The following is a 60948-nucleotide window of genomic DNA, read 5'->3' on the forward strand; positions in this document are numbered from 1 at the left end:
ATATAACAGCATTGTCCAGACCCTTCAGCGGTCTTACCTGCTCTGAAATCAATCTAACCGTTCCCTCCTACATTTGTTTAAGAATTCATATGCCCATTTAAGCGTCTCTTAGATGTATCTGCCTCGACCATCATCGGCACATTGCCTACACCCTGTGTAACACCCCCCCCCCCACCTGCTCTAGAGTCCAGGCACCTTGCTTGAGAATCTTTTTTGCACCCGCTCTCGTTTAATCACATCCTTCCTAATTGCGTGGTGCCCAGAACAGTCCGCTGTACTCCCTCCATTTAATCCTTCCAGGTTCCCTCGCGCTTTTGCTTTCGTTCTCAAGGTCGGAGTTTGACAATACCAAACTCCCACATCCCCACAGCCTTTCAGCAAATGGTCCCGGTCAGATGAAGGGTGTCCACCAAAAGTTTTTGTTCGGTCCCTCCGTGTGTTGCTCCAGATTCCATTGTCCACCATCTCCCATGTCTCCAGAGGCCCTCTTCAGCCACTGCGGAGGAGAGTTGAGGGTCAGCCACGCTGAAGTGAGCAGAGAAGTTCATTTCCTCTCCTTGACATACCTGTGAATTAGTTTCAACAACACGATAGTAGCCTGCTGGCAGCCACTTCGTTCGTACCTCTTGCTGGATCCTTGGATAAGACCTCTGGACTTCGTTTTAATGCACCAAATTATTTGCCTCAAATGGAAGGCCACAGAGAGTTGGTACAGCAGCCATGACCTAGACTGAAGAGCCAGACAGGCTAGAGGGGCTGAGTGGCCTACTACTAGGGTGCGTCACAGTAGCGTAGTAGTTGGTGTAACGCTTTACAGTGCCAGCAATCGGGGTTCAGTTCCTGCCGCTATCTGTAACGGGGGAGAATGTTCTCCCTGTGACTGCGATTTTCTCCCACATTCAAAAGGGAGTTGTAGGTATGCTAATCCTGGCAGGGGCAGCATAGTGACTTCTGCAGGTTGTCCCCAGCACAAATTCTGCCTGTTTTTGGTCGTTGGCGTTTCACTGAATGCTTCGATGTACACGTGACAAATACAGGGGAACTTTTACTCTTGCCCTTATGTCCGTACCTTCTACCACAGATGGCAGTGGTTTGCCCACTCTGGCTAAAACTCCTCCTGAAATGTTTACTGTATCAGCAAGTGTTTTATTCAGTCCAAAAGGAGCTCTGTAATTAACTCTTTCCCACAAAGGCTGGCGGATACAAAAAGAAGTGATAAATCTATTAAACAGGTACGAGAAGTTTCCTCTGGTGAAGGAACTCTGAATAACAGGTAATAAAATTGAAGCTCGATTAACCAATGATCGCTTTTCCCACAAAGCAGAAACCAGAGATTTTTCTCTATAAATATAAATTCAGAGATTAGCTTTATTAGTCACATGTACATTGAAACACATGGTGAAATGTGTCGTTTGCGTCAACAACAGTCTGCATGTGTGAGCGCGCTTCTGCCGCCAACACACTCACCACCCCTAACGTGCAAATCTTTGGAATGTGGGAGGAAAGCCGGCCAGCGGAGGAAACCCATACGGTGTCGGGTTTCTTATAGACAGCAGCTGGGTCACTGGAACCTCACACTACCGTGCTGCCCTGACTGACTGTGGATATGGCTAACACTGGAGTCCGTCGGCATTATTTTAAATTATTTTTAGGGAATCCAGAGGTAGGAGTTAAATCAAAATAATCACCGATATGCAGGCCCGTGGGTCAGGATTAAAGGCACGTAACGAAGTCGCGCTAAATTTGATTCCAGCACATCCTCCGATGGTGTTCGTCTTTGACGCAAGTAACACTTTAATGTGTGTTTCATTGTACACGTGACAACTAAAGATGATTTTTAAACACAAAGTACACCGCAGATGCTGAGGTCAAATCAACATGTACAAACAAGCTGGAGGGACTCAGCAGGTCGGGCAGCATCCGTTGAAACGTTGACTGCTCATTTCTACGGATGCTGCCCGACCTGCCGAGTTCATCCAGCTTGTTTGTACGTAAAGATGATCTTTAATCTCTAAATCTCTTTGGGAAAAGTCACGATGCAATACTACGCGGAGCCACAGGGTGCCAGTAGGCTCCACAATTACTATTAAATGCCCAACCACAGCTTAATCTGAAAGATTAATTGTGGTTTTAGTACAGATAAATACATTCACTTTCGGTATTGATATTTATCCCCTCTGATACTCCTTTAAACTGCAGGAAGGTATGGAAGATTAAATAAATCAAACTTAATCCAGAGAAGTAGGTGATGCACATGGGACTGACTGCATAATAAAGGAGGTTCACAGAAACAAACAAAACTTGGGACTCTATACCACAACCGCCCCCCCATCCCTAAAGATAACAAGAGTATGTCAATGAGTCATACAGCAGACAAATTGTCTAATTTAGTCCCATTTACCCTTGATTGACTTACATCCTTCTAAACCCTTCCAATCCACGCCAACATGGACGACTTCATTCGCAACTCTAAACTGATTCTGCAACCCAGGCACTCACTTTGGAGCACTCTTTACAACTCATGTTCCTGGTAGTTTTTATTTGCACAATTCGCCATCTTTTACACACTAGTTGCTTGTCAGTGGTTTTTTATCTGTAATCTTCATAAATATTGTATTTCCTGTAAATACCTGCAAGCAAATGAACCTCAAGGTGGTACATGCTAACATATTCTTACTTTGATATTAAGTTTACTTTAAACTTGAGTGGCAGAGTGGAGATACGTCTCTACCAAAGGAGGTGTAAGGTGCTCCTTCCCTCCACTAGCCTACAGGTCACCTTTGGACAAGGTGTAGCACCTGCTTTGTCCCCCAATCAGGGTTGCAAAAAGCCACGGGAACAGGCGGTGGATGGCTGTATGAGCAGCTGGTGCTTATCACAAGTCCTGGTTATGTGACCAGGCAGACAATCTCTTCAGAATTTTGATAATGGCTGGGGTCATCCACTTTGTAAAGACAGCGCCCAGCAGCAAAGGCAATGGCAAACCACTTCTGTCAAAACCATGATCGTCCATGTCATACTACACGGCACATAATGATGATGATGAATTGTACCCACCTCTACAGCTTCCTCTGGCAGCTCATTCCCACTCTGTGTGAGTGTGTGTAGAAGTTGCCTCTCAAGTAAATATTTCCTCACTTCCTTCAAGTTTATGCCATGTAGTTTTTGATCCCCTATCCTAGGAAGGTGGTTATGAATACTCAGCATATCTATGCCCCACATAATTCTACACACAGGTCAACCTCAGCCTCGTATGCTCCAGGGAAAGAAGCCTCAGCAACGTTTACAACTCAAGTCCTCCAGGCCCAGTAACATATCTTAACTGTACCACGCCAGCTTAATGGCATCCTTCCTATAGCTGGATGACAGGAACTGCACGCAAGTGTGGCCACATCCACTTGCATATTTGTAATAATGACATCCAACTCTTGTACACAATCCACTGAGCAATGAAGGCAGCACTAAAAGAGACAAAAGCTTCAGGGAGGATGGAGGAAGAAGGGGTCAATAGAGGTGCTACAGTAGCATCGATTCTTTTGTATTCAGCCTTACTAATAGTCCAGCTCTCACAGCCAGACATCACAACTGGAAATACCACAGACCTGACTACGTGGATTTTCATAAACGATGTCTCTGCTCTTCAGTATTTCATCTATATTTGTCTTTGCTGCCCTTCCCAGAAGTAAATGCTGTTTAATTTCATGGCTGCCGTTACCATGACAAAATCCATTACTGATTCCACTTCCATTTATTGCCAAGGAGTTAATTGGGCTGGTCGATATAATCTTGTTTATTTTTTAAATATTGAGCAACAAGCCAGCTTTTGCACTTCCTTCTTTCACTTTGATTAGAAGCTTCCTCAGATCCTCCTCACTTTTAGCCATTAGAGTGGTATCATCTGAATATCTGAGGTTGTCTGGCAATTTTGATTCCAATATTTGAGTCCTCTAGACCAGCATCCTCATGATGTGTTCAGTATTAGATTAAATAAGTAGGGTTACAGTATGCAGCCTTGTCGTACTCCTTTCCCAATCTTGAACCAGTTTGTTATTAGAATACGAAAGAATCGACACCTTTGAACTTCGTTGCTGGAGGAAAGTGTTCAGAGTTCAATGGACAATAGGAAGATCCAACAAGTCAATACTTGAAGCTCACTAGGAGGCTTGATTATGTGACAAAAGCTCAAATATTTTGGCCACATCATGAGAAGTCAGGATTCCTTGTAGAAGAATGTCATGTTAGGTAAAAGGAGAGGACGACAGAGGCTATGATAGATAATATTACTCGGACAATACGTATGACCTCGGGGAATCTTAGAGAGGCAGTTTCCAACAAGATGGCTTGGTGTGCAGGAGTCCGTGAGGTCACTTAAGAATTGGTCTCAATAACAAACAGTAGCATAGTAACTGGTGCAACACCTTATGTTGATGCTATAATGAACATCATACACACATGCTCCCAACGCTGTCCTCGAGGTTCTCAATGCCACCCCGCATGCTCTTCCACAGTGAATGGTGGTGGACCAGAGGCTCCTAGTTGTTGCATGGAACAAGGCAGGCTTGGAGAACATTCTCAAACCTGGATGTAGGGTTCATCCCTCAAAGTTGACAGGGTTGTTATGGTGTGTTGGCCTTCATTAGTTGAGGGACTGAGTTAAAGAGCCATGAGGTAATGTTGCAGCTCTATAAAACTGGTTAGATCACTCTGATTATTATGTTCAGTTCTGGTCACCTGAATATAGGAAGGAAGTGGAAGCTTTAGAGAGGGTAGAGGAGATTAACCAGGATGTCGCCTGGATTAGAGAGCATGTTTTTTGAGAACAGGTTGAGTGAGCTGAATTTTCTCTCTCTGTAGTGAAAGAGAATGAGATACGACTTGATAGAGATGTGCAAAATGAAAAAGCATATATAGTATGGCCAGCCAGAGACTTTTTCGCAGGGTGGAAATAACTAATACAAGGATATATAAGATGATTGGAGGGTGGCTATCAGAGATAGGTTTTAAAAGCTATCACACACACACATACAGAGTGATAAGGGAGTGCTACCGGGGTGGTGGTAAAGGCAGATAATTAGAGACATTTAAGAGTACCTTCTGCACATGGATAAATGGAGGGCCATATGAAAGGGAAGGGTTAGACCGATCTTGGAGTGCGTTAAGTCAACACAACATCATGGGCAGAAGTATAACATGCTGTATTGTTCCGTGTTTATCTAGTTTACAACATTGCCTCTCAAAACATCCATCCACATCCAGATTTAGTTCCAAGTTTGCTTAGAGTACAGAAAATATATGTATTAAACTATGTTTAAAGAAACACACACACACCCCAAATGCTGGAGGAAGCCAACAGGTGAGACATCATCTACAGAGGGGAATAAACAGTCGATGTTTCGGGCCAAGACCCTTCATCAATACTGATAAAGGGTCTTAAAACGTTGACCATTCATTTCCCTCTGTAAATGCTGCCTGACTTGCTAATGTGTGTACTGTTCTGGATTTCCAGCATCTGCAGATCTTGTGTCTGTTTCAGAGACAGTTCCACAAAGCTTGCAACAATTGCAGCCATATGTTATTAAACACATTATCAATGCATTGCAAACATTCACCCACAGCAAAAATGACAACACCTCAAATAAACGAGCTTTTATTTCCTTAAGTCACAAAAATATCAGCAAAACACAGCCTTTGAATTGCACCATTTGAATATATGCTTTATCTATGCATTTTTAAACACTAACTGTTTAAAACCTTAGGCACAAATCCATAAGCCCCAGAATTCCAGCTGACCGAGGGGTTTGGTCCTTTAGCTGAGACTGGATCCACATTACATAACTTTAAACTTCAATTAATCCAAAACAATCTCTAAATGCAGAAACCAGTCGTATAAACATTTACAAAAGCAGCTAAGAATTAAATGTATGGCAATTGTCTGCTTGTTTGGGAGGTAGTGTTTAAATTACATTACGAATGTCCAATATTTTTATCTCTTGACTCAAAGGCCATTATTATGGCTTCATCTGGGAAAGATCCCGAGACGTGATGCAGAATGCACTGAACAGGTCACTCACTTGGGGAATAGAGTTCCCATCACACTAACAATGCCCCTCTGTCTCGTGAGCATTCCCAGAAGAGCTAGAAGTCATGTAACAATATAGCTCATTGCTTTGAGACACGAGTTTCATTTCCAAAATGTGCAATGAAGCGACACAAAGCCTCAAAACACAATTTAAGAGGTTCCTACACTCCCTTGTGTCCTTCCTCACTTCATCTGACTTTATCACAATGTCTGCAGAGACATTAACCTGCCCAAATGTCATGGTTAACCAGGATGGGTCCTTTTCCCATCCCAACACGGAATCTGCACACCAGAAGAAACCTGGCTCATATTTTTCCTCACCTCTACATTAAAAGGTTCACTGCAAGGACACATTGAGTTGAGAGAGAGATCAGCCCTAAGTTCAAGTAGAAGAGGCCTGAAGGGCTATACTTAGCTCCTTTATTTCCTCGCCATGTCCAAATGTAGTGTTACAGGTACTGAACATGGATTCCCTTCCACAGTAAGGTGCACATTATTCTCAGCCCCAGCAGCACACAACACACTGATAAGTTGTGTGGCAAGAGGCCACACTGTGTGGTGGCACTTGCTAAGTGCTCAGCAGAGCCTTGCACTCGCTGGCACAAGGTAAGACAGCTCCAGATGGAGAGCTAGAGGCTCCATCTTCCTCCCAACCCTCCCCTCTCCACTGACATTACCAACCTACCTCCCCCTCTGATCTCAGCTCGCATCCATGCTGGGTCTTCACCGTCTCCTCCGACCTTCCACTCTCTGAGGCAGAGCGCTCTGTCCTCAGTAAGGGCCTCACCTTTGTCCCCCTGCGCCCACACCTCAGTGAGTTCCACGTACGCCATGACGCTGAACTCTTCTTCCGCTGTCTCCGTCTCCGAGCTTACTTCTTCAGCAAGGACCACCAATGACCCCTTCTCCTGTCTTCAATCCTCCTCCTCTTCATGGACACCCCACTCTGGATCTTTTTATTGCTAACTGCCGATGGGACATCAACCATCTCGACTTCACCACAATTCCAACCTAACTCCTTCCGAACGCTCTGCTCTCCACTCCCTCCGCACCAATCCTAACCTTACCATAAAACCTGCTGATAAGGGGGGGGAGGGGGGCGCTGTAGTAGTCTGGCGTACTGACCAAGGCACAGTGACAACTCGCTGATACCTCCTCTTATTTGCCCCTCAAACATGACCACCACTAAGGAGCACCAGGCCACTGTCTCCCACACCATCAACAACCTTATCAGCTCTGGGGTTCTCCCATCCACTGCCACCAACCTCAGTTCCCACACCCCGCACTTCTCGTGTCTACCTCCTACCCAAGATCCACAAACCTGCCTGTCCAGGTAGACCCGAGGAAGTCTGCAGATGCTGGAAATTCAAGCAACACACATAAAATGCTGGTGGAATGCAGCAGGCCAGGCAGCATCTATAGGGAGAAGTATAGTCAACGTTTCTTCCTATAGATGCTGCCTGGCCTGCTGCATTCCACCAGCATTTTGTGTGTGTTGTCCAGGTAGACCCATTGTTTCAGCTTGCTGCTGCCCCACCAAACTCATTTCTGCATACCTCGACACTGTTTTGTCAAGTTCCCTGGCCCCAATCGTCTTATTTTCATCATGGATGTCCAGTCCCCCACCAGGAAGACTGTCATCTACTGTCGAGATGAAGCCACACTCAGGTTGGAGGAACAACACCTTATTTTCTGTCTGGGTAGCCTCCAACCTGCTGGCATGAACATTGACTTCTCTAACTTCTGTGAATGCCCCTCCTCCCCTTCTTAACCCATCCCTAATTTTTAATTTTTTTTTCTCTCTCTTTCCCTCTAACATTCACTCCTTGCCTGTTCTCCATCTTCCTCTGGTGCTCCTCTCCACCTTTCTTTCTTCCAAGGCTATGATACTCCCCCCTTTTCCAGCCTTATATCCTTTTTGCCAGTCAACTTCCCAGCTGTTAGGTTCATTCCTCCCCCTCCTGTCTTCTCCTATCATTTCGGGTCTCCCCCACCCCAACAAACCCTTACTATCTCTTTTTTCCGTTAGTCCTGACGAAGGGTCTTGACCCGAAACGTCGACAGTACTTCTCCCTGGCCTGCTGCGTTCCACCAGCATTTTGTATGTTTTGCTTGAATTTCCAGCATCTGCAGATTTTCTCGTGTTTCCGTGTGACTACTGGGACAACATTTCAAGCAGTGCCATTGAAATGCAAGCTAAATAAAGCTCAATCTGCCCTTCCTTATTACCTGAACATGACGAGTGGGAGAGCAAGGAGCTTTGAGCAGGGCCTCGATTCACACACTTACCTCGTCCTGAATGGAGGACGAGATGTGGTGGGAATCCCAGCTGTTGTCCCTTCCCTTCTACTGAGACACAAAGAGAGGGGCTCAGGGTCAGGGAGAGAGAGAAAAACAGTTTTAAAAATGGAGCAAGCGGGAGTGGCTGGGATTTGGCAGTGAACTAGTGGAAAGGCTCTGATTTTCAGTTCGGAGAGCAAAAAGCACTCTGCTGTGACAGAAAGACAATATTCAGTACATTGACTGCATCACACAGTTAAAGCACAGGCAGACAACAGTCAGCAAAAATAAACCAATGGAGCAGCTCAGTCAGGCAGCATCTGCAGAGGGAAATGGACAGTTGACATTTCTGATTGAGACCCCTCAACAGATTCACACCCCAAACCCCATATCTGTAGATGCTGCCTGACCGGGGAGTTCCTCCAGCATTTGTTTGTTGCTCCAGATTCCAGCACCTGAAATCTCTTGCCTCATTATCAGTCTTCATTTATAAACACAAGAGTTCATGCAGATGCTGGAAATCTTCAGCAACACACACAGACTGCTGGAGGCACTCAGCAGATCAGGTAGGATTTATGCAGGGGAATAAACAGTCGCCGTTTCGGGCCAAGAAGGTCTGTTCTGATCTCTTGATTCTGATGTCTTGGCCCAAAACATCAATATTTTTATTCTCCTCTGTAGAAGCTGCCTGGCTTGCACTAAGTTCCTAAAGCACTTTTTATGTGCGTTGTTTTTGGTTATTTATCCAGCAATGAAGAAATTAGAGAGGGCACCAGGTAAAGAACCCTTAATTTTTGGTGAATTTGTCTCCAATAGTTCTGGTCTCCCTGAGTCAACCCACTCTTCAGCTGCTTCACCTATAAGCAGCAGTGAATCCCCTGGAAACCTGATGCAGGGATAGAGAGAGTGCATCACACCTGTTACTAACTCACGTCAGGCTACCATGGAAAGAAGACAGAACCCCGATACTGCTTTCATTTAAGGAAGGAATTTCAGAAGTAGGGATCACTACACTATTTTGTGGACAAGGTCCAAAATTTATGTGTGTGTCTGTGTGTGTATATATATGAAATGGGAAAGGCCAGAAGCAGGGGTACTTAAGTATGCCAAACTATGCTTGACAAGGAAGAAGAACCTGTTAGTGTTGAATTAATGTACTAGTTCCCTAGAGGGACTTAAAAACCACCCCATTCCCATCCCTTCCCCAAACCATGCATGCCCGTCCAAAGGTGCAAACCAGCACTGTTTTTGAATTGACTGCGACCTGCTGAGAGGCAGAAGGAAGATTTTAAAACCCCAGGGCCAGAGGGGGAAAGAAAGTTGAGATTTGGTTAACAGACAGTGGACTCTGCCTTGTATAGTGCAAATGAAAGGAATATAAAATGACTTGCCTCTAGGGGATCCAGCACAGTTCAGCATCCAGCCAAGGTATGTATGGGGGGGGGGGGGGGTGGGTTCAGGGGTAACAAAGTGCCCAGAAATAACACTTGGCAAATTATCACTATGTCCAATTGGCTTTCAAGGAAGCTCTTGCCTGGGAAACAAAAGAAAATCACATTCTGGAAACTCTTGGTGACAAAATCATCAGCCAAAAGGCCATCTGTATTTTCATTATCTTAAAGCAGTGTACTCGATATTCCAGACCACTAAAAAAGCAAAAAGATTAAAGTAGCCTAATTCAGACCATAAAATGGCAATTATGTACCCTACAAGGAACTTCATTCTACCCATCCAAGGGGCACCTGTCCAAAAAGCTTTGCAAAGGCACCTGCCAGTAGCAAGTCTCACTGTTCTCTCTCCATTTCTTTGTAAGATCAACCGTGGGGCTTCAGCCCAAACTTGGCCAGAAGGGACAGGTGATCAGATGAGCAGATGGTGTTGGGTAAACCATTAGCCAGCCAGATGTCGTGCTCAGAGAGAAGGGAGAGCCGGCCCAGCAGCTTCAGCGGTCCATCCTGGTATCGCCGGTGCCCTGGTAATGAGAGAACGCAAAGGTCATGGCCACCAGATTGGGAAGTCACAACTCCAAGATCACAACTTCACCACCAACATTTGTATCCCTTTTCCTTTTGTTTGTATATTCTGTAGAAACTATATAACATTAGAACCCACAAGCTGATAAGGTGATTAAGGAGGAGTATGATGTTTTGACATTCATTAGATCATGACATAGGAGCAGGAGCAGGCCATTCTGCCCATTGAGTCTGCTCAACCCCATTCTGTCTTCTCCCCATTACCTTTCAAGCCCTGACTAATCACGAATCTGTCAACCTCTGCCTTAAATACACCCAATGACCTGCACTCCATAGCCGCCTGTAGCAATGACTTACACAGATTCACCACCCTCAGTGTAAAGAAATTCCTCATCTTTGTTCTAATAGACGTCTCTCTATTCTGGAGCTGTGCCCTCTGGTCCAAGACTCCCTCACCAGAGGAAACATCCTCTCCATATCCATTCTATCTAGGCCTCTCAACATCAATATGTTTCAATGAGACTCCCCCTCATTCTTTGAATTTCCAGTGAGTACATGCCAAGAGCCACAAAATGCTCCTTATATCATAAGCTTTTTATTCCCAGAATAATTCTCCTGAACCTTTTTTGAATCCTCTCCAACGTCAGTACATCCTTTCTTAGATAAGGGGTCCAAAAATGCTGATAATACTCCAAGTGAGACCTCAGCAGTGCCTTTTAAAGCCACAGCATTACATCCTTGGTTTATATCAGTATCACAGTGGAGTAAAGGGAATTACAGAGGAATGAGAGACGAGCTGGCCGAAGTTGATTGGAAAAGAACACTGGCAGGGATGACAGCACAGCAGTGAGGCTGGAATTCAGGAAGCAATTTCTGGAAGCAATTCAGAAGGTGCAGGATATATACATCCCATAGTAGTAGTAGTATTCTAAACGCAAGATTACACAACCATGACTAACAAGAGAAGTCAAAGCCAACATAAAAGCCAAAGAAAGGGCATATAATAAAGAAAAAAATTAGTGGGAGGTTAAGAGGATTGGAAGCTTTCAAAAGAAGGCAATTAAAATAGTCATCAAGGGAAGAAAATATGGAATACAGAAGTAAGCTAGCCAATAATATTAAAGAGGATACCAACAGTTTTTTCAGATACATAAAGCATAAAAGAGAGATGAGAGTGGAATTGCCATTACTAGGGAGAGGTTCTTGGGAAACTGAAAAGTCCAAGGATAGATAAGTCACTTAGACCAGATGGATACACCACAGGGTTCTGAAAGAGGTGGCTGAAGAGACTAATGATCTTTCAAGAATCTGGAATGGTTCCAGAAGACTGGAACATTGCAAATGTCACTCCACTCTTCAAGAAGGGAGAGAGACAGAAGAAAGGAAATTATAGGCCAGTTAGTCCAACCTCAGTGATTGGGAAGATGTTGGACTGCATTGTTAAGGACATGGTTTCGGAGTATTTGGAGGCACATGATAAAATAGGCCTGTAAGTCAGCATGGTTTCCTCAAGAGAAAATCTTGCCTGACAAATCTGTTGGAATGCTTTGAAGAAATAACAAGCAGGATAGAATCAGTTGATGTTGTGTACTTGGACCTTTGACAAGGTCTTTGAAAAGAGAAGGTGAGCAGCCAGAAGTCATGGGACATATTGGTACCAATGACATAGGTGGAAAAAAAGGAGGAGGTCCTGAAAACAGAATACAGGGAGTTAGGAAGGAAGCTGAGAAGCAGGACCTCAAGGGTAATAATCTCGGGATTGTGTTAGTGAGAATAGGAATAGAATGAGGTAGCAGATAAATATATGGCTGAAGAATTAAACCAGGGAGCATGGATTCAGATTTCTGGATCATTAGGACCTCTTCTGGATCAGGTGTGACTTGTACAAAAGGGATGGGTTGCACCAGAATCCAAAGGGGACCAATATCCTTGTGGGCAGGTTTGCGAGAGCTATTGAGAGTGGTTTAAACTAATACAGCAGGGGGATGGGAACCAATATGACAAAGCTGAGGATGAGCCAGCAGGTTTACAAGTCGATGATGGGTATAATATGGATGCAAGGAAGGACAAGCCAATGATTGGGTACAAATGCAGACAGTGCAAAGAGTTAAATTGTACCACAGAGGCAAAGTTCAAAAGGGCAAAGAATGTAAGAATGAAGGTGCTGTATTTAAATTCACGTAGTATTTGGAATAAGGTGGATGAACTCATGGCTTAGTTAGAGATTGATCGGTATGACATTGTGGGCATCATTGAGTTGGCTGAATTAAGGTCATACTTGGATGCATAATGTCAAAGGATATACTTTGTATCAAAAGGACAGGTAGGAAGGCATAGGTAGTGATGTGGCTTTATTAGAGATGGAAAAGATCTGATATAAAAGATGGAGATTGCAAAGGGAGCTGGAAAGAGCATGTAATAAGGATAATGTCACAAGAGTAATGGACTTCAATATGCACCAGGACTGGGAAAATCAGGTTAGTGTTAGATTGCAAGAGAGGGAATTTATTGAATGCCTACGAGTTGGCATTTTAGAGCAGTTTGTGCTTGAGCCTACTCAGGGAAAGGTTATTTTAGATTAGGTGTGATAATCTAGATTTTATTAGGGAGTTTAAGTTAAAGGAACCCTTAGAAGACAGTGAGCATAACATAATTGAATTGATACTGCAATTTGAGAGGGAGAAGCTTAAGTCACATGTATCAGTATCACAGAGGGATGAAAAGGAACTTACCCAGGTGGATTGGAGGGGGCTACTGGCAGAGATGACTGCAGAGCAGAGGAGACTGAAGTTTCTGGGAATAGTTCACAGGGCACAGGTTAGATATGTCCCACAGGAAAAGTTGTTTTCATATGGCAAGGGTAGGCAACTGTGGCTGACAAGGGAAGTGAAGGACTGCATAAAAGCCAAAGAAAGTGTATATAATGTAGCAAAAATGAGTGGGAAGTTGAATGATTGGGAAATTTTTAAACTCCAACAAAAGGCAACTTAAAAATATGAGGGCAAACAAACCAATAATATATAGCAGGATACTAAGAGTTTTTTCGGTTATATAACAAGTAAAAGGGCAGTGAGAATTGATATTGGACCACTGAAAAATGATGCCGGTGAGGTAGTGTCGGGGGACAAAGAAATGGTGGATGAACTTAATTAACGCTTTGTGTCAGGCTTCACTGTGGAAGACACTAGCAGTGTGCCAGAGGTCAGTGTCAGGGAGCAGGAGTGAGTGCCATTGCTATTACAAAGGAAAAAGTGCCAGGCAAACTCGAAGTTCTTGAGATGGATAAATCACTTGGACTATATCCAAGAGTTCTGAAAGAGGTTGCTGAAGAGATAGCAGATGTATTGGTTACAATCTTTCAATAATCACTTGATTCTGGTATGGTCCTGGAGGACTGGAAAACTGCAAATGTCACTTCACTTTTTAAGAAGGGAGGAAGGCAAAAGGAAGGAAATTATAGGCCAGTTAGCCTAACCTCAGTGGTTGGAAAAGTGTTGGAGTCCATTATCAAGGATGAGGTTCTGGGTTATTGGAGACTAATGATAAAGTAAGTTAAATTCAGCATGGTCTCTGTAAAGGGAAGTCCTGCCTGACAAATCTGTTAAGAGTTCTTCAAGGAAGTGACAAGCAAGGTGGACAAAGGAGAGGCAGTGGATGTCATTTATTTGGATTTTCAGAAGGCATTTGATAAAGTGCTACACAAGGTTGCTTAACAAGATAAAATCCCATGGCATTACAGGAAAGAGACTGGCATGGATAGAGGAATGGTTGATAGGCAGGAGGCAGTGAGTGGGAATAAAGGGGGCCTTTTCTGCTGGTTGCCTGAGACTAGTGGTGTCCCTTAGGGGTTTCTCAATTTCACATTGTTTGTCAATAATTTAGATAATGGAATTGATGCTTTGTGGCAAAGTTTGCACAGAGGGGTATGTAGTGCTGAGGAAGCAACGCGGTTGCAGAAGGACTTAGACAAATTGGAAGAATGGGCAAAAAGTGGCAGGTGATACACAGTTTTGGGAAATGTATGATAATGCATTTTGGTGAAAGGAATAAAAAAGCAGACTTATCTAAATGGGGAGAAAGTTCAAACATCAGAAGTGTAAAGGGACTTAGGAGTCCTTGTGCAAGACTCCCAGAAAGTTAATTTACAGGTTGAGATTGTGGTAAAGAAGGCATTCATTTCAAGGGGAATAGAATATAAAAGGAAGGAGATAATGCTGAGGCTTTATAAGACACTAGTCAGGCCATACTTGGGAGTATTGCCAACAGTTTTGGGCTTTATATCTTAGAAAGGATGTGTTGTCACTGGAGAGAGTCCAGAGGAGATTCACAGATGATTCTGGGAATGAAGAGTTTATCATAGGAGGAGCATTTGGCAGCTTTGGGCCTGTACTCACTGGAGTTTAAAAGAACGCGAGGGGATCTAATTGAAAACCACCAGATGTTTAAAGGACTAGATAGGGTGGATGTGGAAAGGATGTTTCTTATGGTGGGGGTGTCCAGAACTTGAGGGCACAACCTCAAAACTGAGGTGCAACTCTTTAGAACAGAGGCAAGGAGAACATTTTTTTAGCCAGAAATGGCTCAGGGCCTGTATTCATTAGAATTCAGAAGAATGTGGGGTGACCAAATTGAAACCTATCAACTGTTGAAAGGCTGTGATAGAGTAGATGTGGAGAGGATGGCTACTATGGTGGGGAGTCTAGGACCAGAGGACGCAGACTCAGAATAGAGGAGTGTCCTTTTAGAATGAAGATGAGGAGAAACTTCTTTAGCCAGAGAGTGATGAATTTGTGAAATTTGCTGCCACAGGAGGCTGTGGAGGCCAAGTCTTTAGGCATATTTAAGGCAGAGGTTGATAGTTTCTTGATTAGTCAGGGCATGAAGGGATATGGGGAAAGGCAGGAGATTGGGGCTGAGAGGGATATTAAATCAGCAAAGGTGAAATGGCAGAAGAGACCCAGTTGGCCAAATAGCCTAATTTTAACCCTCTGGCTTACGTTCAATTTGCATGTCCGTCTACAAGAGGAAGCTGCAGAATCCTATAACAAGGTAAATAGGAAGAGTTAATTCCATGTGGGCGTTTGGACATCACCAACTAATTACAAAACAGGAATAGACTGGGTTAGTTTTCCCTGAACTGGCGATGGCTGGGAATGAACCATGGAGCAGACTCGATGGGCCAAGTGACCTAATTCTGCTCCTACTATCTTATATTCCAGTCCTCTCAAAACGAATGCTAACATCACGTTTGCCTTCAACTTGTAATTTAACCTTCAGAGATTCATGCACGTGGACTCCCAAGTACCTTTGCATCTCGGTTTTGAATTTTTTTCAATTATAAAATAACCGACACTTTTACACCCTCTACCAAAGTGCATGACCGTACACTTCCTGACATTGCATTCCATCTGTCACTTCTTTGCCCGTTCTTTGAATCTAAGTCCTCCTGCAGCCTATCTGCTTCCTCAACAACACGTGCCCCTCCACCTATCCTCCTACCATCTGCAAACTGGGCCACAAAGCCTTCAATTCCATCATCAAAATCACTGACATACAATGTAAAAAGTGGTCCCAACACCAATCCCTGTGGAACACCAGTAGTCACTGGCAGCCAATCAGAAAAGGCTCACTTTATTCCCACTCTTTCCTAATCATCCAAAGCTCTTTCCATGTTGGTATCTTTCCTGTAATATCACGGGCTCTTATCGTGCTAAGCAGCCGCATGTGTGGCACCTTGACAAAGGCCTTCTGAAAATCAAGATATACAACATCCACTAATTCATTTCTCTATCCCATTTGTTATTTCTACAAAGAATTGCAACAGATGTGTCACACAAGATTTTGCTTTAAGAAAACCATGCTGACTTTGACCTATTTTATCACGTGCCTCCAAGTAACCCGAAACCTCATCCTTAACAATTGACTCCAAGATGTTCCCAACCACTGACGACAGGCTAACTGGCCTATAATTTCTTCTGCCTCTTTCCGTTCTTAAAAAATGGAGTGATATTTGCAATTTTCCAGTCCTCTGGAACCATGCCAGAATCAATTGATTCTTGAAAGATCATTACTAATGCCTCCACAATCTCTTCAGTGATCTCTTTCAGGACCCTGAGACGTAATCCATTTGGTCCAAGTAACTTAACTACCTTCAGACCTTTCACTTTCCCAAGGACCTTCTTCCTAATAAGAGCAACAGCACTCACTTCTTCTGCTCCTGACACTCTTCAACTTCCAGCATACTTATACTGCCTTCCAAAGTAAAGACTGATGCAAAATACATATTCAGTTCATCCAGCATTTCCTTGTCCCCCATTCCTACCTCTCCAGCATCACTTTCCAGCAGTCTGGTATCTACTCCCGCCTCTCATTTACCCTTTATATACTGGAAAAAAAATGTTTGGTATCCTCTTTGATATTATTGGCTAGCTTACTTTCATATTTCATCTTTTCTCTCTTTATTGCTTTTCAGTTGTCTTCTGTTGGTTTTTAAAAGCATCCCTAACTTCTAACTTCCTCCAACTACCCACTTATTTTGCTGTTATATGCCCTTTCTTTTGCTTTTATTGTCAGCCACTGTTGCGTCATCCCACCTTTAGAATACTTCTTCTTTAGGATGCATCTAACCTGCACCTTCCGTATTGCTCCCAGAAATTCCAGCCATTACTGCTCAGCCGTCATGTCCCCTTCCACTCAACTTCAGCCAAATGCTATCTCATGCCTCTGTAATTCCTTTTACTCCACTGTAACATTTGACTTTAGCTTCTCCCTCTCAAAATGAAGCATGACTTCAATCATATTATGATCACTATCTCCTAAAGGTTCTTTTACCGTAAGATCCCAAATCAGATCCGTTTCATTATCTAACACCCAATCCACAACAGCTGATCCCTTGGTGGGGTCAACCTCAAGCTGCTCTAAAAAGCCATTTTACAAATTTTCTCTCTTGGGAATCAAAATCAGCACCAACCTAATTTTCTTAATCTACCTGCATATTGAAATTCCTCATGACTATCCTAACATTGTCCTTTTGACATGCATTTTCTAAATTCCGTTGTAATTTGTAGCCCACATCTCGATCACAGTCCAGAAGCCTATATGTAATTCCCATCAGGGTCTTTTACCCTTGTAGTTTCTAAACTCTACCCATAATGATTCTACATCTTCCGATCATACGTCACCTCTTTCTAAGGATTTGATTTCATTTGTTGCTAACAGAGCTATCCCACCCCCTCTTCCTACCTGCCTGTCCTTTTGATACAATGTGTATCCTTGGTCGTTAAGCTCCCAACTATGATCTTCTTTCAGCCACGGCTCAGTGATGCCCACAATGTCATCAACCTGCCGAAGTCTAACTACGCTACAAGATCATTTATCTTACTCTGCATACTATGTGCTTTCAAATATAACACCTTCAGTCCTGTATTCGTCGCCCTTTTTGATTTTGTTCTCTCATTACATTGCAATTCATCCTACTGACTGCATTTTTCCCCATTATCTGCCTGTCATTCCTGACAGTCTCACTACACACTACCTCTGCTTGTAAACCAACAGCACTATCTATCCTCTGCCCTATCACTCCAGCCCCTATCGCCCTGCCAAATTAGTTTAAACTATCAACTCCAACAGCTCTAGCAAACCTGCCTGGAAGAATATTGGTCCCCCTTGGGTTCAGGTGTAGCCTATCCCTTTTGTACAGGTATTAGTCAGGGGAATGAATTCAACAGCGACAAGGTACTGTTGCAGCTCTATAAAACACTGATTAAACCACCTTTAGAGTATACTGTAGTGTTCAGTTCTGGATGCCTCATTGTAAGAAGGATGTGGAAGTTTTGAAAAGGGCACAGAGAAGATTTATCAGAATGCTGCCTGCATTCCAGAGCACAGAGAACAGGTTGAGCGAGCTACTTCACTTTGGAGTATGAGAAGTGACTTGATAGAAGTATACAAGACAATAAGAAGCATAGATCAAGAGGACAGCCAGAAACTTTTTCCCAGATCAGAAATGACTAGCATGTTGGTTATAATTTTAAGACGATTAGAGCAAAGTATAGAGGGGGATGTCAGACGCAAGTTCTTTTTACAAACCTCATTTCCAGAAAAGTTGGGATATTTCCAAAATGCAATAAAAACAAAAATCTGTGATATGTTAATTCACGTGAACCTTTATTTAACTGACAAAAGTACAAAGAAAAGATTTTCAATAGTTTTACTCCCGAACTTAATTTTATTTTGTAAATAAATACAAATTTAGAATTTGATGGCTGCAACACACTCAACAAAATTTGGGACAGAGGCATGTTTACCATTATGTTACATCACCTTTCCTTTTAATAACATTTTTAATCATTTTGGAACTGAGGATACTAATTGTAGTAGATTTACAATTGGAAATTTTGTCCATTCTTGCTTGATATAAGAATTCAGCTGCTCAACAGTCCGTGGTCTCCGTTGTCTGATTCTCCTCTTCATGATGCGCTATACATTTTCAATAGTAGATAGATCTGGACTGGCAGTAGGCCAGTCAAGCATACACACTCTGTGTCTACAAAGCCATGCTGTTGTAGCCCGTGCAGAATGTGGTCTGGCATTATCCTGTTGAAATAAGCATGGACATCCCGGGAAGAGACGTCGTCTTGATGGCAACATATGTCTCTCTAAAATCTTAATATACACCTCAGAGTCAATGGTACCTTCACATACATGCAACTCACCCATGCCATGGGCACTGATGCACCCCCATACCATCATAGATGCTAGCTTTTGCACCTTTCGCTGATAACAATCAGGATGGTCGTTTTCATCTTTGGCACGGAGAACTTGATGCCCGTTTTTTCCAAAAACTAGCTGAAATGTGGACACAGATATCTGACCACAGCACACGGTTCCACAGTCTTTCGGTCCATCTGAGATGAGCTCGGGCCCAGAGAACTCGCCAGCGTTTCTGCATAGAGATGATGTATGGCTTCCTCCTTGCGTAAAACAGTTTCAAGTTGCATTTCTGGATGCAGCGACAGACTGTGTTAAGTGACAATGGTTTTCTGAAGTACTCCCAAGCCCAGGTGACTATAATTGTCACAGTAGTATGACGGTTTCTTAGGCAGTGCCGCCTGAGGGCTCGAAGATCACGCGCCTTCAACAGTGGTTTCCGACCTTGCCCTTTACGCACTGAGATGCCTCTGAATTCTCTGAATCTTTTCACAATATTATGAACTGTAGATGTTGAAAGACCTAAATTCTCCGTAATCTTGCGTTGGGAAATGTTCCTTTTGAAATGACTAACAATTCTCTCATGAGTTTTGGCACAAAGGGGTGAGCCACGACCCATCCTTACTTGCAAAGACTGAGCCTTTAATGGACGCTACTTTTATACCCAGTCATGATACCTCACTTGCTATCAATTAGCCTGCTTAATGTGGAGTCTTCCAAACCGGTGTTACTTGAATATTCTGTGCACTTTTCAATCTTATTTCAACTCAGTCCCAACTTTTGTTGAGGGTGTTGCAGCCATCAAATTCTAAATTTGTGTATATTTACAAAATACAATTAAGTTGGTGAATAAAACTATTGAAAATCTTTTCTTTGTACTTTTGTCACGTGAATTAACATATCACAGATTTTTGTTTTTATTGCATTTTGGAAAATATCCCAACTTTTCTAGAAATGGGGTTTGTACAAAGAGTTCTGGGCACGAAACATGCTGGGTTTGGTGGTGGAGATAGATACATTATGTACACCTTGGACAGGCACATGGATGAAATAAAAAAGGACACTATGTGAGAGGTAAGGGTTAGTAGGTTAAAAGGTTGGTAAAATATCGTGGGCTGACCTCCACCATTCCTGTTAACTGCCATTTCTTAATTACATTACAAACTGAGGAAATAGCTACCTGAAAACACTTTGCTATCTTCTTATAGCCTTCTCCTGCTTTGTGGGCATCATTTATTTTAATTTTCAGAGTGCTAGGCAGCTGCTTCGAGGAGCCCATGGCTGCTGATCATTGGGACAAGGTCTGAGGAATCAGGGTATTTATAAAGCTTTGAAATTTGCATCACCTGGCCCTGCCTAACAATGACTGTGAACAAGCCATAGCCCTAATAAGGTCTGAGACCTTGGGAAAAGTTATCTGAGAGCTCAAATCTCTTGGGGTGCCCAAACTTTTGCATGGTGCTCCTTTCCTTTTTTTCACTCTAAAATTGTATAAAACAAAAATAATACACTAATCTTGCTTAAAATGTTGAAAAGAATGTTTCATCTTTAACTTTATGACTTTTGGAGATCAGTCCATCTTCTACTCACTTAACTACTCACAGTAACAGAAATTTTGACCAGGGGTGCCCAAACTTTTGCATGCCACTTTAGAAGGACATCCCCTAAGAACAGAGGAATTTATTTAGCCAGATAGCGACGAATCTGTGGAATTCATTGTCATAGACAAATGTGGAGGCCAAGTCTTTGGGTATATCTAAAAAAGAGGTTGATAGGTTATTGATTAGTAAGGGCATCAAAGGTTATGGAGAAGGCTGGAGAATGGGGTTGAGAGGGATAATAAATCAGCCATCATCGAATGGCAGAGCAGACTCAATGTGCTGAATAGTCTAATTCTACTCCTATATCCTATGGTCTTATAGTTTCTTTTGTTATTTGCACATTAGTTATTTGTCAGTCTTCGCATGTGTGTAGTTTTTCATCGATTCTATTGCGTTTTTTTGTTCTACTGTGACTGCCTGCAAGAAAATGTATCACAAGGTAGTAATGGGTGACATATACATACTTTGATTATAAAATTCACTTTGAACTTTGTACTTATGCCATTCAACACTGCAATACATCTGGAACATGAAGACTCATGGGACACTATACCTTCCCTACTCTGCCTTCATGGTCTACAGAAAACCCACCAACCTTTTCTACTTGTGTCAGCAACAGGCTGCGCAGAGTAGAATATGTAATCCACAGTGAGGCCAAAGCCCGACGAGCAGGTCGTGACCTCAGGTCGTCCCGTGTCAGACTGAAAATGAGTGTAGACTGAGGTCAGGTTGAGGTTGTGTCGGATGGTGGTGGGAGACCTGAGTGGAACAGACAGAAAAAGGGTTGGTGAGACAGATAGTTTCCATCATCTGGGATACACAATCACCATTACTCAGTCACACAACATGGAAACAGGCCACTTGACTTGAGTCTGTGCCAAACACCTGTTTTTACATTAATTACACCCTAGCCCAATTTATTCACCCCATATTCCAAAGATTAAAGATTAGCTTCATTTGTCACATGCACTTTAAAACATGTGGTGATATTTGCTGTTTGAATCAATAAACAACTAAGTCTGGGGGGTGGGGGGGGGGGGGCGAAGAACATGTCAACTCCAGACAAACAGCACCAGAGGACAGGATCAAAGCTGGGTCAATGGAGGTCATCAACTGTACCGCTGAATTATTTTAAACAGGTGAATCTCGCTCCTTGTCTATCTATAACCAGAACAATAGATGTTAAGATCCCAGCTATACATTGCTACCACCCTGTAACATTACCATGGACAAGAAATCCTGTCACAGTTGGGAGCACAAACCCCATTACCTCAGTTGGTGTAGAACATCAAAGACTGTAGAAGAGTTCAGGTGCTTCAGCCCACAATGTTGTGCCCACTTTTTAACTTCCTCTAAGATTAATTTAATGCTTCCCTCCCACATCCCTCTCTATTTTTCTTTCAGCCATGTGCTTACCCAAGAGTCACTAAAGCGCCCCTAATGTATCTGCCTCTACCACCACCACTGGCAACATGTTCCATGCATTCAGCAGTCCGTGTGAAAAGAAACTATCTGACATCTCCCTGATACTTTCCGACAAACACCTTAAAGTTATGGCCCCTTCATGTTAGCCATTTCCACCCTGGAATCTATGCCTCCTAATATCTTGTACACCTCTATCAAATCACCTCTCATCTTCCATCACTCCAAAGAGAAAAGCCTTAGTTCACTCAACCTATGCTCATAAGACATGCTCTCTAATCTGGGTGGCATCCTGGTAAATCTCCTCTGCACGCCTTCCACATCAATCCTGTAATGGTACCTTTTACAGAAGAGTTCGTCCTCTGGATCAGACACCCTGACATAGCGCTCCGACCCATCTCCAGGAGGCTCTGAGTGGAGACAGAAACCACAGCAGTGTCAACAGAGAAGATGAAAGACTATATACTTAAAGAAACAGTGGCCTCTGCATTAACTCACCCTCACTTCCCCGACACATATTGTACACAGAGTAACGTGCACTGTTCTGGTCATCATGCTAAAGGAAGGATCTGATTAGGCTTGAAGGGGTGCAGAAAAGAGTCACAAGGATGTTGTCTGGACCGGACAGCCCGAGTCATAAGATGCTGGATAGGCTCTGATATGTTTTAACCTGGAACATAGGAGACTGAGGGGGTGACCTTATAGAAGATTATAAAATCATGAGGGACGTAGATATTCAGTATTTTTGCACCCCATCACCTACAGGGCAGAGGAGACTAAAATTAGAAGGCATAACTTTGAAGGTGAGAGGGGAAACATTTGACGGAGACTTGAGAGGCAAGTTTTGCCATATACAAGGTGATGGGACATGGATTGAGCTGCTAGAGGAAGGACAGCTGCCAGAGCTGAGCTGTACTCACTGGAGTTTAGAAAGCGGGATGGGGAAGGGATCATGGAACGGGAGATTGTAGAGTGAGTTAGAGACTTCACGCACCACAGTTTGGAAATGCAAGCAGGGCTTCTCGGGACTTGCCTGTGAGGTGATGATAGAAGATTCAATAGGGGGTGGACAGAAGATTCTATAGCCTTGAAAGAGAAGCCAGGATGTTAGGATGGTGTATTGCCTCCCAGATGCTAGTGTCCGGGATGTCTCAGTGTGGCTGCAGAAGATTTTCAAGGGGAAGGGTGAGCAGCCAGAGGTTGTGATGCACATTGGCACCAGTGACAGAAGTAGAAAAGGGGAAGAGGTCCTGAGCAGTGAGTATGGGGAATTAGGGAGGGGGCTGAAGAGCAGGACCTCCAAGTTGCAATCCATTGTGCTACTCTCAGGACCAGGTGCCAGTCAGGGCAGGAATAGGATGATAGCATAGTTGAATGAGTGTTGAGGAAGTGGTGCAGGGGCCAAGGTTTCAGAGTTCAGGATCATTGCTATCTCTTCCAGGGAAGGTATGACCTGTACAAAAAGGATGGGTTACACCAGAGGGCAATCAATATTCTTGTAGGCAGGGTAAGAGCTGTTGGGAGGGTTTAAACTAATTTGGTGGGAAGATAGGGTTGAGGATGGGGCAGTTACAAGTCGATGCAGTGTGTAATGAGACTGTGAGGATGAACAGGCAAATGACAGGGCAAACTTGCAGTCAGTGGGATGAATTAAAGTGTAAAATGGGGGCAAAATCAAGAAGGGTGATGAATACGAACCGAAGATGTTATATTTGAATGCTTGCAGTATACAGAATAAGGTAGATGATCTTGTACCCCAATTAGTATGATGGCTGTGGAGGTCAAGTCATTAAGTATATATAAGTCAGACGTTGATAGATTCTTGATTAGTAAATATCAAAATTCTGCCCGTAGTCTTCTGGTCTGTGTGCATGTCAGTCTGGCTATACCTGGTTTAGCATCCGTTACGCCTTCAATAAAATCGAGATGCTCTGGCCGCACTAGTGCCGGTGTGGAGAATCGAAATTGGAGGAGGAACTCACGGCCGTACCTCCGGATTCCTGAAGACATAAACAAAATCAGTCACTGCCAGGTCATCGCTGGAATAACAAAACAAGAGGATGCTGTGGAATCCTGTAACAAGGCAGATACAAAAACTTAATTCCAACTGGTATTACCAACAAATTACAAAGCAGCAAAAAACTGGGTTAGTTTTCCCTGAGTTGGAGGCAGCTGGGAATGAACCTGTAGAGCTAGACAAAGTTAGATAGTGTAGTGAGGCCCGAAGACTGTAGTCTAAAGGCTTGTGTCCAAGGTCAGAAGTCTGCAAGTCTGACCAGGGAATGGAGGCTGGAGGCCCGATGTCTGCGAATCTGGGGCCAAAGACTATTGGTCAGAGGCATAAAGGCCTGGAGTTGGAGACCTGTCTATATCAGTGGGGGTGTTCATGATTCTTGGGGGTGGGGGAGCGGTAAGTGGCACCCTAACTTGAGGCACGAGGTCTGACTGACCCTTAGTAGAGCAGGCACTTACATTAAAAAAGGATGAGGCACTGGAACACAGGAAGAACTATAGCTCTGCAAGTGGTGAGACTCGTCAGCACAAAGCAACTGAAACTCGGCAATCTCATCCAACCTTACCAACCAGACAGACATTATTGGGGAATTAATTAGCAACCAGGGTGCCCAACAGTTCCTCTTGACTCATGGCACAGAACAAGTTCATGCAATTTAATAGTTGGTAAGTCAAGTACACCCTCTCAACTTTCTCTACGGATCTATGGAAAACAGGTTATTCAACAATACAGCTCTGGCCAGAACCAAATGGTGCAATAGAGCCAATCAGTGAACCTGCCGACCCTGAGGATTCCTACTGAGGAGTTCAAAGTGACCTTGGCTTCATGTTACAGTCAGAAGCCATCTTTTGGGGATTCAGATCTTCATAATCCCCAATCACGCTAACTGGAATAGTATAAATGCAGCTTGCCGATCACCAGCTCCATCCCAACTAACATTCAGATTCCAACCTGAATCCTTGTCAACATATTTTTTTTGCTATTGTGATCGTATTCATCTTCACCTTTGCATGCCGCTACCATAGTTTCTTCTGTGTAAATTCGCTGCCACCAACATCCGATAGACATTCCCAGTTAATGTAAATTTTAATTTAGCCCTGTTAATGAGGATAAATACATACAGTGCAATCTCTATGAGTCTGAAGGTGTTCAGGTCTTTAATTCTAATCCTGCTGAGAAACAGAAACTACAGAAAGTGGGTCAATCCAATGTTACATACTTGGAGTATGGTTTTATTCCACTGCCGTCAGATCAGCAATGCCCCATGTGTCTTTATTTGTAATAGTGCACTGTCTAATGAAGCCATGAAACCACCAAGATTGCAGGAACACCCATCAAAGACCCTGAAAAGACTTATGGTATTTCTCAGTTCCAGAAGATGAAAGGAACATTTGAAAAGTGTTGGCGCACTCGAGTCATTTGCCAAGAAAACTACAAAATGACCTTGAAAGTGGTCTCAATGCTTCTTATAACATTTCCAAAATAATAGCAGTAGATAATCTCATACAATTGGTGAAAGATGAATAATGTATCAGAAGTGCTCACCACTGTTCTCAAAATGGATATCAGAATTTAAAAAACAATTCCTGAGTAATAACTCAGAAGTTTGTCGCATTGACGAAATAAGTGAAGATACTAAGCATCAACTATGCAGAGCTACAACTAACAGAACGTGGGATACAACTGTATGAGTCAACTGTGAGAGACAAGAAGGCATCGCTGATGGTACGGTTGATCAAAAATAGAAAAGTTTAAGAAGAGATTCTCTTTTGCAAAAAGTTAAAACCAAATATCAAGGGAGAATCGATCAATGATGAGCTCAATACATACATCAAGGATAAAAGAATTCCAATTAGGAACATGATTTCTTGTGGAACAAATCACCATGCTGGTTTAGTGGCATGTATGAAAAAAACTCCAAGTCTGTTTGCAATCCACTGTATAATTCTTCGTCAACATCTTGCAGTCATAAACCTCGGCCAGTGACTTTTTTCAAGCATAGCAATATCTGCTATCAACAAAATTAAAGGTCATCCATGAAATAGCAAAATATTTTGCCAGTTATGTCAAGATAATGATGAAAAGTTTGAACACTTGCTGCTTAACACTTAAGTGTGTTGGTTGTCAAAAGGCAATAAATCCATTTCTTTGCAAGGTGAAAGAGCAGGAAGAGAGCTTGCAAGAAGAAATGATCAAAATTCAGAATGATGAAGAAGCAAAAATGCTTTTTCAAAAATGTCAGTATGTGGCTACACTGACATACGAAGTTTCCTGGTCTTTGGAGAAGAGCCAAACTGCTCGTCATTGCATTTCCATCCTCCTACCTTGTTGAAAGAGGCTTCAGTGCAGTGAACCACATACTGACAAAAAAAAAGAAACCACTTGGACATTGTCACATGTGGGGACTTAAGGCTTTTGCTGACAATTTGAACCAGATATTTCAACTTTTGGTAAAAATCAAGCTCAAGGATCACATTGATATTGAAGCTGCTGTACAGCACACAGGTACTGTGTACACTAAGTTTAACGACAAATAAAAATTGAAAGCAGAATCATTTTCTCATGTTAGCATATGCTAGATATGTTTTTACATTTAGGGGGTGCCGGAAAGTATACTATGCCTAAGCGGGGTGTGGCAAGTATGAAGGTGCTTTAGGGGGGCATCAGAAAGTTTGAAAGTGCTTGGGGGGGTATTGGGCTAAAAGAAAAAGTTTGGGTAACACTGTTCTAGAGCAGTAAGTGGCGCTGGATGTCTTGAAAAACACCGATGAGATCTACCAAAGCAAGCGAGACTATAATTACTAGAAATCTCAATTATTTTTAGCCACAGGGGAGGTGCTAGAAGACTGAGTCATAGACGGTGATGTTCCTGTTTCAAAAGGGAAAAGAAGGGAAATCAGGACAATGGAGATTTCAAGACAAGTTTTTAAAAACAAACACACACACATACACAAAAATACCTGGGATACAACACCGGGGGGAGGGGGGTGAAGTAAGATTTAATGACAACACTTAGGAGGCATTTGGACATTTTGCACAGTAGCAATTAGCGTAATGCTTTACCGCGCCAGTGATCAGCAATTGGTGTTTAATTCCTGCTGCTGTCTCCAAGGAGTACATATGTTCCACTCATAGCACATGGGTTTCCCCTCAAGTGCTCGGGTTTCCTCTCACACTCCACAGATGTACAGGTTAAGTTTACTGAGTTGTGCACAAGCTATGTTGTCACCAGAAGCACGGTGACAGTTGTGAGCTACCCTTAGCACATCCTTCAACCGTGTTGGTCATTGCCACGAACAATGCATTTCATAGTATTTTTCAATGTTTGGATGACAAATAAAGTTAATCTTTAAAAGGTTTTAATCTTGAATAGAGTGAAACAGACCAGGTACAGGCAGATGGGAGTAATTTCAATTGGCATCATGGTTGGCACAGACACAGTAGACTGAAGGTCCTATTCCTGACCTATTCTATGTTCTATGTTCCAATTAGCATTCCGGTGTGTCTCACCAAAGTACTACCTTTCTCCAAAAGCAATTAAATGCAAAGTGAACTGGAGCAACATTTGGGAAGAGACCATGGAAAATAGTGTGGCATAGCAGCATAGTTGTTAGCTCAACACTATTATAGTGCCAGCAGCCAGGTTCGATTTTACCAGTCTGTAAGGAGCTTGTACGTTCTCCCTGTGATTGTATGGGTTTCCTCCGCGTGCTCTGATTTCCCCCCAAAATTCCAAAGACATACGGGTCAGTAGGTTAATTGGTCTCATGGATGTAGTTGGGCAGCATGGGCTCGTTGGGCCAGAATGGCCTGTTACCAAGCTGTGGCCATAAATAAAAATGAGGCTTTGCAGAGGGAAGGGATTTTGAAGGAATAATGAGACAAAATCTCAGTCCTAAAAATATCCTCCAACAGAAAGAGTACGAGGATCGCATGAGGAGATCTGTAACTAACCTGTAGTCTTCTTTTCACATACAGCCACATACTGACAGTTGTCAGTTATCCTGAGTCTGCTCGGCCAAAGAGGACCGTAGAGTTTCCTCGGACAGAATTGATTAGAGTAATCTTCCTGACAGGATACCTGCCGAAACATCAATTATAATAAAAACAGATCACTAGCAAAAGGACCAGAGGCATTTCATTACAAAAAAAACCTGGAAAGTTATACAGCAAGATTGAAATAATTTACAATGATGTTGCTGGGACATGAGGACTTGCGTTATAGGGAAAGGTTGAATAGGGTCAGACTTTATTCCCTGGAGTATAGGAGAATGAGGGACAATTTGATAGCATTACAAAATTATGAGGGGTATAGATCGGGTTAATGCAAGCAGGCTTTTTCACTGAGGTTGGGTGAGATTAGAACCTGAGGTCATGGGTTAAGGATGAAAGGTGAAATGTTAAAGGGGAACTTCACTCAGAAGGTGTTGAGAGCGTGGAATGAGCTGGCAGCAGAACTAGTGGATGCAGGCTTGATTTCAACACTTAAGTCTGGATAAATATATGGATGGAAAGGTACGAAGGGCTATTGTCCAAGTGCAGGTCAATGGCTGAGTTAGTTCAACACAGACTGTTTCTGTACTGCAGAGCTCTATGCCTCTAATGATAGCTTTGGAAATATTGAAATCTCATGCTGCCTCCTTACCTTCCAGGTAGGTATTCCATAATAGTACAGCTCTCCATTGCAGATGAGTTTATACAGAGGGGAGTCTGGGACAGAGTTCAGATCCCCACAGAGGATGACGGGACAAGGTGTGCCATCACCCTGAGCTGCCTGCACCACCTGCTGAATTTCAGCAAACAACACAGCTAGCTGGGTGAGTTTGATGTCCCCCCGCCTTGGGTTGAAGATGAGATGAGTGTTTGCCACACAGATGTCGGGCAGCTTTGAGACGTCTTGGCTGGAGCCTGGAGCTAGGGGCCGAAGCAAAGCCAGCAGTGCCACATTGTCCCTGTTCAACGTTTCCACAATGGGTCGGAAATATTCCACAGGGTGCTCAGAGACTAAACTAAATCGGTCCCGCTTAAAGCACACAGCACACCCATCTGTCTTGATGCCAGTGCGCCGTTTGTATATGCAGTCATAACCTGGAGAGAAAACAAGCAGGTTCACAGATGGGAAAGACAAAGGTAAACATTATTCATCACATGTACATCGAACAGACAGTGAGTAAAGGTTGAGTGACCTAGGGCTTTTTCCTTCGGGGCAAAGGAGAATGAGAGGCGTCTTGATAAGAGATAAGAGGCAAAGAGATAGCGGATAGCCAGAGACTTTTTCCCAGGGTAGAAATAGTTTTAAGGTGATGGGAGGAAAGTATAGGTGAGGGCAATGTCAGAAGTAAGGTGTTTTTCTTCAAATACAGTTGGCCCTCTTTATCCGCGGGGGATTGGTTCCGGGACCCCTCCTGGATACCAACATTCGTGGATGCTCAAGTCCCTTATTCAACCTGTCTCAATGTGGTGGACCTTAGGACCCAGCGGAACCCCAGACCTTATTTAACCTGTCTCAGTGCGGTGGACATTAGGACCTGGCGCCAGAGCTCTGAATCCGCAGTGTTTCTGTTCACAAAAATAATCACGATCACGATTGAAAATAAAGTGGAAATAATAAAGCGATCGGAAAGAGGTGAAACGCCATCGGTCATTGAAAAAGCGTTAGGCTAAGTTGGTCAACGATCAGAACAATTTTAAAGGATAAAATGAGAAAGGCTCTGCCCTGATGAAAGCTACAATTATTACTAAGCAACACAGTGGTTTAATTATTAGGTTTTGAGGTTTTGAGTTTTTGATCCTCCATATCAACCCGGCACAGTGGAGAGCTCAGGAGTGATCTGTCCTGAGTCCCAAGAATTTCCGTTCCTGACCCAGCACTGAAACATACGTTCTTAAGTGTTTTATATGCATAGAAAGGTAAAATATATACTATATACTAAGACAAACATTTGACTAACTGACGCTAAATAATATCGGATGTACCTGTTCTGACTTACTGAGTAAGAGAACTTATGATTTTTTCGATCCCGATCCACGATAACCCACGCACATCCTCCCGTATACTTTAAATCATCTCTAGATTACTTATAATACTTAATACAATATAAATGCTATGTAAAATAGTTGTTATACTGCATTGTTTAGGAAATAATGATAAGGAAAAAAAGTCTGTACATGCTCGAACAAGTGCTGGAAGAGCACTTCCGGGTTTTCACGATTCGCAGTTTGTTGAATTCGCACATGCGGGATCCACGGATAAGGAGGGCCAACTGTATACAGAGAGTAGTGGATGCAATGAACACTCAACTGGGATTGTGTTAGAGGCAGATACATTAGAAACATTTAAGTGACTGTTAGAGATAATAGAAAATGGAGAACTGCGAAAGAGAGAATGGTTAGATAGTAGGCGAAAAGGATGGTACAACATTGTGTGCTGCAGCGCTGTGTTCTAAATGCCAATGATCAACACAGTGTGAGGATGAGCTGGGGGCAGCCCACAGGCATTGCCATGTTCTGGTGCCAACAAATTACTAACCCATTTGTCTTTGAAAACCAAACACCCGGAGGAAACCTATGCAGTCACAGGGAGAAGGTACAAGCTCCTTACAGACAGTGGTGGGAATTGAACTCTGACTGCTGGCACTGTAAACTGTTACACCAGCCACTATGCTACCACGCCACGCTAACCCGGAACCTTCAGTGACCCTTTGATTGAAGTGAATGGGAAGCCGCCCCAGAACCTTCACTAACAACTGCATGTAGGACTCTGCTGAATCAGCAGAGGAGAAATCTTTGATAAGACATTAACCAAGGTTCCATCTTCCCTCCTCAACTACAGATTTCATGACACCATTTAAAGAGGAACAGGGGAGTAAATTTGGGTGCCCTGGCCAATATTTATCCATTCATCCTGCAATATCAACATTATTGATTTTCTCATAATCATTCTGCCATTTGTTGCTAGTTGCCAGCGAATTGGCTACTGCATTTCCTAAGAGAGGCCTCAATTCAAAATGTACCATTGGCTGTGAAATGGAAATATCCCAGCAACACACACAAAATACTGGAGGAGTTTAAATTATGAAAAAAAGTACCATGTTTCAGGCTGAAACTCTTCAGAAGGACTGAGGGAAAAAGCTGAGGAGAAGATTTAAAAGGTGGTGGGAGGGGAGAGAGAAACACCAGGTGATGGGTGGAACCTGGAGGGGGAGGAAGTAAAGAGCTGGGAAGTTGATTGGTGAGATGAGGTGAGAGAGGGAAAAGGGGATGGAGGGGTGGAGGGGGCATTACGTCGTTTGATAAATCAATGTTCAAACCATCAGGTTGGAGGCTACCCAAACGGAATACAAGGTGTTGTTCCTCCAACCTAAGTGAGGTCATCACAACAGCAGAGGAGGTCATGGATGGACATAATAGAATCGGAATGGGAAGTGGAATTAAAATGGGTGGCCACTGGGAGATCCCACTTGTTCTGGCAGATGGAGTGTAGATACTTGGCGAAGTGGTCTTCCAATCTACAAACCTCTTTTCCAGAAAAGTTGGGATATATTCCAAAATGCAATAAAAACAAAAATCTGTGATATGTTAATTCACATGAACCTTTATTTAACGGACAAAAGTACAAAGAAAAGATTTTCAATAGTTTTATTTTGTAAATATACACAAATTTAGAATTTGATGGCTGCAACACACTCAACAAAAGTTGGGACAGAGTTAAAATAAGATTGAAAAGTGCACAGAATATTCAAGTAACACTGGTTTGGAAGACTCCACATTAAGCAGGCTAATTGGTAGCAGGTGAGGTATCATGACTGGGTATAAAAGTAGCGTTCATCAAAGGCTCAGTCTTTGCAAGTAAGGATGGGTCGTGGCTCACCTCTTTGTGCCAAAATTCATGAGAGAATTGTTAGTCATTTCAAAAGGAACATTTCCCAACGCAAGATTACGGAGAATTTAGGTCTTTCAACATCTACAGTTCATAATATTGTGAAAAGATTCAGAGAATTCAGAGACATCTCAGTGCGTAAAGGGCAAGGTCGGAAACCACTGTTGAATGCGCGTGATCTTCGAGCCCTCAGGCGGCACTGCCTAAGAAAGGTGACAATTATAGCCACCTGGGCTCGGGATTACTTCAGAAAACCATTGTCACTTAACACAGTCCGTCGCTGCATCCAGAAATGCAACTTGAAACTGTATTACGCAAGGAGGAAGCCATACATCAACTCTATGCAGAAACGCTGGTGAGTTCTCTGGGCCTGAGCTCATCTCAGATGGACCGAAAGACTGTGGAACCGTGTGCTGTGGTCAGATGAGTCCACATTTCAGCTAGTTTTCGGAAAAAAACGGGCTTCGAGTTCTCCGTGCCAAAGATGAAAATGACCATCCTGATTGTTATCAGTGAAAGGTGCAAAAGCCAGCATCTGTGATGGTATGGGGGTACATCAGTGCCCACAGCATGGGTGAGTTGCATGTATGTGCAGGTACCATTGACTCTGAGGCGTATATTAGGATTTCAGAGAGACATATGTTGCCATTAAGGCGACGTCTCTTCCCGGGACATCGATGCTTATTTCAGTAGGGCAATGCCAGACAACATTCTGCACAGGCTACAACAGTGTGGCTTTGTAGACACAGAGTGCGTGTGCTTGACTGGCCTGCTGCCAGTCCAGATCTATCTCCTATTGAAAATGTATGGCGCATCATGAAGAGGAGAATCAGACAACGGAGACCACGGACTGTTAAGCAGCTGAAGTCTTATATCAAGCAAGAATGGACAAAATTTCCAATTGTAAATCTACTACAATTAGTATCTTCAGTTCCAAAATTATTAAAAATGTTATTAAAAGGAAAGGTGATGTAACATAATGGTAAACATGCCTCTGTCCCAACTTTTGTTGAGTGTGCTGCAGCCATCAAATTCTAAATTTGTGTAAATTTACAAAATACAATTAAGTTCGGGAGTAAAGCTATTGAAAATCCAGTAAAACTATTGAAAATCTTTTCTTTGTACTTTTGTCAGTTAAATAAAGGTTAACATGAATTAACATATCACAGATTTTTGTTTTTATTACATTTTGGAAAATATCCCAACTTTTCTGGAAATGGGGTTTGTATATCGGGTCTCACTGATGTACAGGAGGCCACACCATGAGCACCAAACACAGTATATGACCCCAACAGACTCACAGGTGAAGTGTCACCTCACCTGGAAGGACTGTTTATGGCCCTAGATGGTAGTGAGGGAGGTGGTGTTGGGGCAGGTGTAGCATTTGTGTCTGTTGTTCGTATTTCCAGCATCTGCAGATTTTCTCATTAATGGAAGTATCCCTTTCAGCATACAATTTCTATCTCTTCCCTCTTTTTCAGTTCTCTATTCTGGCTCTCTTCATACATCTTTCCTTCCTGCAAGTCCATCACCTCCCTCTGGTTCCCCTCCTCCTGCTCTTTATTCCACAGTTCACTCTCCTATCAGGTTCCTTCTTCTTCAGCCTTTTACTTCTTCAACCTATCACCTCCCAGCTTTTTACTTTATTCCCCCCTCCCCCACCACTTGCAAGTTTGTACTCTTCCCCCTCCTCCCCCATCTTCTTATTCTGGTTTCTTACTCCTTCCTTTCTAGTCACGATAAAATGCCTTGTCCTGAAATGTTGACCATTTATTCCCTTCTGACCTGCTGACCAGCCTTTTGTCTCTCTCTCACTGGCTGTGGCACTTTGTAAAGTCCATAAACGGTTACAATAGGGCAGTAAAACAATGACAACCGAGTTTCTAATGACGTATTTATAATTAAACTTCCCTCTGTTTGTGAATTTCACAAATGACCTGACTTGGTCTAACCAAGCAGAGTCCACTGCCAAGAAGGCCCACCAGCACCTTTACTTCCTGAGAAAGCTGAAGAAATTTGGCCTGTCCCCGAAAACCCTTACTAATTTTTATAGATGCACCGTAGAAAGCATTCTTCTAGGTTGCATCACAACCTGGCATGGAAGTTGTCCTGTCCAAGACTGGAAGAAGCTGCACTAACGTACTTTCCCTTTTCTATTTTCTAATTATGATTTATAATTTAAATTTTTATTACATTTACTTCGACTTGCACTTCAGGGAGCGCGAAGAGCAGAAACAAATATCACTGTGATGATTGTATGCTCTAATATCAATTATTTGGTGACAATAAAGTATTAGTATTTGTTCCTTGGCATTTTAGCAAAAGGTTGCAAGTTACAGTAATAAATTTACATTGCAGCATTTAATATAAGACCATAAGACACAGGAGGAGAATTAGGCAAAAGCAAAACAAGCCCCTTTCTCACCCTCTCAACCACCCATCCACTCACATAGACAGGCCTCCAACCCTAGGACCGGCCACCTCTGAGCCTCTGACTGACAGTCCTTGTCCCCAGATTCGCAGGTGTCAGGCCTCCAACCTCCATTCCCTGGGTCAGACTTGCAGACTTCTGATCTTGGACACAAGCCTTTGGACTTGGACCTTCACGCCTCACTACACTAGCTAATTTTGTCTACCTCTACAGGTTCATTCCCAGCCGCCTCCAGCTCAGGGAAAATTAACCCAGTCTATTCCTGCTTTGTAATTAGTTGGTAATATCCAAAAGACTCACTGGAGTTAACTCTTCCTATTTACTTTGTTGGAGGTTTCCGCAGCATCCTCTTGTAAATGGATGTGCAGGTAGACCATAAAACGTAGGGTTAAAATTAGGCCATTTGGACCTCTGCCTTTTGACCATGGCTGATTTATTATCTCTCTCATCCCCATTCTCCTGCCTTCTCCCTATAACATTCAATGTCCTTACTAATCAAGAACCTATCAACTTCTGCTTTTAAAAAAACCTCCAAAACCATCTGTGGCAATAAATTCCATAGGTTTTCCACCCTCTGGCTAAATAAATTCCTCATCATTTCTGTTCTGAAGGGACATTCTTGCATTCTGACACTGTGCTCTCTGGTCCTAGACTCCTCCACTATAGTAAATCATGGCATCCATGCCACGTCCACTATCTAGGCTAGTGGTCACCAACCCATCGATTGCGATTGACTGGTCGATCTTTGCGACTTTCCCAGTAGATCTCAAAAAAAATGAAAAATAAATGCACAAATACTGTTGATTGTTTCCGGGTCGCAGGGTTTTAGTTCCGTTCTTTCTGCCCAGTGCGCGTGTGTGTAGCTCCCCCGCCACACACTACACAGTATACTTCAGTGATCCCCAACCACCGGGCTACGAGGATATGATATGATTTGTCCATATGAAACGGTATGAGTCAGCTGCACCTTTCCTCATTCCCTGTCATGCCAATTGTTGAACTGAATGCACACAAGGTCATCAGCCGCCTAAGCGCAGTGATACCCTCATGCCAGGGATCATTGGTTGGCCTCAGGTAACCGGCCGTCCAAGATGGGAAATGCCGTTGCTACTGGCCTGGAGCGTGGACAGACGGGCGCTGCCTCTAATCCTGTTTAGCATACCGGATGTTCGTGGGGAACCCGGTGCTAAAATATTCGCAAAAGACCTAATTCGGGCTCAGGGTTTCGTAAGTAGCAGAGCAGCTACCTCGCTGCAATCTACTGAAAGTCATCCCAATAGTATGGCCAACAGATCACACAAGGGAGGGTGGGTGCGCGCCCTGTCACACTCCCCGCTCGGTCGGTCACTCTCTCCGGACTGCGACCACTGCGGCCCTGGCACAGGGACCTCTGGCCCTGACCTTGTCCTCTCACTCCACCCATGACCAGCCGCACCTGGCTAAGGCGTCTGGTGGCGGATGGCTGGGAGGCTGGAGTTTGGGCCCGGAGTCTGTCTAATGAGGCAATGAAGCCCTCAAAACTGCTCCAGTGCATTGAGTCCAAGCACCCCGCACTTAAAGACAAACCGTTGAGTTTTTTTTGAGCAAAAAACCATGAGCAAGCAAGACAGAAGCTGAGAACCACGTAAACTAAATTGCGGGATAGACTGGACATAAGGAACCCCCTTCAAGCAAGTATCGCTGTTTAACAACCCCCCCACCCCCCCCCCGGCGGCCGGTCCACAAGAATATTGTCAATATTAAACCAGTCCGTGGTTCAAAAAAGGGTGGTGACCCCTGGTGTACATACATTATTTCTACTTCCAGAGTTTTACTTTTGGTCTTTTCTGCCTGGTGCGCATGCATGTGACTAACCGATTTAGTAGGTCGATCTTGCCTTTCACTAAGGCAGAGGTAGTGGATCTTGGGCTTAAGAAGATTAGTGACCACTAATCTAGGCCTTTCAATATTCAGTAGATTATGAGGGGTATAGATAAGAGTAAATGCCAGCAGGCTTTTTCCACTGAGGTTGGGAGGGACTACAACCAGAGGTCATGGGTTAAGGCTGAAAGGTTTGGATAGGTACATGGATGATAGGGCTATGGAGGGCTATGGTCCTAGTGCAGGTCAGTGGGAGCAGGCAGTTTAAATGGCTCAGCACAGACTGGATAGGCCAAAGGGCCTGTTTCCGTGCTGTACTTCTCTACGTCTCAAACCAAGAACATATCAACCTTCACTTTAAATATACCCACTGACTTGGTCTCCACAGCCGTCCATGGCAATGAATTCCACAGGTTCACCACCCTCTTGCTAAAGAAATTCCTCCTCATCTTTGTTCTAAATGGAAGTGCCTCTATTCTGAGGTTGTGACATCAAGCCCCTCCAGCACTGAACTGTAACAAAAAGGGGAAGTTTTTGCAAGTCAATGTGCAGCAGAAATTTTGTGTTAAAAGTGATGAGATAACGTTAAAGATTTGCCCAGTTACCTTATCAAGTTGTTCTGCTATTCAACTGAATTGACCGCTCTCGTTAAGTTGGATTGAGGTGTAGAATTTTTATTTTCCTTGTAGTTTAACCTTCCTGTGTTTGCTTGTATTTTCATATAACTATCTACTATATATACATGAAATTTTGTTCAGTGAATTTTCCAGGAATCACTGTACAGTTGCTTCTATGTTTTTCTAGAAATGTCTTAGTTTTCAGTAGCAAGTCACACCACTTGAATCTGGCTATTTTACAGGTTATTTGTATCACCGAAATGCTGCTATCACTAGTCTGAGCATGAGAAGACCACAACTGCTTTTAGTTTGTTTTCTTTGCTCCCTGGACACTTCTTCTTTGCTCTTGGAACATTTAATGAAATGGCCATAAGCAACAAGTTTTATGCCTCATTCTTGACTTCCAAAAGCATCAGGATCCAACAGTAGTTTAACTCTGCCTTGGCTCAGTAATAATATAATGCACTCCCCTCCCCTCACCTAACAACCTATTGGAGGCAATTTTCAAATCATTCACATTCTCTTGTTTGGCTTGAACATATCAGGGTAAGTTCAAATTTAGTCTAGGCTCACTGAGTAGTGAAATTCAGAACTCTTTTAAGTAAATCTACCAAAACTGAGCACAGCATTGTGGTCGCCCTTTATAGGAAAGACATCATTAAACTGGAAAGAGTGCAGAGGAGATCTACGAGGATGCTTCCAGGACTCTAGGGTCTGAGCCAGAGGGAGACGTTGGGAGGCTGGACTTTTATTTCTTGGAAATCAGGAGATTGAGAGGTGATCTTATAGTGGTGTATAAAACAAAGAGTGGTATAAATTGAGGCAATGAATACTGTCTTTTCCCCAGGGAAGGGGAACCAAGAACTAGAGGGCATAGTTTTAAACTGAGTGGGAAAAGATTTAAAAGGGACCCAAGGAGAAACTTTTTTCAAGCAGAAAATGGTTGATATTTGGAATAGCTGCCAGAGGAGTGTTTCAGGCTGGTACAACATATAAAAGGCAACTGGATGAGTACATGGATAGGAGGGGTTTAGAGGGATATAGAGCCAATGCAGGAAACGGGACTAATGTTAATGAGCAAAATGGGTAGCATGGGTACAATGGGCAAAAGGTCCTGTATGGTGCCATACAACTCTTAAGTCTGCAGGAAGGAAAAACATACCTTGTGTGGGTGGTGGAGTAACATAGTGGTTAGCACATTGGTTTACAGTGCCAGCGATCACCCACTGGAGTTTAATTCCCGCCACTGTTTGGAAGAGATTGAATATTCTCCCCATGACCCCATGGATTTCATCCCAGTACTCCTGTTTCCTCCCATATTCCAAGAGTGTATGGGATAGGCGGAATGGTCCAATTCTGCTCCCATGTCTTATGGTCAGTAAGTTGCTGGACATGCTATGTTGGTTTTGGATACAGGGTGACATTTGTGGGCTGTCCCCAGCACAATCATCAGTGATTTGATTGGTGCAGAAAAATGCATTCCACTGTATGTGTGATAAGTAAAGCTAATATAATCTATTCCTTAGAGAATAGAGAAAAAAAAAATCAATACATATGCTGAAGGTCCAAAATGACTCACACTAAGTGCTGGAGGAACTCAGCAGATCTATGGAGAGTACACGCTGAGATATATGAAGGAGTAAACAGTCGAAGTTTCAGGCTGGAGAGGAAGGGGAATAAGCCAAAATAAGAAGGGGGAAGGTGGGAGAGAATAAATATGAGGGGGAAGGTGGGAGGGAATGAATACAAACCAGCAAGCGATAGGTTAAGCCAGGTGAAGGACTAAGCCAGAATAAGAAGATGGGGAGGGGTAGCAAAAATAATTTCCAGTACATTTTGGGTCACTCACCCCTTAGCTGGAGAGCTGGCCGAAACTGCTGATAGTAATGGTTTTCCTGAACTTCCTGCAGGCACATAATCTGATAGGGAAATAGAAGATATTTAGGTTGTCACAGGAGCAGAGGACTGAGTAGCAACTTAAAATTTATGTCTTTAAAGATAAACTTTATTTGTCACATGTACATTGAAACCTGCAGTGAAATGTGTAATTTTGGATCAAATCAAATCAATGAGGACTTCCGGTGGCTGTAATGGAGTAGGTTACAATAGCTACATGCTCCGAAACTATTCGCTTACTTTGTTGTTTAATCCTATCTGGGTGAGAGCACCACGAGTAGAAAACACTCTAGAAAAGAGGTTACTTTAGAGACTTTGGCTGAAATATCTCAACAAATGTCACCGAGAGACTCGAAAAATTGGATAAACTGGATAACTTGGAATCCAAGTTTGACTTGTTACAGAATTCCTTCGACCTGGTTAAATCTGAACTGAAAACACTTAATCGGAAACTTGGAAGTATACAGCAGACTGTGAATGACCATGAAATTCGTATTAAGCTACACAAAGAATCTCTGCCGGTGTTGCAGAAGGATACTGAAGGTTTCAAGAAAATTTCTTAGGAACAACTTAAAAAATACGACGCGTTACTGAAGAAACTTACAGATTTGGAAACCAGGAACCAAAGGTGCAATATCAGAATTCTTGGGCTTCCTGAAAAACTGGAAGGTTATCAACCTATCAATTTTTGCGCTCAAATGCTGAAAGATATATTCCCTGATATATTATCGGAACTACCAAAATTTGAGCGCGCTCACCGAGCTGCACTGCCTAATTGGGATCCTGCCAAACCTCGCCATATTATCATTCGCTTTTATGACGATCAGAATAAAGAACAGATCCTTCGTGAATTAAGGAAGAAATGTATATTACAATTTTGTGATCAACAGTTTCGGATCGTTCAAGATTATCCATCGGAAGTTTTAAGAGCTAGATAGGCTTTTAAAGAGGTCATGTCTGATCTTTTTAAGCTTGGCTGTCACCTTTCTCTCAGAAATCCGCGTAAACTCAAGGTTACTACTTCTGATAATAAGGTTTCTTGGTTTACGAAGCCTGAAGAAGCTAAGAAATTTTTACGAAGTCTCCATCCTTAAATTTAACCTTGAGTTGCTTTATGCTAAATGTTTTAATTTCAGGTGTCCAATCAAGTAATTGGCACTTCGTTGATAACAAGGTTTCTTGGTTTTATGAAGTTTTAATCATTTGTTTGATTAAGTAACTGGCGCCTTGTTATCTTTCAAACTATGCAAAATATGCAAGCAGACTGCATCCATTTTCTCTTTTGTTGTTTTCCACCTTTATATGGGTCCTTTCATGTTACCTTCTCGCAGCTCTTTTTAAACAAAACATTATATTCTCTCAGTGTTATTTTTATTTTTACCCTCCTTTTAGTAATTTGACTGAAAGTAATTATGTAGGGTATACATGCAGTAATTACTGAGGAATGAAACTATAGGGTGTTTTGCTTTACTTTAAATTCATTCAGATTTTTCCTATCTTTTGATTATTTATATACTTTTCGGTCTTTTACTGTTTTTCAATAGTATACAATATTCCATTGTTGGTTTTTGGTTTTTTCATTATTTTACATTTTGTCATTTTGGTTTTTTTTCTCCCTTGAATGCCTTAATTTAGTCATGTAGGAAGCTATCTACACCGCTTCCCTTTCTGATTATTTTCTATTTGTTTCTTTACTCCTTTTCTTTGCACCCGTAAGTATATGTTGTTTTTACTTATTGATTTTCCTTATTTGTCTTTCCTTTTTACTGAGATTAATATATTTTCCCATGTTTTTTTCCTCATAAATAGTGAACTTATTTACTTAGATATTTTGTTTTTGTATACATATATTTACAATTGTTTATTCAGCTCAGCTATACATATATATTTTCTGGAGCCACCGGAGTTTTGGGTTGGGAACGTTAGGATTAGCCTTCAGCCTCCCTTGGCTGATTTCTCTCTTTGGCGGGGGGAGGGGGGGAAAGGGTTCTTCCAGAAAGCTGATTGGAGGTTTTTACTGTTTTATTTATTTGCTGTCTACATGTCTGTGATTACCTTTTATACATTACTAAAGGATACTTGATGGATTCAATATACTCAGTTTTAACGTGAAAGGTCTAAATAACCCTGTTAAACAAAATAAGATTTTCTCTTATATCCAGAAACTTAAAACTAGTATAATCTTTCTCCAAGAAACCTATATTCATAAAGATGATATTTCACACTTTTTCGAAGGATGGAAGGGTATACATTTTCACTCACCCTCTCATTCTAGATCGAGAGGCGTCTCTATCCTGTTTGATCAGAATGTATCCTTTATTCAACATAATGTAATTTCTGATACAAATGGGCGCTTTGTTATTGCTTCGGGTAGTCTTGGGAATAAACTAATCGTATTTGCGAATGTATACGCTCCAAATACAGATGACTCCTTGTTCTTTGAATGTCTTTTCTCTTTTCTGCCTGATTTGAATCGGTATTCCTTAGTGATGGGTGGAGATTTCAATTTTTGGCTTGACCCTATATTAGATCGCTCTTCAAGTAAAACCCCTGTCATGAATAAATCAGTCCTACTTTATAAATCTTTTCTATTTCAATGTGGTATTCTCGACGTGTGGCGTTTTTTACACCCCCAAAAAAAGGAATATTCATATTTCTCTCAGGTTCATCATATGTACTCTGGGATTGACTACTTTTTTATAGATAGAAACTTGCTTCCACTGGTTCGATCCTGTGATTATAAGGAGATTACTTTGTTTGATCATGCACCTGTACTTCTGGCTTTACGATTACCTGTTTACTCTGTACCAAATAGAAGTTGGTGTTTTAACTTATCATTGTTATCTGATAAAAATTTTCTAAAGTTTTTGGAAAACCATATTATTTTTTTCTTTAAAGAAAATTTTAAAGGAGATACTGCTGGTACTATGGTCTCGGATACTTTTAAAGCATATATTCGTGAAGAAATTATCTCTTACTCTACCTATATAAAGAAAAAAGCTGATAAAGAAAGGTCTGACCTAGCAGCGATATTTAAAGATCTTAATTGAAAGTATGCTCTACCTCCAGATCCAACTATATATAATCAGTGTATTGAAATCCAATTCAAGTATAATCTTCTGAGGACTTACCCAATTGAACGACAGCTGTTGAGGGATAAAACTCAATTTTACATTCACAGGGATAGAACAGGTAGTTTATTAGCCAATCGCTTAAAATCTTTTACAGTTAATCATCAAATCACAGAAATTTTTAAAGATAATGGTACTAAGATATCCGACCATTCTGAAATTAACAACGTATTTAAAGACTTTTACCTTAAGTTGTATCAGTCTGACTCTTCTTTAGATGATACCTATATGAACGCTTTTTTCAGTAATATACATTGTCTGCTGATAGCCTAACACAGTTAGATCAGCCTATTTCCAATGAAGAAGTGGCTGAGGCTATATGTGCTTTACATTCTGGTAAGACCCTAGGACCTGATGGCTTTCCTGGGGAGTTTTATAAAACTTTCGCTACGTTACTTACACCTTATTTATCCTCTGTTTTATCAGAGTCCTTTAAATCAGGTAAACTCCCTCAATCTTTTTATGAAGCTTTTATTTCTCTTATTCTTAAAAAAAATAAAAATCCAGGGGAATGTTCTTCACACAGACTGATCTCTTTATTAAATGTTGTTACAAAAATCTTATCCAAAATCTTAGCTCGAAGACTTGAAATATTTTACCATCTATTATATCACATGACCAGACAGGATTTATTAAAAATTGTTACTCACATTTTAATATACATCGGTTATTGAATGTGATATATTCACCATCCAAAAAAAGATCAGAGTGTATATTATCCTTAGATACAGAAAAAGCCTTTGATAGGATTGAGTGGAATTATCTTCTTAAGACCTTAGAAAAGTTTAATTTTCGGCCTAATTTTATTTGTTGGGTTAAATTAATTTACTTGTCTCCTACTGCGCAGGTTATTACTAACTCTCAAATTTCTAAGCCCTTTAAATTACAGCGGCGAACTAGACAAGGTTGTCCTCTTAGTCCTTTACTTTTTGCTTTAGCTATAGAACCCTTAGCAATAGCATTTTGAGAATCTAAGGACATTTCTGGTATACTAAGGGAAGGTATAACTCATAAAATTTCATGATACGCTGATAATATTTTACTTTTTATCTCTAACACTGAAACTTCTTTACCTTCGGTTCTTTCTTTAATTTCCCAATTTAGTTCTTTTTCAGGATATAAGCTGAACTTACATAAAAGTGAGCTATTTTCTTTAAATGACCTAATGTCATCAAATGCCAAATTTCCATTCCAAGTTGTTACAAGTCAATTTACATATCTAAGTGAAACAATTACTAAAAACTTCAAGAATTTATTTAAAGAAAACTTAAACCCCTTATTGAATTATGTGAAAAAGGCGCTTTCTAAATGGTCTCCTCTTTCTTTATCCCTAATTGGCCGAATTAATTCGATTAAAATGAAGATTCTCTCTAAATGTTTATATCTTTTACAGGCCTTACCTATTTTTATTCCTAAGACCTACTCTGACTCTTTAGATTCAATTTTAACATCTTATATTTGGAATAATAAGCAAGCTCGTTTAAGTAAAGTTTACCTACAAAGAACTAAAGAGATGGGTAGATTAGCCCTACCTAATTTTAGGTTTTATATTGGCAGCCCAATAGTAAGGAATATTACTTTCTGGTCTTATTATATTTATCGTAAAGATTGCCCATCATGGGTCTCCTTAGAAGTTAATTCTGTAAAAAATTCCTCTATTGTCTCTTCTTGGATCATATTCTTCTTTTTCAGCAAATAAAATAACAGATAACATAATTGTTAAGCAAACTTTAAGGATTTGGTCTCAATTTAGGAAATTTTTTGGTTTAGCGAATTTTTCATTATCATCTCCCATTCACCTTAATTATTTTTTTTTATCCCTTCCATGACTGACAAAGTCTTTAAGGATTGAGATGAACTAGGTATTAAGTGTTTTTGGGATCTGTTTATCTCAGGATCTCTTGCTTCATTTGACCAATTGTCAACTAAATTTGCACTCCCAAAAACACATTTTTACAGATACCCTTCAAATTAGAGATTTCTTACGTTTCCAATTAACTACTTTTCCTATAGGTCCTGATGAAAATTTACTGGACGATCTTTTAAATTTAAAACCTTTTGTTAATGGTTCTATTACCGGTATCTATAACTTGTTGATTGATTCTAGACAAGACTTTTTAGATAAAATAAAAAAGCTTGGGAGGATGACCTAAATTGTCAGATTTCTGATGATAGATGGAATAAAATTCTTAAACGGGTTAATATATCATCTTTCTGTGCTCATCATTCTCTCCTACAATTTAAAGTGGTTCATAGAGCTTACATTTCTAACCAGAAGCTGTCCAGTTTTTATCCGAATGTTTCACCACTTTGTAATAAATGCAACTCTGCTGATGCCTCTTTAATTCATATGTTTTGGTTTTGCCCTAAAATTGAAAAGTTTTGGCGGGAAGTATTCCATACCTTTTCACAACTTTTTAGGGTCCAATTTGACCCAAATCCCCTTACTGCCCTGTTTGATATTATTGCAGATGAAGATATAACTTTAAATACTTCTAACCTACAGGTTTTAGTTTTTACCTCTCTTTTAGCAAGGAGAGCAATCTTGCTTAAATGGAAGGAGTTTACCCCTCCTACACATCTTCAATGGCTATGTGATATTGTCTTATTTAAATTTAGAAAAGATCCGCTGCTCAGTCTTAGATTCGAAACAATCTTTTTATTATATCTGGGGACCTTTCCTAAATTACTTTTCCAATTTATAAAGTTTAACAGTGCACAGACTTTTATGTATATTTTTATCTTCTCTTCTTAAGTGAATACGTTTTCTTTTCTAATTTATCCATTATCATCCATCAGCTTTTGTCTTTGGTAGTTGGTAGAGGGTTGACTTTTTTTTTACATAAAAAATTTCTTTTATGATGTATGACCTATCTTTAAATTTTTGATTACAGAGTGGTATACCTTTATGTGTTATGCTATAACATTTTGATCAATTTTATCGCAATATATGAATGTACACAAGTTATGTTGAGATGTATCTATGTGTTGCACTCTGTAAATCTTGTTTTTTTTTTCTTCTGAATAAAAATATTGTAAAAAAAATCAAATCAATGTAGATTGTGCTGGGCAGCCTGCAAGCTTCGCCACGTTTCTAACACCAACAAAACATGCCCACAACTTAGTAACTGTACCTATACGTTTTTGAATGTGGGAAGAAACCAGAGAAAGCCCATGTGATCATGGGGGTGGGGGGCATACAAACTCCTTACAGACAGCAGTGGGAATTGAGCCACAAGAAAGGTGATGCGCTAACCGCTACTTTACCACGCCGCCCAAACGCCTTCATGTTTGCATCGACCAGGCACCGTGCTGAAGCAAGCACACACTGATATAAGAGATATTAAAGACATTTAACACAAGGTGCTTTATGGGAGCATTTTCCCAGCAAAATTTGTCACAGTGCCATGTTAACTGACCAGAAGCAAGTTTTAAGTAACGTCTTGAAGGAAGCAATGGGAAGCAATCCAACAGCTGAAAGGCACAGCTGTCAATGGTGGGGTGAGTATTTATTTAGAGATCTAGCCTTTCAGCCCAACCAGCCGGTGCTGCCCAATTACACTCATGTGACTAGTTAACCTACTAGCCTGTACATCTGTGGAACGTGGGAAGAAACAGAAGCTTCCAGTGGAAACCCATATGGTCACGGGCAAACTCCTTACATTCAGCGGCAGGGCTCAACCTGGTTCGCCGGTGCTGTAACCGTTATGCTACTGAACTGCCCATTTATTATTGCTATGTGTACTGTTTACTCTACAAGCTAAATGCATTGTTTGTGGCAACGACCAGCAGTCCAAGGATGTGGTGGGTGCTGCCTCCAAGTATCATTATGCTTCTGGTGCCAACATAGCATGCCCACAATTTAGTGACCTCAATGGTATGTCTTTGGAATGTGGGAGGAAACCAGAGCACCCAGAGGAAACCCATGTGGTCAAATTTAGGGATATTCCAGAGACCAAAGTTAGAGGAGAACAGAGACTATAAAGGTTCTAAAAAAAATTATAAAGATTCAAAAAAATTGAGGAGATTTCATATTCTTGTTTATAATTTTTAAATAGAAATAATACTTAAGTGGCAGTCAATCTAGTTCAGCTAGATTCTGTTACAACAGGAGCAGCTGTACTTTGGATGACCCTAGGTCTAGAGAGGATAAAATCTGAGAGAAAGCCAGTTAAATCTTCAGCAGCAGTTAAACAGAAGCAAGAGTGGAGTCGAGCAGTGTTGGTGGCCTTAGTAAAAGCTTAGTGCTGTAGTGTTCTATGTTCTATGGTAAGTGAAACTAGATCTAGGGGACATAACCTCAAGATTCAAAGGAGAAGATTTAGGACAGAGGAGGAATTACTTTTCCCAGACAGAAATTAATCTGTGGAATTCTTTGCCCAGGGAAGTAGTAGAAACTGTTTCATTAAATATATTTAAGGCACATTTAGATAGATTCTTGTCCAGTTTAAGAGTTACAGGGAAAAGGCAGGTAGGTGAAGCTGGGTTCACAGCCAGATCAGCCATCATTTTACTGAATTGCAGAGCAACCTCTACAGACCAGTTGGCACACACCTGCTCCTGTTTCTTAGGATCTTATTTTATAACAATTACCAAATCCACTGACTTCTGTGTTACTTACAGTCAGAGAAAATTTCCACTCATCAAATACAAAGTTGGACACACAGTCTGATAATTTACAGACAGAGCAGGGGGTCAACAGAGGTGGTGGTGTGGTAGAGCTGAATGTACTCAGTATAATTTTGAAAAATGACATCACATCAGACAGGACTGCAACCCTGTGATCTTAGCAAGTACTGTCCGCAGAGCTCAATAGCCAATTACAAATTCAACCTAAAAAAAAGTGTTAGGAATATCCTTCCAATTTAATCAGGAGTTGCATGTCTGATGAGGATATGCTGAGTGAGTGAGGGCTTTTGTCTAGTGAGTAAAGCAGGATGAGAAGTGATATGATAAGAGCTGTACAAGCTGACAAAAGGCAGAGATCAAATGAATAGCCAGAGACTTTTCCCCCAGAGGAAAGTTTGGTGGGTTGGAAAGTCAGAGGTAAATTGTTCTATATCAACAGAGAGTTGTTGATGTGTGGAAGCCCCAGTCAGGTGTGACGGTAGAAGCAGATACATTAGGGACATTTAAGAGACTCTTAGATAGGCACAAGGATGATAGAAAAATGGAGGCTATGTAGGAGGGAAGAGGTAGATTAATCTTAGAGTAGGTTAAAAGGCTGCCTCAACATTGTGGGCCAAAGGGCCTGTACTGTGCTGCTATGTTCTACATTCTACTGTACATTCCTGCTACTAGCACATTGTTAAACTTGTCTATCCCCAACACTTAATGCACTTCAGGACAAATCTGTTTCATCATTCACTATTCTGTCCAGTTGTATATTCATGGAGCCATCTTTCAACACTGTAACATAGGCATCCGTTAGTCTCGAGAGACCATGGATTTGTGCCTTGGAAAGTTTCATGGTTGAATGGGAAACCGGCAGTTTCCCATGTTGTAAGTCTCCCCTCTCCATGCCACCAATGTTGTCCAAGGGAAGGGCAAGGGCTGATAAAGCTTGGCACCGGGGTTGTCGCAGAGCAATGTGTGGTTAAGTGCCTTGCTCAGGGACACAACATGCTGCCTTAGCTGAGGCTCGAACTAGTGACCTTCGGATGATTAGACCAAAGCCTTAATCACTTGGCCATGTTTTGTTACAGCACTGTAACAAAAGGGGTTTATTTTGGGTGTCTGGAGTTTACACTCAGAGGCTTTTGGAACCGACACTAGTAATCAATATTCACAGGGGTTCTGGTAATTGGATATGCTACCACTGTAAATATCTAACTCAGTAAACTTAGCTGACTAGATTCAAAATATTAAAGTAGGTGATCTTAGCAATTGAAAATGTAGTTAATTGCTTGCAGTCTAAAACATTGTGTCAGGAGGGTGACGTTCACTTGGATCTTCCTGGACTCTCTCTCCTGAAGGTCTGCTGTACAAATCAGGACTTTCCTATTTCCCAGTTGTAACTTCCATGTGGCTAAGTTTTGGTTGGTTACAACAAACAGAACAGTGGTGGAAGGAGCCAAGTAGAGGTTGGGTATCACAAGCACAGCCACACACTGACACACCACTTGAAGCTACAATCAACTGCAGACCTCCATTCTTGGAAAGGTTTTCACTCATTTCCCTTCTGCTTCTTGCCTCATAAGTACCCTGTACTTACATCATGCTTCATTACAACCTCAGCACATGAAAACTGGTATCAAAATGGTTGCTGTGACACATCTAGAGCGGTAGTGTAGTGGGTAGTGCTTGCTGCTCTCACTTTCAGCTTCCACTGTTGAATAGTAGTCTTGTGAAAAGGAGGACTGAGTCTCTCTCTGCCAGTACATAGCCTCTCTAACAGCAAACTTCATGTAGTGCTTCTTTGCTGGCGACAAACTGAAACTGAACTCCTTTCGGACTCAGGCTGAATTATAGACGGGGAGGAGAGTGGTAGCTGTGTGGAATGAGCTTCCAGTAGGAGTGGTAGGTTCGGTATTCTCATTTAAAGCAAAATTGGATAGGTATATGGACTGGAAAGGAATGGAGGGTTATGGGCTGAGAGCAGGTCAGTGGGACTAGGTGAGAGTAAACGTTCGGCAAGGACTAGAAGGGCCGAGATGGCCTGTTTCTGTGCTGTAATTGTTATATGGTCATACTTTCCTTTCATTTGATCACAGTGTACAACACAAGACGCAATGATCTTGTAAATAACACTTTCCCAGGGGAGGAGTGGCTAAGACAAGAGGGATAATTTTAAGATGGATCAGAGGAACGTATAGGGAGGAATTCAGAGGTGGATGTTTTTAAAAAAAAACACAGACATGGTGGGTGATTGGATTGCCATACTAGGAGTGATGGTAGAGGCAGATAGATTAGGGACATTTAGACAGGCACATGGATGAGAAACGAATGGCTAGGAGGGTGACATGGGTTAGAATGATCTATCAGTAGGCACAACATGAGCTGAAGGACCTGGACTGTGCTGTACTCTTCCATATTCCACATATGTTCACTACACCATGTCAGTCTTCTCATCTCCCTTTTAAACTTTTTATCACTTGAACCTTCACCCCAACTCCAATTAATTGAATACTACCTAGTTACACATTACATTCAGTTATTAGTACCAGCACGTTTGAAATGAAGCCCCTCCCAATGCAGGCTCTCCTCCAGCACTAATACTCATGCCTCATTGAACAAGGTATCTCTCCCACATCTCTGGGCACACTGCAGCCTTCCAGATGCAAATCTAATTCTACAACTTCTGCCATCTTACTTTCTCCTGTCTGGCCCAACATGCCCGCGCCACCCTATTGCACCCATGTGATCAATTAACCTCCTAACCTGTACACCTTTGGAATGTGGGAGGAAACCGGAGCACACTGAGGAAACCCATGCAGTCATGGGGAGGAAGAACAAGCTCCTTACAGACAGCTGTGGAATTCAATCAGAGTCACTGCTGCTGTAATAGTGTTATGCTAACGGCTACCTCAACATTCACCTGTGTCATTGGCTCAGCAATTTTCTCTCCACAAGCACAGGTGAACTGGCATTCTACACCTTTTCTCAATCACTATATGCTCTCATCCTTGTTCATTTACTTTCTAATTGTCCCCATTTATACACTGACCAGATGACTCTATTAACTTATCTCCTCCCTTTGTCCTGTCCACTTACCCCGATCTTTTTCTGCAACTTAAAACTTGTTATTAAAACATGGCAACCTTTTCAGCAGCATATAGATGTAAACCTATCTGCTATACTGATAAGCCTCAGCCAAAGCTCGAACTACGACCTTAACCACACATTGCTCTGCAACGACACCTGTGCCAAGCTGTATCGGCCCTAACGCCCTTCCCTTGGACAACATTGGTGGCGTGGAGAGGGGAGACTTGCAGCTTGGACGACTGCCGGTCTTTCATAAAAAAACTTGCCCAGACTTGCACCCTGGAAACTTTCTAAGGTGCAAATCCATGGTCTATCGAGACTAACAGAGGCCTTCTACTACTGCTACTACATACTAACATGGGCTTTTGTATAGGATGTTGTGGTGATGTCTATATTTTGATGGCCATGTTCTGATAACTGTGAGGGGAAGAAATGTAAGTTGTAAGTAAATTGTAAGTTTTGTTATGCTGAGCAAAAAAAAATTAAATTAAAATAAAGAGATACAGCACAGTACCACGCCCTTCTGAACCAACAAGCCTGTGCCACCCAATTGCACCCATGTGATCAATTAACCTACTAACCTTTATGTCTTCAGAATCTGGGAGGACTCCGGACTAGCTGGAGGAGTCACAGGGAAAATGCACAGACTCTTACAGACAGCAGACCTGAACTCTGGTTGCTGGCGCTGTAATAGCACTGTGTTAACCACTACACTACTGTGTCACCCAAACTAACTTGTTCTCTTTCTAATGAAGGAGTCCTGATGAAGGGTCTCAGCCCGAAACGTCGACAGCCCTTCTCCCCATAGATGCTGCCTAGCCTGCTGTGTTCCACCAGCATTTTGTGTGTGTTGTTGTTTGAATTTCCAGCATCTGCAGATTTCCTCGTGTTCCTCGTATTTCCTCTTTCTTTCCCAGGTCTGACAAAGTCTTTGATGCCATCACTCTTTTTATTTCTATAGATGCTGCCCAACTTGCTACTTTCAGCATTTTTATTTCATATTTCATTAACAATTGGAAGTGTAATTGAGCCACAACCTAAAGGACCACAGATCCAGTGGTGGAGGAACTCAGCAGGCCAGGCAGCATCTATGGAGGGAAATGGACAGTTGATGTTTCAGGTGGGGGGGGGGGAGACAGGCAAATGTGGTGGGGGGGGCAAGAAGAGAGTGGAAATGACATAAGAAACTGGGGGATAAAAGATAGAAGTGACAAAGGACTGAAGAAGATGAAATCTGATAGGAGAGGAGAGTGGACAATGAAAGAAAGGAAAGCAAGTGGGCAGGGAAACTTGTGGGAGGGGAAAGGGATGGGCTGATGCGTGTGGAGGAAGGTAGAGTGGAAAAGAGGGAACATTTACTGTAAGTTAGAGCAACTAACATCAGCTTGGGGACTACCGAGGCAGATTATGAGATGCTATTCTTCTAATCGTCTCTGACCACAACTTTGCCTTAGATGAGACTGTGGGCAAACATGTTGATGTGGGAATGGGATGAAATTAAATTCCACCAGATCCTGGCTGGTACAGTGGACAGAGCAAAGGTGCTCAACGAGAAGTGATCCCTCAACCTATATCAGGGTTCTCCAATGTAGAGGAGATCACACCAGCAGCACTGGTTATAACTATCTCTAATGGATTCACACGTGGACAGTGTCACCGAGAAGTACCAGTTAGGGCCTTAAACAGCCCTAGCATTGGAAAGTGGTATCAGGCTGGGTGGGTCTTCTGTGGTGAATAGGCTTCTTTAACATTGCAAATTTTCTAGGACTCTAGAGAGCACAAGAACTTGTTGAACATTCAGGATGGTTAATGAGCATTGGTTATTTCTGGCGTACTCACATCAGCATCCCAGGACTCAAACTCCTCCATAATATTCTGGAATCGAAATTCCCAGGTCAGAAACTCTGGCTGGCAGTGAGAGTATAGATCTTTATTGGTCTCCAGAAGATCCTGTGATAGGATATTATATGACATGATGGTGAACTCAAATAGACCGCCTTTACTGGCTTCATCCACACGCTGTCTCTTTAAAGGCTCCCACGTTCTGGATAGTTGGCCTGGGAGAGAACCAAACCAGCACATCAGTGACCCCCAGACGCAGCAAAGGAACAGAAATAATTTATACTGTCAATGGTTCTGAAAGTGCATCTCAATAAATACATATCATAGCTGTTAGCTAACCATAAGATTGAGGTTCTCCCTGTGATCGTGTGGGATTCCTTCTGGTGCTCGGGTTTCCCTCCACATTCCTAAACCATACAGTAAAGGTTAATAACATTTACCTTTAATGTGGGTGTGCTTTGTTGGTTTTGGAAAGATGGTGGCATTTGTAGGCTACCCAGCATAATCCTCATTGATTTAATTTGATGCAAAAACATTGCTTTCCACTGAATGTTTCAATGTACAGTAACTGTGACAAATAAAGCAAATTTTTCTTCTCTTCCTTTCTAATTAAGGTCTATTCTCACCCCCACCTACTGCCAAAGGCATAGCAAAGCTGTGGACCAGGTGATTATCATAGTGGGCAGCACAGAGATGCATCACAGCCCCAACAACCCAATTTCAATCCTGAGCTTGGATGCTATCTGTTCCCCCTGTGAGGTTCGTTTGGGTGAAAGGGGTAGAGGGTGGTATGTTAGTTACATACTGCAGATTGCCCCTAGCGTGTAGGTGAGTGCTGGAATGTCAGAGGAACGTTGATGAGAATGCAACACTCTGACCAGCATGGGACTCTTCAAAGACCTGTCTCAGCTATCTGGACTCAGACTAAGAAATGAGGCCAGTCAAGAATATTGATACATTTAACAGATGCAAGACACATGGTGACTCCAGCAATTAGTTTATAAGGCAGTACTTTGCGAAGAATATTTCCCTGGGGTTAAAGATGAGCTTCATTTGTCACAGACACATTGAACCATACAGTGAATTGTGTCATTTTGTGTCAAATCAAATCAGTGAGAATTGTGCTGGGGGCAGCCCACAAGTGTCACCATGCTTCCGGCAACAACGAAGTACACCCATAAGTCACTAACCCTGACCCGTGGAATATTGGAGCACCTGGAGGAAACCAACGTGGTCACAGAGAGAGCATACAAACTCCACACAGTGGCAGGAATCAAATCCCAAACGGAGGTCACTGGTGCTGTAAAGCGATTGCTACTCAGGCATTCTGAGCTGATTACCGTAAGACCACAAGGGATTGGAGCAGAATTAATCATTTGGCCCATCAAGTCTGCTCTGCCACTCAGTGATGGCTGATTTATTTTCCATCTAAACCCCATTCTCCTGCCTTCTCCCTAAAACCTTTGGCACTCTGATTCTGATGGGAGCACAAGACATAATTTTAATTGTAATTAAAGGCATATCTTCTATTCCCAGTCAGGAAAAATTCTCAACTCTTTGGATTCCAAGATATTTTGAACCATGTAATAACTGAATAATCAGCTTTCAAGTATCTGGTGAATTGTTGATCATGACATAATTTGAATTGTATTTACATTATTTTCCACTGAAATGTAATTTATCTATCCCATGATAAACTACAGCTCAAGTTTTGGCCTAAATTGAATAATGAATTTCCTCAGTATTGAGGAAGCTAAGGAAAATCAGGAGACTGCCATGGGAGATTGGTTATGGTTTACATTCCACGGAGTCCTTGATTGATCTCTGGATCTATCACAGGAAAGTAAAGATCCATGAGCATATTCCTTAGGAGGTTAAGGGAGCTCAGCTTGTCACCGAGTGCTCTAACAAACTTCTACAGATGTACTGTTTGAAGTTTCCTGACTGGTTGTATCATAGTCTCTTATGGGAGTTTGAATGCACAGGAATGTGAGAAGCTGCAGGGAGCAGCTGACTCAGCCCAATACATCTTTCCCCACCATCCATCCATAGTACCTGCAGGTGGTGTTTTTTTAAGAAGGCAATAGCTATCACAGATCCCCACCATCTGGGCCATGCCATCTTCTCACAGCTACCATCAGTCATGAGGTACAGAAGCCTGGAGTCCCACACTACCAGATCCAGGAACAACTTATTTCCTTCAACCATTCAGTTGTTGAACAACCCTAATGCACAACGTTAATGACTACAGTTCAGCAACACTATCACTTTGCATTAAAATAGACTTTGTCTGTTCTAAGTGTGCTCTTTCTTGTAAAAACTCTCCTTCTGAAGTTGTCTTTCTTTTTGTTTTTCTTGAGAATGTTGTCTATCCGATGCCACGTGCCTGTGATGCTGCAAGTTTTCCCATTGGACCAGTGCTCACCTGACAAAAACTTGAATTTGACTTAATTACTTATTAACTATAACGAGAAGATAAAGTGAAATACCAAATCACTGAAAACTTGAAGCCTATTTATTCAGCAACTAAGTATCTCAACATAAGCCATCTTTGTACAGTCAGTGCCAGTATTGGGATTTAATTCAAGCCATTTAATTAACAGAATCAACAAAACCATCAAATTTCAACACCATCTCATGGTGGGCTATGTGGGAGGGAAGGGTTAGATTGATCCTGGGACTAGGTTAATATGTCAGCAGAACATTGTGGACTGAAGGGTCTTTACTGTGCTAGACTGTTCTATGGTCTACGAATTACCTTCAAACTATTGATCTTCTCACCTATGTTCATCAGAAGATCACCTTCATTTTGGAACTGCCACAGTGTATTTGCTGCTGCTTCATTCACGCCTAATGCAGTGGGCAAGTGCCATATCTGGCTGCCAGCAGGCTGGCTCATGCTGTGCGATGCCATCAACTGCCAATCAGTCGTGCCCACATTCTGGTGGTCATACTGTTGAGGTTGGAACTGCCACCTAGTCGGAGGGGGTCTGAGGACCCTGTCTGCACTCTGGGGAGATGCTGGCATCCAACCTGAGGTCTCCTTCTTTTCACCCTGTGGAAGGGAGGGCGTCCAGCTCACGGAGGTGTCTGGTGTAGATGTCCTCTGGGCCTCAGTGTTCCCCTGGTCTGCAGCAACCTGACACGGATCCAACTGTGGGCCCAATGTTGGCCTGCTCCTCGCTTGCTGCCATGTCATGGCGGCTTCTTCTGACTCCAAGATCTCTGTCAGAGACTGCTGGGGGACCTGATCAGCATCAACACTTGTGCCCCTCTCCTCTTCTGATACCCCTCTCGAAATTGCACTTGGCACGCCTAGCCAATCCTGCAGCAGAACACTTTGGTCTTTGCTAAGTGGGAACCATGAAGTGGAACCACTGCCAGACACTTCATCAGTTTCCAAGCACGAATCCTCTGGACGTTCTTCTTCAATGTCATCATCAATGCGGGGACCTGAGAAATAAATCATGCAAATGAGCCTTTACATTTGTATAAGCAATTTTAAAAATTACTAATGGAAATTGAGTGCCTGTACACAAGTTAACAGAAAAGACACATTAGCCACTGTAAGGAAGTGTTTAAGGAAATTAAAAAAATAAATTGGATAGAGGGAAGTTGAAAGAAAATATTTTCATCCAAAGGGCAATGTGTATTCAGAACTCAATCCCCAAATGAAAACCGGAGGTATTAAAAATTCCAATAGCACACAAGAGTTCAATAGCACACAAATGCCATAAGTTTCAATGATTCTGTAAATTCCAATCATCATAAAAATTTACTTCCTAATTTAAAAATTCTCCATCTTGCTTCTTACACTGTTAACTATTTTGTTTTTCAAAGATTTCCTAGGAAGCACATTTCACTGCACTGTCTCTCTCTCACTGACGTTTTCCCAGGACTACACCATTAAACTCCTCAGATCCCCTCTTAAATAATAAGATCCTTCAAGAACTCAAGGTTCATATCAAACAAACCACCCTTACCTCATTACAGATTTCCTGACATCAAACTTAATAAGCAAAGGCTCAGACTAACATTACATCCAAGAACACATCTGTGTTTTCCACCAAGAAACAAGGGCTGCCAGACAATCCTAATTCCAAATTTAAAGATTAGATTTGTCACATGTACAGTACAGTTTATGGAAACACAGTGAAATGTGTTATTTTGTTTCAAAATCAGATGGGCAAGGACTCTGTTGGGCCACCTGCAAGTGTTGCCATGCTTCTTGCACCAACATAGCATTCCCACCCCTCACCAACACTAACCGTACATACCCGGGTTGTGGGAGGAAGCTGGAGCACCCAGAGGAAACCCACACGGTCTCGGGGAGAATGTACAAACTTCATACATGCAGCGGGACGAATTGAAAAGCACTGTAGTGATGCATTAACCACTACACTACAGCGTCACCCTCCAGCCAAAGCTCTATAGACATAACACTTTCATCCTCTTAATTTTTCCCAAGTATAGTACAGCCTAGAAACAGGCCTATCAGTCCACAGTGTGTATTGACCATAACGCCGAATTAAACGAAACCAATCTGCCTCTACATGATCCAGATTCCTCCATTCCCTGCATATTTATATATCTATCTCAGTGCCTTGTAAACGGCACCATCATGTCTGCTTCCACTACCACCACCGCTACATATTCCAGGCTTCCACCACTTTGTGTAACAAAATCTGCCCTGTGACATCCTCTGGTATTTGAGATTTCCATGCTGGGAAAGATTCTATCTACCCCATCCATACCTCTTAATAAACTTCTATCAGATCTTCCCTCAGCCTCTGACACTACAAAGGAAACAACCCAAATTAGTCTAACCTCTCACCCTCTAATCCAGGCAGCATGCTGATGAATCTCTTCTGCACCCTCTCCAAAGCCTTTATATCCTTCCTCTAATGAGGTGGCCAGAACTCCGAGCGTGGCCTAACCAAAGTTTGTTACAGCTACAACATGACTTCGTGACTTGTGTACTCATTGTCCTGACAGACGAAGGCAAGCATGCCATATGCCACCTTTACCCTGTCTACTTGTGTTATGTTCACTGAGCTATAGACGTGCTGTCTGTACATCAAGGCTCCTAAGTGTCCTGCCTTTCACAGTACACTCTCCCCTTACATTTGAGCATAAAAAAAAGTTACATGAGCACACAAACTCCTCAAGCCTACTCTGACGTTTAGTAAAATCAACCTGATCCAATTAACTGATTACAACTTCTTGTAAATACCTACATGCCTCAAGAAGCCAACACCTATAAATGATCCCTACCATCCGGGCCATGCCATCTTCATGCAGCTGTCATCAGGCAGGAGACATAGAAGCCCAAACTCCCACACAACCAGGTTCACAAACAACTACCTTCCTTCAACCATTTAGTTCTTGAAACAACCTGCACAAGCCTAATCACTACCTCAGTATAGAAACATTACAACAACTTTTTGCAAAATAATGGACCTTTTGGTTTCTGATTTAAGACAGTGCTGGTGAAGCACAGCAATGACTTGCTGGCAGCAAAAACAAATATTAATTACTTTATTAATCATACCTTTTCTCAGAAACAAACACTACAATCAATGGCCCATAACTTCCCTTTCAGAGTCGAACTTTTGAACCACCTATACAACCTGGCAATATCTGCACTATGAATTTAGTTCTCGAAAATGCAGGATGGTTGCGGCATAGCACACGTGGGTCAAATTGAGGCAGGAGGGTCTGGGCCCGGGCCCGACACTGGGAAATGAGCCATCGCTGGAGTGGACTTGGAGGTGATTTGAAACAGCAGAACTGAGGCAAGATAAAATCGAGGCAATGGCTCCAGGCCCAAGAGCAAGGACCAAGCCGGGGTTACACCAATTTACGCACTGAACTAAATTGGAAAGTTCGGGTATGGGCTGAATCGAGGTGGCGGGTCTCGGACCCAAGAGTACATTGAAGCTGCATGGTCCAGGTCCAAGAGCAAGGAACTGCTTGGCCGACTTAAGCACCGGGCCAGACTGAAAAGGTCAGGGAGTCAAGACTGGAGGCAAGGGATGGGTCGGTTCTCAGCTCACTGCTCTGCGAGGTTTACTCATCTCTGCACTGAACTGAGGCTGCGACCTGCAACTAACGGGCTCCTGGATTGATTGCAATGATAGCTGGCTTTATGGCTGTGGACTTACTTTCATGAATTTCAGTTCTAAATGTTTTATTGTTTGCATTATTTTTTCCCTGCACTTTTGGTGTTTGGTGGTCTTTTTTTCAATGTATTCTCTTGGGTATCTTTGTTTTGTGGCTGCCTGTACGGAGACGAATCTCAAAGTTGTATATAGTACACATACTTTGAACTTTGATCTGAATTTGTTCTTTCTCATTCAAAAATTGTATGATTTTTATATTTCTTTTGCAAATACTGCTTTTCTCATACTATGTGCCTGTGATGCAAGTTTTTCATTTTACCTGTGCATACATATTCTTGTGCATGTAACACTCCACATTTCTTCCAACCATTCATCCTCTCACTCCTCACCTACGTCTACCTCTGCTATAAAAATATTTAATGTCACTCCTTCCATCACCCTTAAGAGTTCCAAATAGCCTCAAGTGCAGAAAAAAAGTCAGTTTATATTTCCCCTCCATCGATGCTGCCAGACTTGCTCAGTTCCTCTAGCACTGTGTTTATTGCTCCTGATTTCCAGCATCTTTTGCACACATGTCATATTATCTTATATGTCGTTATATACAGATGACCACATATGTTTAAACAGTGATCGAGATTTTCTTTCAAAGGAAAAGGGAAAATATCATCTCCACATCCTCCCTTTCAGGATCATATATTTCAATCAAATCCTTTCTTGCAATCCTGATCTTGAGCAGCTAGGCCTCCAGCCTATCAAACATTTCCTCAAAAGAGTTTGAAGGGTACTGATGGGGTAAATGCAAGCAGGCTTTTCCACTGAGGTTAGGTGAGACTAGAACCTATCTTTAAGGTCATGGGTTAAGGGTGAAAGGTGAAATGTTTAAAGGAAACCTGAGGGTGGTGTGAGTGCAGAACGAGCTGCTGGTGGAAGTGGGAGATGCTGATTTGACTGCAACATTCAAGAGAAGTTCGAATAAGTACATGGATGGGAGGGCTAATGGCCCAGGTACAGATTAGTGGGACTAGGTTGAATTCAGCATGGATTAGATGAGTTGAACGGCCTGTTTTTGTGCTGTAGTGCTCTATGACTCGCTATACATTCCACAATTTAGTGCAATAAAACATCTTGGAACTGCTTCCAACACATATACATACTTCCTTAAATAGGATCAATACTGAACAAAGTACTCCAGATGTGTTCTTACCAATAGCTGAAGTATAACCTCTCTAACTTTGCAAATCTCCTGAATACAGTGGATAACATTCTGAAGGTTTTCCTACTTGCTTGCTGTACCTGCACTTTGAACCACCAATCTACCTTGTCACTGCCCTTGCACTCTTTACCTGCACTGCACTTTTTCCTGCAGCTACAGCCGTTTCTGCATCCTGTTTTTCTTTTTGCTACCTCAATGTACTATTGAGGAATGATCTTAAAGCACAGAAGCTGGAAATCTCTGCAGCACCCACAAAATGCTGGAGGAACTCAGCAAATCAATCCAAGGAAGAAATAAATAGTCGACCTTTCAGGCTGAGACCCTTCATTAGGGGTCCTGATGAAGGGTCTCAGACAGAAACACATTTCCCTCCATCGATGCTGCTTGACTTGCTGAGTTACTCCAGCATTTTGTGTATGGTATATAGCATAATCCAAACGCTTAACACACAAAACAAAAGCATTTCACTGTACGTAACTGTAGTAAACCAATCGCAACTAAATTGGTATAATTGGCAGATTTATTACTGTTAGATGTGTAGAGGCATAGTGAAAAACATGCCACACATACAGATCATGACATTCCAAAGTACATTGAGGTAGCACACAGAACAATAACAATGCAAAATAAAGTGCAGTACAGGTAGACAATAAGATGCAATGCCAGAATGAGGTACACTGAGGTCACGAATCCACCTTTAATAAGAATGTCAATACTGTAAACAGCACTCCAGATGTATTTTGACTCGTTATAAGTTTTACCTACTTTTGCAGACATGTCCCGATACAAACGATAATATTATTTTCCCCATTACCTGGCAATTCTACACCTTTTGTTACTTTCCCTGAATAATAACGGGGTTCGGGGATAGGAGTGAAAAGGACGAAAGGGCAGATGTGAGGAGGGTACGGGGTAGGGATGAGGAGTTGAGGAGAGGATTTGAAAAGGTTGGGGGGGGGGGACCCAAGGGAACAGGGAGATGGAAGGTGGGAAGGTGACGGGGACGTATAGTCGGTGATGGTGAAAGGATCTGAGAAATAGAGGGGAGGGGGCAAGATCCCGGGATACCCCGAGGCCAGGCCTCAACCCAAACGGCGCACAGGGCAACTGGCCCGGGCGGCTGGAAGGGGCGAGAGCCAGGCCCGGCCGCCCTCCCGCTCGCAGAGAAAGCCCGGTCCCGGCCGGCCCGCCGCCGCCCACCTGTGATCCAGCTGAGGAAAGTGGCGAGCGGCGCCAGGACATAACACAGCAAGGAGCCCACCATGCCGCCGCACCAAGCATGCGCCGCAGCCGCCGCTTTGTTGGTGGAGGCAGGGCGGGGCGGGGCGGGGCGGGCTGGAGTTTACTGATCCCGGAGTCGTGGGTGTCACCAGTCTGGGAGCTCGGAGCTGAATTTAGGACATTTCCTGTGTGTGGGTGGGGCGATCCCGGAGTTCGGGGGTAGAAGAGCTCTTGGAGTTTGACCTGCGGTGGGGGGTGGGGCAGAGATCCCGGAGTTGGAGGGAAGGGGACATTCCGGAGTGAAGAGGGTGTCTGGTGTCCCGGGGGTTCCCAGAGTGGGGGAACCCTGGGTGATCCCGGGCGGGAGGTATCGAGAGGGCGCGGGGAGCCACGGGACGAGGCAATCCTGGTGCTTGGCGGGTCGCCCACTACGAGATATCGCCGGTTATCGTGGAGCAGAGTACAGTATATACGAGGAAGGAAAGATAGTAAGAGATTTGAAAGTAGAGGGGGGAGGGGGAAATGCGAAATGATAGGGGAAGACCGGAGGGAGTGGGATGAAGCTAAGATCTGGAAAGGTGATTGGTGAAAGTGATACAGAGCTGGAGAAGGGAAAGGGACCTTTCCAGCTCTTAGCTTCATCCCACCCCCTCCGGTCTTCTCCTATCATTTCACATTTCCCCCTCTCCCCACTACTTTCAAATCTCTTACTATCTTTCCTTTCGGTTAGTCCTGACGAAGGGTCTTGGCCCGAAATGTCGACAGCGCTTCTCCCTATAGATGCTTCCTGGCCTGCTGTGTTCCACCAGCATTTTGTGTGTGTGGTAGTTAGAGAAGTCAATGTTCATGCCATCAGGTTGGAGGCTAACCCAGCCGGTATATAAGGTGTTGTTCCTCCAACCTGAGTTTGGATTCATTTTGACAGTTGAGGAGGCCAGGGATAGACATATCAGA

General features: G+C 42.5%; 1 protein-coding gene across 1 annotated transcript; it reads right to left on the reverse strand.

Moving 5' to 3' along the window:
- Window positions 1-5631: 5631 nt before the first annotated feature.
- Window positions 5632-60128, reverse strand: LOC132388572 (protein angel homolog 1-like). Its single transcript, XM_059960951.1, has 10 exons — window positions 59974-60128; window positions 54220-54891; window positions 51436-51653; window positions 38715-38784; window positions 28724-29166; window positions 28033-28159; window positions 23954-24064; window positions 22405-22474; window positions 21238-21401; window positions 5632-10331 (listed from the first exon to the last, which is right to left on the reverse strand). Exons 1-10 carry the CDS (start codon window positions 60035-60037, stop codon window positions 10174-10176), a joined length of 2097 nt encoding a protein of 698 aa, XP_059816934.1. The 5' UTR covers window positions 60038-60128; the 3' UTR covers window positions 5632-10173.
- Between the last annotated feature and the right edge of the window lie 820 nt (window positions 60129-60948).

This window comes from Hypanus sabinus, chromosome 2 (genome assembly GCF_030144855.1).
Source record: "Hypanus sabinus isolate sHypSab1 chromosome 2, sHypSab1.hap1, whole genome shotgun sequence".
Classification (NCBI taxonomy): Eukaryota; Metazoa; Chordata; class Chondrichthyes; order Myliobatiformes; family Dasyatidae; genus Hypanus; species Hypanus sabinus.

What these genes read in the sequence shown, in the direction of transcription:
- LOC132388572 (XM_059960951.1), bottom strand. Translation starts at nt 60,037, where the DNA reads ATGGTGGGCTCCTTGCTGTGTTATGTCCTGGCGCCGCTCGCCACTTTC. An exon ending in GCCAGCTCTCCAGCTAAGGG is followed by an intron (nt 29,167 to 38,714) that starts GTGAGTGACCCA and finishes TTTTCTCTCCAG; the next exon opens with GTTATGACTGCATATACAAA. An exon ending in TGCTGACACAAGTAGAAAAG is followed by an intron (nt 10,332 to 21,237) that starts GTTGGTGGGTTT and finishes TCTCATTACCAG; the next exon opens with GGCACCGGCGATACCAGGAT.